We start from the raw sequence: 72,089 nt of genomic DNA on the forward strand, positions 1-72,089 counted from the left end.
TGTGCCTTGCGGTATCTGTTCCCGTCTGAACAGAGTCCTGTTTGTGTCCCAGCCTTGCTGTATTTGTTCCCGTTCCTCTGTTTCCAGTTGTCTGTGCCTTGCGGTATCTGTTCCCGTCTGAACAGAGTCCTGTTTGTGTCCCAGCCTTGCTGTATTTGTTCCCGTTCCTCTGTTCCCAGTTGTCTGTGCCTCGTTTCTACTTTAGCCTTTTCTCCCTTTTCCCTCTATGTCTGTTTTCTGCGCCTTTCTGCAGAGTCTGAACTTGCTCCTAAATTCTTTCTCGTCGTCTCTGTACCTCTGTTGTGAATTTAGTGTACGCTCGCTACTTCTTTGCAAGTACTTTGTGTGCTTCTGGTTCTGCCTTTCCTTCTCTGTCTGTTCTTTGTGAACAGAGTCCTATCTCCTTGCCTTGTCTCGTTTGCCGCTCTGCGGTTCCCGCTCTGCTCCTGCCTTGTTTGCCGCTCTGCGGTTCCCGCTCTGCTCCTGCCTTGTTTGCCGCTCTGCGGTTCCCGCTCTGCTCCTGCCTTGTTTGCCGCTCTGCGGTTCCCGCTCTGCTCCTGCCTTGTTTGCCGCTCTGCGGTTTCCGCTCTGCTCCTGCCTTGTTTACCGCTCTGCGGTTTCCTCTCTGCTCCTGCTTAGCTTGCCGCTCTTGCGGTTTCTGCTCTGCTCCTGCCTTGTTTGCCGCTCCTGCGGTTTCCGCTCTGCTCCTGCCTTGTTTGCCGCTCTGCGGTTTCCGCTCTGCTCCTGCCTTGTTTGCCGCTCTGCGGTTTCCGCTCTGCTCCTGCCTTGTTTACCGCTCTGCTCTTGCCTTGTTTACCGCTCTGCGGTTTCCGCTCTGCTCCTGCCTTGTTTACCGCTCTGCGGTTTCCGCTCTGCTCCTGCCTACTTAGCCGCTCTGCGATTTCCGCTCTGCTCCTGCCTTGTTTACCGCTCTGCGGTTTCCGCTCTGCTCCTGCCTTGTTTGCCGCTCTGCGGTTTCCACTCTGCTGCGGCCTTCTTAGCCGCTCTGCGGTTTCCGCTCTGCTCCTGCCTTGTTTACCGCTCTTGCGGTTTCCACTCTGCTCTTGCCTTGCTTGCCGCTCCTGCGGTTTCTGCTCTGCTTCTGCTCGCTGCTCCGGCAGCCCCGTCCGGCTCTGCATCTGCTCGCTGCTCCGGCAGTCCTGTCCTGCTCTGCTTGTGCTCGCTGCTCCGGCAGTCCCGTCCTGCTCTGCTCTTGCCCACCGCTTCGGGCGTTTCCTCTCTGCTGTGTTTGGCTACCGCATCTGCGGTTCTGTTTCTGTGTCCCAGTCTGTACTGGGCCTTGTCCTCTCTGAGCTCCAGCCCGTCCTTTCTGCCAGTACCTCCCTGCCTGCATACTCGCCTGTATCCACCCGCCTGCATACCTGCCGTGTTCGCTTATATCCACCAGTCTGAGCCAGCCTAACCTGCCTGTTCCAGTAATCCCTGTGTGGGTCAACCCCCGTGTCCGGAGTTTGACCTGGAGTAGCACCTGGTCCCTCTGCCCGGTTTCTCCCTGGTGCACTAGCGTCGTATGCCGTCGTGCCACCTTGGTCGGATCGGCCAGATACTTAGTCACCCCCCTCCAGGCACTCTCCGGTTCATGGTCCAGTGGAACCACTTCTCCCGCACACGCCAGTCAGTCCGGGCGTGTGCATAACAGCATGCTCAGGCCATGGTTCCCGTTGAGCCCCACGGCCTTCGCTCTCTGAGAAGTTTTCCAGCGAATACATGCATTAAAAATAAATAAATAATTTTTTTTTTTTCTCAGCTGAGTTCCAGGCGAATTACGCACCCGTCCAGATGGATCTATCTGCTCTCGTTCCTGCGGATCCGCCACGTTACTATGGGGATCCAAGACAAAGTCGTGCATTTGTGGAGCAATGCATGCTACACTTCAAGTTCTACCCTCTATGTTTTCCCACCGATCGGGTTAAGGTGGCATTCATTATGTCTTACCTGGCGGGTGATGCCTTGGAATGGATCAACCCCCTATATGAAACACAGGATCCGATCCTCCTGGACCTAATGGCCTTCCTGGTGGCCTTTCTAATGGTCTTCGATGATCCTAACCCGGAGGCTCCTGCTGAAGCTTCACCTCCCAATATCCCGGAGCAGCCCCGATGGGTAATGTGTGTGGGTAGCGCAATAGTCCTCCAGCCCAATGAGACTACTGCCCACCCAGAATCCTCACAGGGTGACTACGCTTTCCGGAATACTTCTCCCAACCGCAAGAGGCAGTCCAGACGAGCTAGACGTAGAGGCAAGCCGTCACGCCAGGGTCTGTCCTCCCTGAGACCTCCTGACCCCAACCTTGAAGTCCCTACTGAAGCTTCATCTCCCTGTATCCCGGAGAAGCCCCAACGGGTAATGTGCGTGGGTAGTGCTCCGGTTCTCCTGCCTGAAGAGACTTCTGCCCATCCAGACTCCACACAGGAGAACTTCCTGCACCCGGCATCAGATGCTTCACCCACTTTAACCGGTGTGTATGTCCAAGGATGCTCCAAAGCTGTGGTTACCTCTGAGTCTGTGCACCTCTACTACCTGGCGGAGGACCCCCTGTTGCCTCCTGAATCCTCCGGGATACCACTCGATGACAAATGGAGAGAGACTTCTCTACACTCGGTACTCGATACTTTGTCCGCTTCATCCTGTGAGCCTGACAATGGGTACCCCAAAGTGGTAGTTACCCCCGAGTCTCTACACCCCTCCGACCAGGCGGAGGACCTCCAGTTGTTTCCAGAACCCTACGGGGTGCTACCTGGTAGCGAAAGGACAGAGACTCTCCTATACTCTGTACCTGATACCTCGCTCGCTTCGTCCAGTGAGTCCAACCTAGTGTACTCCGAAGCAGAGGTTACTCCCGAGTCTCTACACCCCTCCGACCAGGCGGAGGACCTCCAGTTCTCTCCAGAACCCTTCGGGGTGCCACCTGGTGGTGAATGGACTGAGACTTTCCTATATTCGGTACCCGATACCTCGCCTGCTTCCTCCAGTGAGTCCGACCTAGTGTACTCTGAAGCAGATGTTTTCTCTGAGCCTCTGCACTCTTCTGACCCGGCGGAGGACCTCCAGTTGTTTCCGGAATTCTCCGGGGTACCACCAGATAACAAAGAGACAGTGACTTTTCCTCATTATGTACCTGATAACCCGTCTATTTCTTCCTGTGAGCTTGACAAGATGTACCTCGAAGCAGAGATTACCCCCAAGTCTCTGTCCCCCTCCAACCCGGTGAAGGACTTCCAGTTGTCTCCTGTACCCTCTGGGGTGCCACCTGAAAATATGTGGAGAGAGACTCCCTTGTGTGCTGTTCCTGGTACTCCACCCGTTTCGTCTGTTGCTAAGGATGGCTGGATAGGAGGTAGCATCCTAGCTAACCAGATGAGATCAATTTTTCCTGTGGACAGTGGAAGTGATCTCCTTGAAGTGAATGACTGGTCCTCGAATTCCCTGCAGAAGATTCTGGCAGGCCTGAAGAAGAGGGGGCGTAAGGGGGGGTACTGTAACATACCTGGCGGCGTCCTTGCATGGTGGTCCATCTCCCACTGTGCAAGAGCGCGCACTTGATCTCCAGTCCAGAATGTCTCTCTGGCTTCCCTCCTTGCTGTTTGTTTGTCTGTTTTGGCTGCATAGGGCGACGCCCGCTGAACTTCCTGTTTCTTGTACCTGCTGCGGACACGCCCCTGTTGCACCTTCAGCCTATTGCTGTCCATCTTTGGGTATTTATACCACCTTCTTCCTCAAGATGGCGCCTGAGCATTGTGTCCTGTCAGTTGGCTTTTTGTCTCTGACGTGCCAGGTCCTATCCTGTTTTCCTGCCTGTTCTCCAGTTCTGTGTCTGAACTGTGGTCTGTTCTTGTGAACACGCTTCTAGCCTGTTCTTTCGCCTTCTAGGGGCGGTATTCCTAGATCTGCCTGTCTGTGCCTTGCGGTATCTGTTCCCGTCTGAACAGAGTCCTGTTTGTGTCCCAGCCTTGCTGTATTTGTTCCCGTTCCTCTGTTTCCAGTTGTCTGTGCCTTGCGGTATCTGTTCCCGTCTGAACAGAGTCCTGTTTGTGTCCCAGCCTTGCTGTATTTGTTCCTGTTCCTCTGTTCCCAGTTGTCTGTGCCTCGTTTCTACTTTAGCCTTTTCTCCCTTTTCCCTCTATGTCTGTTTTCTGTGCCTTTCTGCAGAGTCTGAACTTGCTCCTAAATTCCTTCTCGTCGTCTCTGTACCTCTGTTGTGAATTTAGTGTATGCTCGCTACTTCTTTGCAAGTACTTTGTGTGCTTCTGGTTCTGCCTTTCCTTCTCTGTCTGTTCTTTGTGAACAGAGTCCTATCTCCTTGCCTTGTCTCGTTTGCCGCTCTGCGGTTCCCGCTCTGCTCCTGCCTTGTTTGGCGCTCTGCGGTTCCCGCTCTGCTCCTGCCTTGTTTGCCGCTCTGCGGTTCCCGCTCTGCTCCTGCCTTGTTTGCCGCTCTGCGGTTTCCGCTCTGCTCCTGCCTTGTTTACCGCTCTGCGGTTTCCTCTCTGCTCCTGCTTAGCTTGCGGTTTCTGCTCTGCTCTTGCCTTGCTTGCCGCTCCTGCGGTTTCCGCTCTGCTCCTGCCTTGTTTGCCGCTCTGCGGTTTCCGCTCTGCTCCTGCCTTGTTTACCGCTCTGCGGTTTCCGCTCTGCTCCTGCCTTGTTTACCGCTCTGCGGTTTCCGCTCTGCTCCTGCCTACTTAGCCGCTCTGCGGTTTCCGCTCTGCTCCTGCCTTGTTTACCGCTCTGCGGTTTCCGCTCTGCTCCTGCCTTGTTTGCCGCTCTGCGGTTTCCACTCTGCTGCGGCCTTCTTAGCCGCTCTGCGGTTTCCGCTCTGCTCCTGCCTTGTTTACCGCTCTTGCGGTTTCCACTCTGCTCTTGCCTTGCTTGCCGCTCCTGCGGTTTCTGCTCTGCTTCTGCTCGCTGCTCCGGCAGCCCCGTCCGGCTCTGCATCTGCTCGCTGCTCCGGCAGTCCTGTCCTGCTCTGCTTGTGCTCGCTGCTCCGGCAGTCCCGTCCTGCTCTGCTCTTGCCCACCGCTTCGGGCGTTTCCTCTCTGCTGTGTTTGGCTACCGCATCTGCGGTTCTGTTTCTGTGTCCCAGTCTGTACTGGGCCTTGTCCTCTCTGAGCTCCAGCCCGTCCTTTCTGCCAGTACCTCCCTGCCTGCATACTCGCCTGTATCCACCCGTCTGCATACCTGCCGTGTTCCCTTATATCCACCAGTCTGAGCCAGCCTAACCTGCCTGTTCCAGTAATCCCTGTGTGGGTCAACCCCCGTGTCCGGAGTTTGACCTGGAGTAGCACCTGGTCCCTCTGCCCGGTTTCTCCCTGGTGCACTGGCGTCGTATGCCGTCGTGCCACCTTGGTCGGATCGGCCAGATACTTAGTCACGCCCCTCCAGGCACTCTCCGGTTCATGGTCCAGTGGAACCACTTCTCCTGCACACGCCAGTCAGTCCGGGCGTGTGCATAACAGTAAATATTCCTCAAATGTAAGATGTACAATAACTGGTAAATGTCCAACTCAACTAAGTAGGAATGTCAGACATGTTCCTTTACTAGTTTATGTCTCACCTACAGAAGTAATAAATTACAGTACCTAAAGTCAATATAATCATAAACATATTTAGCTGTTTCTTCCAGTAACACGTTATCCATAGTGTTGAGCATTCCGATACTGAAATATCGGGTATCGACCGATATTCGCTGTATCGGAGTTCCGATACAGAGTTCCGATACTTTTACAATATCGAATACCGGAATCGGAAGTTCACACAATGCATGTGCTCTGCAGTGTCTCTGAAGAATGACAAGCTGGATGGCAGCGCTCAGCTGCGATCCAGCCTGTCATCAGAATGCCATTCCAGCGTGGGAGAATACTCCTGCTCAAGCGCTGACATTACATTATCTCCCTTACATTACAATTAAATGGAATAGCAATTAATAGTTTTTTAAGACGTTAATGCCACAGCCATGGTGGTTGTGGCATTACAGTGGTTGCCCAAATCGATGGGAACAGTGCTCCCAGTGAAACATGAAAAGCCGGCAATTCATCAGCGGCGTATACCGGTACCCGACAATTTAGAACAGATAGAATAGAGATTCACACATAGATTAGATAGATAGAAACATGTCAGTCACATATATAATAAGTACAGTGACAGTGTTGCTTACTGTACTTGTCATTTAGTGTAAAGGATTTATTTAAAAAAATAATAGTCTTTTCATGCACCGTCTCTTTAAAAAAGCCGGCCGGCAATTCAGCATCGGTACCGACAATTTAGAACAGAAAGATAGAGCATCACACATAGATTAGATAGATAGAAACATGTCAGTCACATATATAAGAAGTACAGTGACATTGTTGCTTACTGTACTTGTCATTTAGTGTTAAAATAAAGGATTTATTAAAAAATAAATTGGCGTGGGGTTCCCCGTAATTTTAGTCTCTAGCGGAGGTTAAGCAGATGGCTGGGGCAGATGTTTGAAGCCTGGGAAGGGGGTAATACCCACTGAGCTTCCCAGGCTACTAATATCAGCCCCCAGCTGAATACCTAGCCTTTACTAGCTATTAAAATGGGGACCCCCCCCAAAAAAAATGATGTGGGGTCCCCCCTATTTTAATAGCTAGCAAAGGCTAGGCAGACAGCTGGGGGCTGATATTAATAGCCCAGGAAGGGTGCCATGAATATTGGCCCCCTCCCAGGCTAGAAACACCAGCCGTCAGCCGCCCCAGAAATGGTGCATCCATAGGATGCGCCAATTCTGGCACTTAGCCTCGCTCTTCCTACTGCCCTGTAGCGGTGGCAGTGGGGTAATAGGGCTGGGGTTGATGTCAGCTTATAATGCCAGCTGACATCAAGCCCAGGTTAGTAATGGAGAGGCGTCTATAAGACACCCCCATTACTAACCCCATAGTCAAAGTTAAAAAAAAAACACAAACACCCAGAATAAAGTCCTTTAATTGAAATAAACACACAATTCTTTATTGTTCTAAATTAAACCATACTTACCGTCCTGCCCATTCCAGCTGAAGCCAACGATCTCCTGCAATAAAAGTAAAATAATAAAGCAACATCATCCTTACCTTTCCATGGTTCCCAGGACAGCTTCAGCTCTGTTACATTCACATGACAGGCTGGATTGCAGCAGAATGCTGCCATCCAGCCTGTCATCCCGCAGACACTGAGAAGCGCAGGCATGCTTGCCGCTGCTGAATTGCCGGCTTTTCATGTTTCACTGTGAGCACTGTTCCCATCGATTTGGGCAACCACCTCCCCCAATACATTCTACATTATTGTTAGTTGTTTTCCTTCATGTAGAATTAACCTACAAGGAAAGAAAGGGTTTATTTTCATTCCGATATTTGTGTCCCATTGAGTTGCATTGGTTTCCGGTATCGGAATCGGCGATATCCGATACTTTTTGAGTATCGGCCCGATCCAATCTGATCCGATATTTCCTGATATCGGAAGGTATCACTCAGCACTTATCCATTCTCGAATACTGATTCATGTAGATAAGTGAAATAAGTAAACAGGAGTTGTATACTGGGAATAGCCTGATGGTGTAATAAATCTACATATTTTTATTATTAGTATAATAACTTGTAGGGTGCAAAGAAGTACATGATGCTTTATATTATAATAATTATCAATTCTGATTTTAATATTCACAATAGACAAAACAACACAGAAAAATATAAGTATTTTCTTTAGAGTAAAAGAATGCAGTATTTCTTTGAAGCCGCATTGTATGTACAAGGCTTTAACATGATTGGTAATAATGATACCTATGTATGATTTATGGTCCACATTTTAGCAATAACGATGTGCACAGCAGTTAAAGAATTAATTTCCTAGCTTCCATAATCATTTTTCCATCCAGAAAAAGAACAGGAGTAGAACAGTCTGTACCAGTGGAGCATAAAAGAATAAAAGCTGTTTTCAATATAGCTAGTTGTTACTGTATTTGTATCAGGCATTGTTCCATCCAAGTCTTGGTTAACATGTACATCTGCTATAACTGTGCCTGTGTAGAAAAGCTATGTGCCCTGATGTAAAAGATATATCTAAATTTTACCTGAGATATTAATTTGTAGCATAATTACATCATTATAGCATTATCATAATATATTGTCAGGCTTCTATACAGTATGGCTGTTCTCTTAGCCTGGGATGGGAATCATGTGAGTCAAGAGCATGTCATAACTAGATATTACATGGCTGATATGAGTCACATATTTGTCTTCCATATCTGCAAATGTTTAATCATGGTGTAGGCTGATAATGTCTTTTGTTTATAAAGATAGATACTTGGTAATGTCATGCTTTATAGGGCATGATTATATTTCCTATTTTAAGCTTGCAGTAGATATTAGATAATTTATATAGTTGGAAATTATCTTTAGAGACAGCTTTGAAACATTTTTTTTGATAAAAGCCTTAATTGATTCCCATCACCTTGCTGCCTCTTCCTGTCTTATTGGATGTGAAAAAGTAACCTAGTGTAGCTTCCCAACAGATTCTGTTCCCAAGGTGTCCTCCCTAGTATTATTGGTGGTCCGAAGTGGCTCAGTTAACTCATAAGATAATATGATCAATAGCAACTGTAAGGAAGTGGAGGTGCTGCCCACACTCCCCTTGAAGATATGATGTTGGTATACAATGCATTGCACAGTTTTAAATGTGATTTTGTCTGTTTAGTAATTTGCATGCACGTTTGTTGGGTATAGATAGAGTTAATAGTTGGAACTAGCCCAGAATGGGAGGGGCTACGTAGGGATAAGGGAGACCTGGTAGGAAGTCACAGAGGGCCTAACATCCAGTAGTGAAAGTCTAATAACACAATAGATCATGCCCCCACAATAGCTTAGAGCATGGTTCTCAGTGTCAAACATTCAATAAGAGATAACCCTACTCTCTTTACTGATCTCACTGCAGAGTTGTATGTGATTAGAGAGTACCAATAGTAGAACAGAAATTACTCTATACTTTCAGCTTTTATCTCAAGGTAGTCAGTGTTGGGAGAGGGGCAGTACCTCAGAGCTGAAAGCATTGTGAGAAGAGAGCTGAAGCTGCAGAGGTGTTGGTAGTGAGACAAAGCTTAGTTCTGCTGTACCCCCACATTTACACGGACTCCTATGAGATGAAGGTTGAATGGTGTATGAAATCACACTCATCTCTGCTCTACCCACAGTACATTGTAATTACATACAGCTCTGTAGTGAGATCAGTGAGAACAGGGCTGTCTCTCATTAAATGTCCCACATAGGAGAAACCTGCTCTAATGTTTTGTGAGGGTGTGTTCTTTTTTCCCCCAGTATGTTGCTGCTGGATTATGATTGGTCAACTTCATTCTGGGGAAGAAGTACAGTACACCCTCTTCAGAGAACAATCTCTGGTAAGGGCCACTTAACATAAATTATAATCTAAAATTTACAAGCAAATATCTTTGCAATGGTGACAAGAAATTAAAACATGTAAACTATGCTTTATTTAGCTCTGCAGTCACAATTCCATGATGTGGCCATGTATTTCTAATTTTAGAACTGCATAGATTAGTAAATATATTGATATAGTAACTATTTTAAATCCTTATACAGAATACAAGTCTTCAACAATTTCCATTTTAAAAACATTTTTTGCCAGCAAATCCTACTTATGTACCAACTAGAGCTGAGCAAAATTATTTGAGGGCTATTGAATTCTCCTTGAGTTTTACATAAATTTGTATTCCCCAGAATTCGCTCCTTGCAAATTCAATAAAATGGCTACCAGACATTTTGCTGAACCGTAAAGGGCCCCCTCAGCCAACTGTCTGGTCCTTTTGCTTCTCCCCTTTTCCCCTAAGGCCTCTTCACTCTAGGCGAGGACTTCCGACATGACTAGGCCTCTGACATGTCTTCTCGCTCTGCTGTCGTGGTGCACATCATGATATCCCAAAATTATAATGCTCTTTTCTCAAGTGATAAGAAGGCACACTGTGACATTAGTAGTCTAGTCATGCCTGAAGTCCTAGCCTGGACTCAAGAAGCTGAAGAGAATTGACGCAATGGGGGACATTGGAAAATATAGATACGGAGGACTGCAGAGACAAAGAGGCAGGTAAGCAGCAGTTGGGAGTATGAGGTTTTTTTTTCTTTTTAAATAGTAGAAAGACCCCAGAGTATAATAAGGATACTAAAAAATACTATAATACTGCTGAAAATCAAATTATCCTGTAATGTTGTTGTGATTTACCAAATTTGAATCTCTGAAGATCCACTCATCTCACTCATAGTACCAGCTGTAGTTTAAACTTGTTTTTTTAACTAAGGTCTATCTTGAATTTTTTCATTACTTTTGTGTATACTTATAACTGTTGTAAGGTAGCGCTGTTCATCATGTTGAGGGGTACTCACTTCACGGGGTCAATTAAAGCACACAAGCAACGTTTTCCGGTAAACTAAAGTCCAGCAGTTTATTAAACATCATAAACTGCCTATAACATAGTCCATCTCAGTGGCTCGCAGGAATGTTACACATGTAATATCCTAGAGCCTTTTCAGTGGCAGTTATGCCCGCTTGGTTTCAGATACAGCCTTCAGCAAGGTAACAACATCAATGTCCATTTCAATCACCGATATTACCTTTGCCGGTTCTAGCGGCTTCCATCAGCTCTGTCCCGCCAAAGCTGTGGCTTAAGGCTCACCAGGTGTGGCCTCCAGGCCTCATGCCTTCCAGGGCTAATGGTGTCCCAGAAACAGGGATCAGGCCGCTTGCCTCCCACTGTTTCAAAACCACCAGGATATATATATACTCCACGCGCACAGGACCTGTGATGATGTCACAGTCATGTGATCAGTCACCTGTAGGGGAGGTACGTTGTCAGCCAGAACACACCCCTTCAGAGATTTTGGCAATGCAGAAAGCCGCTGCATTAAACTGTTTTATTTTCATTGTGGGTTCACCATTTTCTGCAAAACTGTGCAATATTAGAAATTTAGACAAAAATTAACTATATGAGGAAAAAAGAACTAAAAGCAAAGAACAAAAAATACATGAAATCTATGCAAATGATTTATAATTACAGTTACAGTTAAGTAAGCTATAAATCACAAAACCTGCTCTTGGTTGGTATATGAATCACAAATGCTGGACATGTTATCGGATCAAAGTACATGTACCAGAGTATCGAATAACCCTCTTTCTATGTACACACAGGAGACTCATAACATCATCAATGAGGGATTTGCCATGGGTGTGATATCTGAGAAACAGAGATATTATTTGACGGTCGAAAATGCCATTCTTCCTAAGATACACAGTATTCCAAAGGTACATAAAGGGATAAATACTCCCCCAATGAGACCCATTGTTTCGGGTATAAATTCTGTGACAGAGCACTTGGGGGAATGGCTCGACTCATTACTTCAGCCACTTGTGTGCCGTTTGCCTGGTTTCCTAAAGGATATTTGTGATGTACTGGAATAGTTGTCTCATTTGCCTTGGTGTTCCAGTTACTCGTGGTTAAGTTGCGACATTCTTTAGCTTTATAAAGCCATACCATATGAAGTCGCCTTGCAGGCTCTTAGATTTCATTTAGCAAAATTTAGCCCTTATGTGTTGGACCTTTGCACTTATATGGAATATGTCACATATTTCCTAATGAAACATAATTATTTTGTGTGTGATCATTCTTTTTTCCTTCAATGCAAAGGAGTGTCTATGGGGGCTAAGTACTCCCCATCTCTCGCCAACTTTGTCATGGCATATTGGGAGTACCACCATTTGTTTGCCTCTTGCAATGTCTTTGGGGAATCTGTGGTGTGGTATGGCAGATATATCGCTGACCTCCTCTTCGTTTGGGGGTCCGATCTATCTGCCATACCTGCCTTCATTGAATATATTAATGATAATAATTATAACTTGTCATTTACTTACACGTGCCATCCTAATCGCATTTCTTTTTTAGATCTAGATCTAGAGGGAAAGAACAAAATGATCTCTACTGCTACCCACCATAAACCAAGGGCAGGCAACACTGTGCTGCACGCCCAGCAGTGATTACCCTAAACACACTATCAGGGCAATACCGGTGGGTGAGTACACGAGAATTAAGAGAAATTGCAGTGACCCCAATAGATTAAAGCAGGAATTGGCACAGTGTACAACAAAATTAAAGAACAGAGGCTATCCCCCTTGAACTCTCAATAGGGCCCAATGCATTGTGCAAACCAAGAAGAGGGAGGATTTAATCAATTCATTTACCTCCAGAATCAATACGAAAATTAACAAGCTGGTTTTATCACTCCAGTATAGCCCTCAATTCCAGCAAATTAAAAAAAATTATTTTGAAATATCTGGCATGTTAAATGATGATCCTATTGCGTCTCAAATTATTAATCCAGGGTGCTTAGTGGTGGCCAAAAGAGGTGAATCTTTAGGCAATCACCTTTCTAAGGCACAGGGCAATAGTGTAAATCAACTAGCTACATGGCTAAATTGCGAAGGTTTTTTCAAATGTGGGTATATTCGTTGTGGCATGTGCAGGTATGCACATGTCACTAAAACCTTTTCCAGCACAGATGGTCAGCAAAACTTCAATATTAAAACTTACATCAACTGTAACAGTCAACACGTGGTGTACATCATTCAATGCATAATATGCAATAAATCATATGTAGGATGTACTACACATAAGTTGAAAAGCCGTATTGCTGAACACATTTCAGATATTAGTAATCTCTCTGCTACTAACCGTTCTTTCCCAGGCGTCAAGACTTTTCATCTATCAACAGAATCGCAGTGCCGCCTCTTTCCCGCCGTCAGTATAGATATGGTGTCTACAACTTTAAGGGGTGGTGATACGAGAAAGAAACTGTTGGACAAGGAGGCTTATTGGATGTATCGGCTAAACACCTGCCATCCAGCAGGGTTAAATCAATGCCAAGGACTCATGTTTCATTATTAATTTTTAACTTCAGCTGATAATCATGTCTTGAAATATCAATTTTTATATGCACTACGGCTATGCTATTGTTGTTTTGATTTTTCTTTAGGTGTTTTGTTTGTTGTCCTGTCGGGGTTAATTAAATGTCTGTATCATGTGATCCACTCATCTGTGTGCCATTGGGGGGTGTGGGTTTAAATATCCATGCATTTGTTTGTTGCACAGCTCTGATAAAGAATGCCATAACCGCTCGAAACGCGCATTGCTGTATCCATTATGGATTCTAATTATTTTTAAACTGCTTTGGAAATAAACTTTAAATTTTTTATGAAGCTGGATTTTTTTCTTCAGTCATTTTCTCTACTTGCCAAGTGGTCTCTTGGAATCCTTTCTTCAGGCGCCATTATCCGGGGTAAGCTTGTACTACCTCTTTTTCTTGCTGTAAGTAAACAGATGTCACAAGAATAGGCACACCCCATTATCAATTTATAATATGATATCTAGTCTAGAGATGTGAGAAAAACTCTTTTATTTTAGTTATTTTTGTTTCACTGTTTTTTATTATTTTTTTTCCAGTTATACAAAGCTGACAAACAAGGGGTACAAGCTAGTACATTATACCACAAGATGCTCATAGTATTTAATAAATGAGCAGCCTGAATCATTTTTGTGTACCCTAGTGGCAACCCTATATGTATCGTGCAGCCCTAGTGAAAACTCCACGCATATTGTGCACCCCTAAGGCTATGTTCACACGTTGTGTTTTCGCTGCATTTTTTTCTGCAGGCAAAACCTGCTCTCTTGGCAGTAAAGAAGCTGCTTACAAAAAGCAAGTTTTGCTGCGTATTTGCTGTGTTTTTTCAGGTACGTTTGTCTATTGTGCATGCTGATAAAGTTTAGTGCTCCCCCAAAAGACATGATGCAACTTCCTGTGACAAAGGTAGAAATAAATGAATCTTCCAACTTGGGAGGTTGTCCACCATTAGAAAATATTCTTGCTGTTATCAAAATGTAAAATAATTTAACTAACTAATGTACTATAATTCTAAATGCTGAACAGCTGGTCTTTTTGTTGCCTAGCAAGCTCCATTTATGTTTGTTTCTGACATAGGCTTTCATCTCCTTCCTGCTTCAGTAAAAGTATGAATAGGCCTGGCTGTCAGGTTCAGTTAATTAGATAAGTCAATGCACTTGTCCAGTCATGGCAGATACATAAACTATGGTGATGTTTATATACAATACTAGATGTATTATTCTTGCAATACATATCTGGATATGTTACTATAATGCTCTTATATATGTGGGTTGTCTATATAATTATTGCTTTTTCCTTTTGGGGTTTCAAAATCCCAACCACTGAAGGCTAATTAGTTAGCTTCCCATTATCTAATTTACAAGTGATAGACTAGAACTAAAAATGAATCATTACATTTGAAAGCACATAGGCTCACCTGCTGTGTTTTGAATGTGAAAAATTTATGTTCACTGTGGGATATGGCTGATTGAGGTGCACATCTTGAATATTACCTTACTGTTTCTGAGCAAAATCAAGTACTACTATACAAAGGACAAATAACATCACCAGACCATAGCGCCATATTTCCACCACATTGTGATCAAATAATACCATCCACATTATCATGAATTCTGCAGTTCAAGGTGCAAATAATACCACCAGACCATAACTACATATTACCTGAATATACAATGGCTTGCGAAAGTATTCACCCCCTTGGCAGTTTTTGTGTTTTGCTACCTCACAACCTGGAATTTCACTATTATTTTGAGGGATTGCATCCGTTCATGTAAAGAAAATGCCTACAACTGTGTGCATTTAGTTTTCTTTAAATTGTGAAGCAAACAACAAATAGGACAAAATAACTGAAAACTTAACTGTGCATAACTATTCACCCCCCTAAAGTCAGTACTTTATAGAGCCTCCTTTTGTGGCAATTACAGCTGCAAGTAGCTTTGGATAAGTCTCTATGAGCTTTCCACATCTTGACACTGGAATTTTTGCCCATTCATCAAGGCAAAACTGCTGCAACTCTTTAAGTTAGATGGTTTCCTCCCGTGAATTTTAGGGACTAGATGGTGGCCCGATTCTAACGCATCGGGTATTCTAGAATATGTATGCGGCCGACCGGGCGCAATCTGCAGAACGTTGTTTAAATTTGCCGCCAAAATCGCTGATTGGTCGCGGCCAGCAACCGCGACCAAGCAGCAAGACGGTATTTAAATTTGGCGCCAATAATGCTGATTGGTTGCGGCCGGCGACCGCGACCAATCAGCAGAGCGGTGTTTAAATTAGGCACCAATATCGCTGATTGGTCGCAGCTGGCGGTCGCGACCAACCAGCAGAGGGGTGTTTAAATTTGGTGCCAATAATGCTGATTGGTCGCGGCCGCCGGCCGCGACCAATTAGCAGAGAGGTGTTTAAATTTGGCGGCAATATCGCTGATTGGGCGTGGCCGGCGACTGCGACCAATCAGCAGAGCGGTGTTTAAATTTGGCGCCAATAATGCTGATTGGTCGTGGCCGGCGACCGCGACCAATCAGCAGAGCGTTGTTTAAATTTGGCGCCAATCTTGCTGATTGGTCGCGGCTGGCGGCCGTGACCAATCAGCAGAGCGTTGTTTAAATTTGGCACCAATCTCGCTGATTGGTCGCGGTCGGCTGGCAGCCACGACCAATCAGCAGAGCGTTGTTTAAATTTGGCGCCAATCTCGCTGATTCGCCGATTGGCCGTGGCCGGCCCGTGGCCACGACCAATCAGCAGAGCGTTGTTTAAATTTGGTGCCAAAATCGCTGATTGGTCACGGTCGGCTGGTGGCCGCGACCAATCAGCAGAGCGTTGTTTAAATTTGGCGCCAATCTCGCTGATTGGTCGCGGCTGGCGGCCGTGACCAATCAGCAGAGCGTTGTTTAAATTTGGCGCCAATCTTGCTGATTGGTCGCGGTCGGCTGGCAGCCGCAACCAATCAGCAGAGCGGTGTTTAAATTTGGTGCCAAAATCGGTGATTGGTTGCGGCCGGCGGCCTCGACCAATCAGCAGAACGTTGATTAAATTTGGCGCCAATCTCGCTGATTGGTCGCGGTCGGCAGGCGGCCGCGACCAATCAGCAGAGCGGTGTTTAAATTTGGCGCTAATCTCGCTGATTCGCCGATTGGCCGTGGCCGGCCCGTGGCCGCGACCAATCAGCAGAGCGTTGTTTAAATTTGGCGCCAATCTCACTGATTGGTCGCGGACGCCAGCCGCGACCAATCATCAGAGCGTTGTTTAAATTTGGCACCAAAATCGCTGATCGGTCGCGGCCAAGACCAATTAGCGAGTCGTATTAGTGAGGACCGGGCACTGCCTGTGTGGCTACTTCCGCTGCGAGAAGCCGGGAGATGAGCGGCTGCTCGCAGCAGGAGTATCCCGACTGGCAGCGCCGCTCCCCGGTCCTCCGTTCACACTTGCCGTCGGGAGATGAGCGCCTCGCGCCGCCTCATCTCCCGGCTGCATCGCCGCTGACCTCCGTCCGGCAGATGAGCCGCTAACGGCCGCCATCTTTTTCTCAAATCCCGCGTCGCTGATTGGCAGCGGCCGGACCAATCAGCGACGCGGGATTTCCTGGACAGACAGACAGAAAGACAGACAGACAGAAGGGATAAGACGATTATATATAGATGAGCGAACCCGAACTGTAAAGTTCGGGGTTTGTAATGGACACCTAGTGATCGGTACTAAACCCCGAACACAGACTTTTTACCAGACATCCGGTTCACTGTTCGGGTTCGAATGCCGAATAAAGTTCAGAGAAAGGCTTCCAGCGTAGTTAATCAACAAATTTTTAGGCTGTGGGCACTTTTGGAGCCAACAAAGCCATGCCAAGTATTGGCATGGCTGTGATTAGCTGACGCACCATGTGACCCGGCCTGTATAAATGATGGATCACGGGTGCTGTGCCATTTTGCTCTGTTTAGTGTATGTGTGACACCCCAGGGGTCTGGTTGCCACAGTGATAGAGATATTACGTCTGAGAGCAGGTGGGAGGTCCTTTGGTCAGGGATCCTGTGCATGCCACACCTCCTGCCCAGTCTTGGGAGGGGAAGAACTTCCCCTATATAAACCCGGGGCTGAAGCAGGGTTAGGAGTCCAGGAGAGTAGAGACAAGAGACAGTCATAGGAAGAAACAGCTGGAGCTCAGTGGGAGCAATACTACTACGAGTCAGGGGCTGGCAGCTGCAGAGCTCGCCCTGACTGAGAAGCTTTCTTACCGGACCCGGCGTCCGAGGCTGTGGGGACTAACTCTTACCCAGCAGCAGAAGCCGACCGGCAGGGGATTTCAGGTCCTCAGGCCCAGAAACCCGAAGGCACGGTCACACGTGTGGGACCAGCACCGCCATCGTGGAGCGGAAGCCAATAGAAGGCCCCGAGTCACCGGCCATACGGGTGAGCACCACACGGTACACTTAGGGACTTGGGCTACTTATATCCGCTTCTAGCAAGGTAGCCAGAAGAGTACAGTCAGTTTGGGAGGCCTACAACTCCGCCTGGCCAGGGGAGATCCCATCTGCTCAAGGACTGACCAGGCCCCGTTCGCTAGCAAGTACTCCGGGAGGGTCTATCGTTGTTACCAGTAAAGACCCTGAATTACACCGCACCGTCTCTGAGTGGTTCCTGCTACCCCCATCTTCCACGTCGGCTGCCCTGAGGCCATACCCCTCCCGTTGGGGGTTATACTATCACGCTGCACAATTCTACACCGGCCTCAGCGGTCTGCCCTGCAGCGGCAGCTCCATAGCTGCAAATCAACGGGTGGCGTAGTCGACACTCAAATAACATCTATCAAGACTGCCACACACTGAGTCTGACCCCCTGGGCACGGACCGGGTCCCCGCCACTCGGAGACTACAACCCTCATCTGATCCGGTTCCGGGTAAGCCCCCGTGCGCGAGACGCTGCGTGACACAGCAGGCCCAGGGGCGCGTCAACTTTGGCGTAGTCGGCAGGATTTCGTGCCCGCAACCACCGGGTACTGCGTGCCTGAAAAGCAAAGACTGTTCAAACTTACCAGTGGTGAGGTTTCCCGCCATCCGGCGCCATCTTCTGCCTTCTTCCCGCCATCCGCGAAGTTTTCCCGCCATCCCGCGCCATCTTCGGCCTTCTTCCCGCCATCCGTAGAGTTTTCCCGCCATTGGATGCCATCTTGAGGACGCCGCGCGGGAAGAAGAGGGGCGTGGACTTCGAAAGCGCGCGAGAACTGAAGCCCCGCCTCACGTCCGGACGTTGCGTAAAGTCCTGGAAGGAGCTCAGCAGACGCCGACGTCACCCGAGCGCGACGGAAGGTCCTCAACCCTGACGATCTACTGCGGAGCCGCGGCCTACGGAACAGGATCATCGCAAGGTAGGCCACGGTCCAGTAGGGGGGAGGAAGATGTCGGATACGGAGGAGAGCTTCACTGCCTCAACCCCCGCCAGCGCCACCGCTGCTGCAGTTATGCCCTTCACCATGCCCTATATCCCGGGAGCAGCTTGGCTACCCCAGTACTCAGGGGAGTCACATACCCTGCATGACTTTAGAGAAAAGCTGGATAGCCTCTTCCAGGTGTACCCCCTCACAGAAGAGCAAAAAGTGAGCATCCTGGTGGCCCAACTAACCGGGGCAGCTAAAAGGGAAGTAAAATCCTGGCCACCTGGGAGGAAGACTGTCGCAGGGATACTAACCCGGCTGAAGGATACCTTTGATACCCGCACCTCAGCCGAGATTAAGCTTAGATTCTACGGGTGCAAGCAGCGAGCGCATGAGAGTATAAGGGACTATGCACTAAACCTACAAGAGGCCCTGAGGGCCATTAAGCAGACCGACCCTGATGGAGTGGGAAACGAGGACAGGCTGTTGACTGAACAATTTATAGAGGGACTGTATTGTAATGCCCACCGAACCCAGTTGCGGGCGATGGCCTTACAGGATCCCCATCTGGGCTTTGCACAGTTCAAGGACAGAGCCATCCGGGTGCTCCGAGAACCGGCACCGGGTGGCGTTATGACCCACAGGCGCCCAGCTATTACTTACCACCAGGAGGCGGCGCCCTTGTCGGCAGGGCCTGTGGGAGCTGATGCGCAGGCTTTGGACAATGACCCGGCTCCAGACCTACACCATCAGGTCCAAGAGCTAGCTAAGAGCGTTGCTGCGCTAACCCGAACTGTGCAGTCTTTACAGGTTTCCACCCCAGGGAAGATCCAGCTGGCATCCGGACCGGAGGACATCCCGTGGCGTCGACCAAGGAGGACCCCACCGGCTAGAGGAAGACCCAGTGACCGATACAGCGAGGACGGACGACCCATCTGCCGCCGCTGCAATCAACCCGGACATATGGCAAGGTACTGTTCTTTAAACGGGCACAACCTGGGGTAGAGGGCCAACCCCCAGGAAAAAGATCACCAGGCCCATCGAACTGGCGCGACAGATATGTGGGAGGACGTCCAGTCTTGCCGGTGGTACTGGATGGCATTCCCATGAGTGCCCTACTGGACACCGGGTCGCAGGTCACCACCATCCCGTACGTGCTCTTTAAGCAGTACTGGAATGACTCGGATATTACCCGCTACCCTGACGATGACTTGAGTATCATCGCCAGCAATGGCCAGCCCGTGCCACAGATCGGATTTAAAGAGGTGACCATCAAAATCGGTAGAGTCGAACTGGCAGCACAGGGACTGATCATTGTAGATATTGACAAACATGAGAGTCACCCAAAAATAACTCTAGGAACTAATGTAATTGAAAATTGTCTTGCAGAGGTGATTTTCCTTTTACAGCAGGTTGCCAAGAACGCCAGCTCCGGCGAGCAGCGGGTGCTCCAGAAAGAGATCCGGGCACTGATGCGACGGCAACAGGTGGAACTCTCCGGCGGTGAGATTGGTAGCGTAAGAATGTGTGACCCTTTTCCTATTGCCATGCCCCCAAAAAGTGAAATGATGATTTGGTGCCGGGCAGCTATTGGTCTGAGAGGTAGGGATTACCAGGCAATGGTAGAACCAGTTTACTCAGACAGTAGGCCCACCATTTTGACAGCACGGGGGGTGGTTGATGTACGCCATGGGAGGGTGCCCGTTCGCATAATAAATATCGGGGAGAGGGAAGTGTACCTGCCCCGGTATGCCACGCTAGCCAAATTATATACCATTAACCAAAATTCTATACAATCTGTGGAACCCTTGCCTCCATCTCACCCGGAGGAAGGTAACGGCTCTAAGAAAAACATGGAGGACTGGTGTCAGCAACTACATCTGGGTACTGACTCCACTCCCTCACACCAGAAACAAGGAGTCTATCGGGTGGTTCAGGAGTACGAGAGAGTGTTCAGTAAACACCCGTTAGACTTCGGGCGAGTCAAGGGGGTAGAACACCACATCCCCACGGGAGACCATCCTCCTATAAAAGAGAGGTATCGACCCGTACCCCCTGCCCACTACCAACACGCCAAGGGGATGCTTAGAGACATGAAGGAGGCTGGGGTGATCAGGGATAGCTGTAGCCCCTGGGCAGCTCCACTAGTCTTAGTCAGAAAAAAAGACAACACCATGAGGATGTGTGTAGATTACCGGAAAATCAACCGTATCACACACAAGGATGCGTACCCCTTACCAAGGATAGAGGAGTCATTGGCTGCTTTAAGATCTGCTAACTTCTTCTCTACCTTGGATCTCACTAGCGGGTACTGGCAGGTTCCTGTAGCAGAGGCGGACCGGGAGAAGACCGCATTCACCACCCCGATGGGACTTAGCGAGTTCACCTGCATGCCGTTCGGACTCTGCAACGCACCAGGAACCTTCCAACGACTAATGGAGTGTTGTCTGGGCCACAGAAACTTCGAGACGGTCTTGTTGTACCTGGACGATGTCATCGTATATTCCAAGACGTATGAGGACCACCTGAAACACCTGGCGGAAGTGTTCGAAGCTCTGGCGAGTTACGGCCTAAAGGTGAAACCCTCCAAGTGTCACCTCCTGAAACCAAAGGTGCAGTACCTGGGACACGTGGTGAGCGCTGACAGAGTGGCTCCCGACCCTGATAAGATCACCGCAATTAAGGAATGGCCAAGCCCCTCCAGCGTAAAAGAAGTGCGGCAGTTCCTCGGGTTGGTAGGCTACTACCAAAGGTTTATTCCCGGTTTCACCAAAAAGGCAGCACCTATGCAGGACCTCCTGATAGGCCAGTCCCGGAAGGCCAAGAACCAGAAGCCGCCCTTCAAATGGGAGGAGTTGGAAGAAGAGTCCTTCCGCCAGCTGAAGATGGCCCTCACGGGGGACGAAATCCTGGCGTACCCGGATTATAGCCAGCCCTTTATCCTCTACACCGACGCCAGTAACATCGGGCTAGGAGCCGTACTGTCCCAGATCCAGCAGGGGAAGGAACGAGTAATCGCCTACGCCAGCCGAAAACTGCGACCCACCGAAAGGAACCCCGAGAATTACAGCTCATTTAAGCTAGAGTTCCTGGCCGTAGTATGGGCAGTCACCGAGCGCTTTAAGCATTACCTCGCTTCTTCCCGGTTCACCGTGTACACGGATAACAACCCGTTGACACACCTGGACACGGCAAGACTCGGTGCCCTGGAGCAGAGGTGGATGGCCCGTCTGTCCAACTACGAGTTCACAATCAAATACCGGGCCGGACGCTACAATACCAACGCGGATGCCCTGTCCAGGATGCCCAACCTGCCGGACGAAGGAGAAGATCCGGAGGGACTGGAAGAAGTTGAACTCCCTGCGTTCCACCGTCATGGGACTATCCAGTATTCCCACCAGGTAAGGAGTAAGCAGGCTGCTACGTTGAACCCCTTACCTCACTACAACTGGGCGGAAACGCAAGACAGCGACCCTGCCGTCCGACTGGTGAAGGAGATGCTGACTCGCCCGGAGGCTTGCCTTGAACCAGACGCTCCGGAGGAAGCCAAACAACTATGGGCAGAGAAGAGTCGACTGTTCCTTTACAAGGGGAAGTTGTGCCGCAGAATGGTTAACTCCCGGACGCATGAACTACTCTGGCAAGTAGTGGTGCCACGAAGAGACGCAGCCATGGTGATGGAGGCATACCACGACGGAGCTGGACACTTCGGGTGGAAGAAGCTGGAGTTCCTGCTGCGCGAGCGATTCCACTGGGTAGGCATGAGGGGAACCATTGAGAAGTGGTGCAGAGACTGTGGCCCGTGCAACCTGAGAAGGAAGGACCGTGCCAGCCAGAAGACTCCCCTGCAGTCCATCGTCACCCGGCAACCGTTGGAACTGGTAGCCTTGGATCATGTAAAACTGACCCCAAGCAGAAGTGGCTACGTCTACGCGTTAACCATCGTGGATCATTACTCCCGGTTCTTGGTTGTCGTCCCCGTCAAGGACTTAACGGCTCAAACAGCAGCTAGAGCCTTCCAGCAGCACTTTTGCCGTCCACACGGGTACCCGGACCAAGTGCTGACGGACCAGGGACCTGCCTTTGAAGCGGAGGTCTTCCAGGAATTCTGCAATCTGTATGGCTGCCGGAAGATAAGGACGACACCCTACCATCCGCAAACTAATGGACTTTGTGAGAAAATGAACCAGGTGGTAATGGATCTTTTAAAAACGTTGCCCCTGGAAGGTGAGAAGTTGCCCGATCTGGTGGACCTATACAACCACATCCCGGTAGGTTCCACCAACTGTACCCCGGCTTACCTAATGAGGGCAAGGCCTGGTAAGTTACCTGTTGACCTGGAAATGGGAGTCCTGACACCCGAGGACACTTCACCAGAAACAGACTGGGACACGGAGAGGCAGCAGCAGTACCGGAGAGTACAGGAGAGCGTGGAGCGAAGTCTCTGTCAGGCTAGGGAAAGACAAGAGAAAACTTACAACCAGTATGCTCCCGCTGTTCCCCTGGTACCCGGAGAGCAGGTCTTGAAGAGGAAGAGACGGCTCTACAAGTTGTACGACCAGTGGGAAAAGGACCCGTACACCGTACTGCCCTCAAGCCACGAGAACCCGAAGGTTTGTACCATCAGTAAAGACGGAGGGGAAACCACAGCTATTGTATCCCGGGACCACCTGAAGAAGTGTCCCGAACAACTGAGGAACCCTGAAGAGGAACAAGAAGACCATCGACCCGTAGAGGAAAGGGAAGATATGGTTAGTACTGTGCTCGGGGACTTCCCTCGGTCTTGGACTCAAGTCAATGGTGCAGTTGTGGTACCCGTACTCACCTTCCTCCAACCAGCATCCCAAGCACCTACGGAGCAACAGGTAGAGCTGGAAGAACAGCCGGTCCAGGAGGCAGAAGACCCCACACCCGCAGACCAGGAGGATCAACCCTCTGCTTGCAGTGAGCCTGCCATATCCCTAGTGAGCCAAAGAGCCGGTAGACAGCTGCCCAGTTTACCCTTGACAGCTCCTACACCCTGTAGTTCAGGGCTAGGCAGTCAGCTCCGTAGGTCCACTAGGGCCACTAGAGGCCAGTTACCCGCACGGTGGAGGATTTGAAGTGTATAAATTGTTTTATTTATGTTTACCTGTGTATTGTTGCTTGTGTATAATTTTGTGTTTCTAGTTATTTGTAGGAGTCCTTGGTGGATTTACCGGGAATCCTTGTACATAGTTGGAGCGTAACCCAGGACGGACTAAAGACTGTTAAGGACTCGGGGTAGGACAAACCCCTACCTGGTTACGTCTCCCTGTTTTGGTGAAATGGACACCTTGCTTTTCTTCAAAGACTGCACCCGGTTGCGGACACGCCGTAACCATCTTATGTGTTTTTCTTATTGTATTGTTATTGTTATACCTTGTTATGTTTTTCTAAAAATATGTTTTGTCCCGGAGTACTAAATTTCACTAGGGGGGAATGTGACACCCCAGGGGTCTGGTTGCCACAGTGATAGAGATATTACGTCTGAGAGCAGGTGGGAGGTCCTTTGGTCAGGGATCCTGTGCATGCCACACCTCCTGCCCAGTCTTGGGAGGGGAAGAACTTCCCCTATATAAACCCGGGGCTGAAGCAGGGTTAGGAGTCCAGGAGAGTAGAGACAAGAGACAGTCATAGGAAGAAACAGCTGGAGCTCAGTGGGAGCAATACTACTACGAGTCAGGGGCTGGCAGCTGCAGAGCTCGCCCTGACTGAGAAGCTTTCTTACCGGACCCGGCGTCCGAGGCTGTGGGGACTAACTCTTACCCAGCAGCAGAAGCCGACCGGCAGGGGATTTCAGGTCCTCAGGCCCAGAAACCCGAAGGCACAGTCACACGTGTGGGACCAGCACCGCCATCGTGGAGCGGAAGCCAATAGAAGGCCCGAGTCACCGGCCATACGGGTGAGCACCACACGGTACACTTAGGGACTTGGGCTACTTATATCCGCTTCTAGCAAGGTAGCCAGAAGAGTACAGTCAGTTTGGGAGGCCTACAACTCCGCCTGGCCAGGGGAGATCCCATCTGCTCAAGGACTGACCAGGCCCCGTTCGCTAGCAAGTACTCCGGGAGGGTCTATCGTTGTTACCAGTAAAGACCCTGAATTACACCGCACCGTCTCTGAGTGGTTCCTGCTACCCCCATCTTCCACGTCGGCTGCCCTGAGGCCATACCCCTCCCGTTGGGGGTTATACTATCACGCTGCACAATTCTACACCGGCCTCAGCGGTCTGCCCTGCAGCGGCAGCTCCATAGCTGCAAATCAACGGGTGGCGTAGTCGACACTCAAATAACATCTATCAAGACTGCCACACACTGAGTCTGACCCCCTGGGCACGGACCGGGTCCCCGCCACTCGGAGACTACAACCCTCATCTGATCCGGTTCCGGGTAAGCCCCCGTGCGCGAGACGCTGCGCGACACAGCAGGCCCAGGGGCGCGTCATATGCACAGAGCTGGACAGTATTAGGTTTTGTGTGTGCAGTTTTCCAAAAAGCTTCTCTGTATTTACTCTGCACCCGTGTCTGTGAGAGCTGTGTGCCTACAACCATTTTTTTCTACTCTGCACCCGTGTCTGTGGAAGTAGTGTGCGTAAAAACAAATTGCTCTACTCTGCACCCGTATCTGTGGAAGTAGTGTGCGTAAAAACAAATTGCTCTACTCTGCACCCGTATCTGTGGAAGTAGTGTGCGTAAAAACAAATTGCTCTACTCTGCACCCGTGTCTGTGGGAGAAATGTGTGTAAAAACAAATTGCTCTACTCTGCACCCGTGTCTGTGGAAGTAGTGTGCATAAAAACAAATTGTTCTACTTTGCACCTGTGTCTGTGGGAGTAGTGTGCATAAAAACAAATTGCTCTAATCTGCAAAAGTGTCTGTGGAAGTAGTGTGCCTAATAAATTTTTTCTACGTTGCACTTATGTCTGTGGAAGTAGTGTTCCCACATGTGAATTTACCTTAAACATTTAAAAAATAAAAAGTGTATAGCTACAATGATTTTTATACTCTGTCTTAAGAGAAATGTAATGTATTTAATCCAACCAACAACTTATTTTCAAAGTAAAAAAATATATATGGTTCAATACAAAGTTTAGCACTGAATGTAGATTTTAGTTTAGTTTTATCGCACTACAGTTACCAAGTCAAGTACTAACTGAATGTATCATTCTGTACAGTTGTAAACATATTAGTGTAAAATTATTCTTTAATTTTATTGATTAAAATTATTGTTTAAAAATTAAAATCAATTCGACATGTGCATGTAAATCAAACGAATTTAAAAAAAAAATGGATTAATATGTATTGTATTTCTATGACAGCAGACAAGAAAGTACAAGAAAGGAAATGTTTTGATGCTTGTAACGTCAGCCTGAGACATTCTTACTTATGAGACAACACAATACTGATCTGTTTCCACCAGAGTAGGGTTGCAATAGATCTACTATTGATTAGATTAATAATTACTAATCACCATTCCAAAAAGAAGTATTTGTTTTACAGTACATTGAAAGCAGAAACGTTTACATAGTGCCTGAAAGGCAATTTCTATTTCATCTATCTGACCTTTCACCTTCTGTGAATGTCATACAAAGGACAATACTGTATTGAATGCATGATCAGCGAAATGGAGGCCCATGTTTCTATCATGTGAAGCCAATAATGGGTATTTGGCTCACTACTAGTGTTGAGCATTCCGATACTGAAATATCGGGTATCGGCCGATATTCACTGTATCGGAATTCCGATACTTAATTCCGATACTTTTATAATATCGAATACCGGAATCGGAAGTTCCCATAATGCCTGCGCTCTGCAGTGTCTGTGAAGGATGACAAGCTGGGTGGCAGCGCTCAGCTGCGATCCAGCTTGTCATCAGAATGCCATCCCAGCGTGGGAGAATTCTCCTGATTGTTTAAAAGCCGGCGGGCGGTAAAAAGCCGCCGGCTTTTAAACAATCACGCAGCCCCATACTGCTTCCCCGCAGCCTCCCACCCCGATCCTCCGCTCCCCTCGCCACCTCCCATCCCGATCGTAAATTAGGACCGGGCGGGGAGCGCAGCACCAAGGAGCGAAGGACCCGGGCGGGGAAGCCGGCAGTGAAAAGACTTCACCGCCGGCTTTCCCGTTCTGTGCTGCGCTTTCCCGCCGGTTATTTCAAATGAACAGCTGAGGTATCAGGTGATGCCGATCAGCTGTTCATTTGAAGTAGCCGCGGTGCCCTCAGAGGGTTCATGTGAGTTCATGCTTGACTGCATGAACTCACATGAACTTTCCCACGGCCGCACAGGTCAGCCTCACCTCCCAGACCCGTCATGATTAGTGTGTGCGGGGTGTGTGTGTGTGTGTGTGTGCGGGGTGTGTGTGTGTGTGTGCGCGGGGTGTGTGTGTGCGCGGGGTGTGTGTGTGTGCGGGGTGTGTGTGTGTGCGGGGTGTGTGTGTGTGCGGGGTGTGTGTGTGCGGGGTGTGTGTGTGTGTGTGTGCGGGGTGTGTGTGTGTGCGGGGTGTGTGTGTGTGCGGGGTGTCTGTGCGATGTGTGCGGGTGTGTGCGGTGTGTGTGCGTGCAGGCAGACATAGGCCGATGTGACACTACTACTCCCATCGGCCTATGTCTGTCCCCCGTCCACTCCTGCCAGCAGGATCAGCTCGATGGGAGCAGTAGTTCCCATCAGCCTGATCCTGCTATTTAAATTGCCCTACTGTGTCCCCAATAAATGTTAAAAACATGTCATTGGTGGCCAGTGGTTACCTAAAAGAAATTAGTTCATACATTACCTGTCCCCGCCGATCGCCACCTGAAATAAAGTAAAAAATAAAAAACTACACCTATACTCACCAAGACACCTAATTCCCCGAAGCCATCGATCTCCTGTAATAAAATATAAAATAATAAACCACAACCTTATCCTTACCCCTCCGTAGTAGTCCACGAGTGTCCCACGAAGATCTCCAGTTCAGAGCAGCCACATAGAATGTGACCGCTCTGAACCGCTGCCGCCGCTAGAATGACGGGGCCGTAAGGGTTCACCGGAGTTCAGGCAGCGCTGCTCCGGTTAGCTCCTTTACGGCACTGCTGTATCGTGAGAAATTCCCACGGTACAGCACTGCCGTAAAGGAGGTCTCCGGAGCTGCGCTGCCTGAATGCACTCCGGTGACCTCAGTCAGTGGCTCCCGCTGCCGGGAGCGGACGTGTTCCCGGCAGCCTGAGCTTACAGCAGCCATGCACAGCTGTCACCATCTCCAGATGTGACAGCTGTGCATGGGAGATCAGCGCAGGAACGTGGACAGGTAACTATTTTTTTTTTAGTAAACTAAGAATTAAATAAAATGGTGTTTTATTTCAAATAAATTATTTTTTCTGGGTGTAGTGTGTTTTTTCTTTTTAACACTTTGTAGGTTAGTAATGGGGGTGTCATATAGACGGCCATCATTACTAACCTGGGCTTCATGGCAGCTGGCGCTGACATGAACCCCACCACTATTACCCCCTGCCACCGCACCAGGGCAGCGTGGAAGAGCGAGGCTAAGTGCCAGAATTGGCGCATCCTATGGATGCGCCATTTCTGGGGCGGCTGACGGCTGGTGTTTCTAGCCTGGGAGGGGGCCAATATTCATGGCACCCTTCCTGAGCTATTAATATCAGCCCCCAGCTGTCTGCCTAGCCTTTGCTAGCTATTAAAATAGAGGGGACCCCACGTCATTTTTTTTTGGGGGGTCCCCCATTTTAATAGCTAGTAAAGGCTAGGTATTCAGCTGGGGGCTGATATTAGTAGCCTGGGAAGCTCCGTGGGTTTTACCCCCTTCCCAGGCTTCAAACATCTGCCCCAGCCGTCTGCTTAACCTCCGCTAGAGACTAAAATTATGGGGGATCCCACGCCATTTTTTTTTTAAATAAATCCTTTATTTTAACACTAAATGACATTTGAGGACTTAATAAAGATGCAGTCCCTAAATTATTATTTATTTTTTAATAAATTTTTCCCAAAACTTTTGACGTGGGCTTCGCCATATTTTTGTATGCCAGCCAGGTACAGCATCCAGCTTCTATGAACGCGCCATTTTCCGGGGCGGCCGCGGACTGCAATTTTCAGCGGGGGGGGGGAGGGCAAAAAGCTTGGGCCTCCCTGCGCTGCAGATTCCATCCCCCAGCTGCCTAGTTGTACCTGGCTGGACACAAAAATAGGGAGAAGCTCCACGTTTTTTTTTTTTTAATTATTTCATGAAATTCATGGAATAATTAAGAAAAAAAGGGCTTCCCTATATTGTTGTGTCCGGCTAGGTACAAATAGGCAGCTGGTGGTTGGGGGCAGCCCGTTCCTGCCTGCTGTACCTGGCTGGACACAAATATAGTGTGAAGCCCCACGTCAATTTTTTTTTAATTATTTCAGGAAATTCATGAAATAATTAAAAAAAAATTATGTGGGGCTTCGCCCTATAATTGTGTCCAGCCAGGTACAGCAGGCAGGAACGGGCTGCCCCCAACCACCAGCTGCCTATTTGTACCTAGCCGGACACAACAATATAGGGAAGCCCTTTTTTTCTTAATTATTCCATGAATTTCATGAAATAATTAAAAAAAAAAATGTGTGGCGCTTCGCCCTATTTTTGTGTCCAGCCAGGTACAACTAGGCAGCTGGGGGCTGGAATCTGCAGCGCAGGGAGACCCAAGCTTTCTGGGTCCCACCCGCTGCAAATTGCAGTCCGCAGCCGCCCCGGAAAATGGCGCGTTCATAGAAGCGCCATCTTCTGGCGCTGTACCCAACTCATCCAGGGCCCTGGTGCGGTGGCTCACTGGGTAATAAAGGGGTTAAGGCCAGCTTGGCATTATCAGCTGGCCCTAAGCCCGAAATTCATGGGGTCACGCCAATATTAGACATGACCGCCATGAATTTCTAGTAAAGTATTTAAAAAAAACACAAACACCCAGAAAAAAGTCCTTTAATTGAAATAAAGACACAATTCTTTATTGTTCTAAATTAAACCATACTTACCGCCACACCCATTCCAGCTGAAGCCAACGATCTCCTGCAATAAAAGTAAAATAATAAAGCAACCTCATCCTTACCTTTCCATGGTTCCCAGGACAGCTTCAGCTCTGCTACATCGAGATGACAGGCTGGACCGCAGAAGAACGCTGCCATCCAGCCTGTCATCCCGCGGACACTGAGAAGCGCAGGCATGCTTGCGCTCCTCAGTGTCTTTCTGTGACGTCATCCAGATGAGCCGAGGTCATGTCCAATGAACTCAGCTCACCTCATGCACGTCACTGACAGCGTGGGAAAATTCTCCTGCACTCAGCGCTTCAGCGTGAGAATTCTCCCACGCTGTCAGTGACGTGCATGAGGTGCGCCGAGTTCATGGGACATGACCTCACCTCATGCACGTCACTGACAGCGTGGGAAAATTCTCACGCTGAAGCGCTGAGTGCAGGAGAATTCTCCCACGCTGTCAGTGACGTACATGAGGTGAGCCGAGTTCATTGTCGGCTCATCTGGATGCCGTCACAGCCAGACACTGAGGAGTGGAAGTATGCCTGCGCTTCTCAGTGTCTGCGGGATGACAGGCTGGATGGCAGCGTTCTGCTGCGGTCCAGCCTGTCATCTCGATGTAGCAGAGCTGGAGCCGTCGTGGGAGCCATGGAAAGGTAAGGATGAGGTTGCTTTATTATTTTTCTTTTATTGCAGGAGATCGTTGGCTTCAGCTGGAATGGGCGTGATGGTAAGTATGGTTTAATTTAGAACAATAAAGAATTGTGTGTTTATTTCAATTAAAGGACTTTTTTCTGGGTGTTTGTGTTTTTTTTAAATACTTTACTAGAAATTCATGGTGGTCATGTCTAATATTGGCGTGACCCCATGAATTTCGGGCTTAGGGCCAGCTGATAATGCCAAGCTGGCCTTAACCCCTTTATTACCCAGTGAGCCACCGCATCAGGGCCCTGGATGAGTTGGGTACAGCGCCAGAAGATGGCGCTTCTATGAACGCGCCATTTTCCGGGGCGGCTGCGGACTGCAATTTGCAGCGGGTGGGGCCCAGAAAGCTTGGGCCTCCCTGCGCTGCAGATTCCAGCCCCCAGCTGCCTAGTTGTACCTGGCTGGACACAAAAATAGGGCGAAGCTCCACGTTTTTTTTTTTTTAAATTCATGAAATTCATGGAATAATTCAGAAAAAAAGGGCTTCCCTATATTGTTGTGTCCGGCTAGGTACAAATAGGCTGCTGGTGGTTGGGGGCAGCCCGTTCCTGCCTGCTGTACCTGACTGGACACAAATATAGGGCGAAGCCCCACATCAATTTTTTTAAATTATTTCATGAATTTCCTGAAATGATTTAAAAAAAATTGACGTGGGGCTTCGCACTATATTTGTGTCCAGCCAGGTACAGCAGGCAGGAACGGGCTGCCCCCAACCACCAGCTGCCTATTTGTACCTGGTTGGACACAACAATATAGGGAAGCCCTTTTTTTCTTAATTATTTCATGAATTTCATGAAATAATTAAAAAAAAAAAATACGTGAAGCTTCTCCCTATTTTTGTGTCCAGCCAGGTACAACTAGGCAGCTGGGGGATGGAATCTGCAGCGCAGGGAGGCCCAAGCTTTCTGCCCCCCCCCCTCCCCCCGCTGAAAATTGCAGTGCGCAGCCACCCCGGAAAATGGCGCGTTCATAGAAGCTGGATGCTGTACCTGGCTGGCATACAAAAATATGGCGAAGCCCACGTCAAAAGTTTTGGGAAAAATTAATTAAAAAATAAATAATAATTTAGGGACTGCATCTTTATTAACTCCTCAAATGTCATTTAGTGTTAAAATAAAGGACTTATTTTAAAAAAAATTGACGTGGGGCTTCGCCCTATATTTGTGTCCAGCCAGGTACAGCAGGCAGGAACAGGCTGCCCCCAACCACCAGCTGCCTATTTGTACCTGGCCGGACACAACAATATAGGGAAGCCCTTTTTTTCTTAATTATTCCATGAATTTCATGAAATAATTTTAAAAAAAAATGCGTGGGGCTTCGCCCTATTTTTGTGCCCAGCCAGATACAACTAGGCAGCTGGGGGCTGGAATCCGCAGCGCAGGGAGACCCAAGCTTTCTGGGCCACCCCCGCTGCAAATTGCAGTCCGCAGCCGCCCCAGAAAATGGCGCGTTCATAGAAGCGCCATCTTCTGGCGCTGTACCCAACTCATCCAGGGCCCTGGTGCGGTGGCTCACTGGGTAATAAAGGGGTTAAGGCCAGCTTGGCATTATCAGCTGGCCCTAAGCCCAAAATTCATGGGGTCACGCCAATATTAGACATGACCACCATGAATTTCTAGTAAAGTATTTAAAAAAACACAACACCCAGAAAAAAGTCCTTTAATTGAAATAAACACACAATTCTTTATTGTTCTAAATTAAACCATACTTACCATCACGCCCATTCCAGCTGAAGCCAACGATCTCCTGCAATAAAAGTAAAATAATAAAGCAACCTCATCCTTACCTTTCCATGGTTCCCATGACAGCTTCAGCTCTGCTACATCGAGATGACAGGCTGGACCGCAGCAGAACGCTGCCATCCATCCTGTCATCCCGCAGACACTGAGAAGCGCAGGCATACTTCCACTCCTCAGTGTCTGGCTGTGACGGCATCCAGATGAGCCGAGGTCATGTCCAATGAACTCCGCTCACTTCATGTACGTCACTGACAGCGTGGGAAAATTCTCCTGCACTCAGCACTTCAGCGTGAGAATTTTCCCACGCTGTCAGTGACGTGCATGAGGTGAGCTGAGTTCATTGGACATGACCTCACCTCATGTATGTCACTGACAGCGTGGGAGAATTCTCACGCTGAAGCGCTGAGTGCAGGAGAATTTTCCCACGCTGTCAGTGACGTGCATGAGGTGAGCTGAGTTCATTGGACATGGACTCGGCTCATCTGGATGACGTCACAGAGAGACACTGAGGAGCGCAAGCATGCCTGCTCTTCTCAGTGTCTGCGGGATGACAGGCTGGATGGCGGCGTTCTGCTGCGGTCCAGCCTGTCATCTCGATGTAGCAGAGCTGGAGCTGTCCTGGGAACCATCGAAAGGTAAGGATGAGGTTGCTTTATTATTTTACTTTTATTGCAGGAGATCGTTGGCTTCAGCTGGAATGGGCGTGATGGTAAGTATGGTTTAATTTAGAACAATAAAGAATTGTGTCTTTATTTCAATTAAAGGACTTTATTCTGGGTGTTTGTGTTTTCTTTTAACTTTGACTATGGGGTTAGTAATGGGGGTGTCTTATAGACGCCTCTCCATTACTAACCTGGGCTTGATGTCAGCTGGCATTATAAGCTGACATCAACCCCAACCCTATTACCCCCTGCCACCGCACCAGGGCAGCGTGGAAGAGCGAGGCTAAGTGCCAGAATTGGCGCATCCTATGGATGCGCCATTTCTGGGGCGGCTGACGGCTGGTGTTTCTAGCCTGGGAGGGGGCCAATATTCATGGCACCCTTCCTGGGCTATTAATATCAGCCCCCAGCTGTCTGCCTAGCCTGTGCTAGCTATTAAATTAGGGGGGACCCCACGTCATTTTTTTGGGGGGGTCCCCCATTTTAATAGCTAGTAAAGGCTAGGTATTCAGCTGGGGGCTGATATTAGTAGCCTGGGAAGCTCCGTGGGTATTACCCCCTTCCCAGGCTTCAAACATTTGCCCCAGCTGTCTGCTTAACCTCCGCTAGAGCCTAAAATTAAGGGGAACCCCACGCCAATTTTTTTTTAAATAAATCCTTTATTTTAACACTAAATGACAAGTACAGTAATCAACACTGTCACTGTACTTCATATATATGTGACTGACATGTTTCTATCTATCTAATCTATGTGTGATTCTCTATTCCTTCTATTCTAAATTGTCGGGTACAGATGCTGAATTGCCGGCCGGCTTTCTTAAAGAGACGGTGCATGAAAACACTATTATTTTTTTAAATAAATCCTTTACACTAAATGACAAGTTCTGTAAGCAACACTGTCACTGTACTTCTTATATATGTGACTGACATGTTTCTATCTATCTAATCTATGTGTGAAGCTCTATTCTGTCTGTTATAAATTGTCGGGTACAGATGCTGAATTGCCGGCCGGCTTTTTTAAAGAGACGGTGCACGAAAACACTAATATTTTTTTTAATAAATCCTTTACACTAAATGACAAGTACAGTAAGCAACACTGTCACTGTACTTCATATATATGTGACTGACATGTTTCTATCTATCTAATCTATGTGTGAAGCTCTATTCTTTCTGTTGTAAATTGTCGGGTACCGGTGAATGCCGCTGATGAATTGCCGGCTTTTCATGTCATTCTACATTATTGTTAGTTGTTTTCCTTCATGTAGAATTAACCTACAAGGAAAGAAAGGGTTTATTTTCATTCCGATATTTGTGTCCCATTGACTTGCATTGGTTTCCGGTATCGGAATCGGCGATATCCGATACTTTTTGGGTATCGGCCCGATCCAATCCGATACGATATTTCCTGATATCGGAAGGTATCGCTCAACACTACTCACTACATATCCTCAGGATAGAGCTTCATCATCATTTATTTTTAGCTCAACCTGGTGTTTCAGATGTACTGTTCGTGGAAGTCTGGCAGCTGTTAATAGAGATTCCATGGAGAGGCTTCCATGGACAGGCTAAGCACAAGCCACTCTGTTTACCAAAACCCAGGGGATCCCCTGATTTTAACCTTTTAACCTCTGTACAAGGATCTGGACTTACACAAGGACCCCTTTGCTGGGGTGGAGCAAGCTGGCGGCAAGAAAGATCATTATGCAAGGTCAATAATGAGGTCACATCAAGGACAAAATCAGAACATAACCGGGTGATCAAAATACAAGCTGAGGTCAGAAAATGGAATAAATCAGGAGACACAACAGATGCAAGGACCAGTGCTATAGACTAGGTAAACAGACTTATTGACTGGCAGTGGAAGTTGGAGTCACAGGGGTTTAAATAGCAGCCTACCCCACTCAGAACTCTCAGAAAGGAGAGTTGAAACTCAAACAACAAATAACTCCATAGCTTCCTGATCTAGCGGCACCAAAAGTCCCAGGAATGAAACAGGACAAAAGCAGTCACATGTCACCCTCAGCAAAGGTGCAGCATCACCAAGCGGTTGAAGCAGAAACAGAGGGGACAGGTACTGGCACAGATGTTATACCTGTCTAAATTTGATCTATACAGTATGTTTCATCTCTATTCTTATTAAACCTCACTACCTAATTACATTTAACAATTTATGCCACCCACTTCAGGGACAAACAGTCTGTGAGGGGAAAGAGATGGGGCAGAAAATAATTAATAACAAATACCCATTGTTACAATGTAAAACACAGGGCAGTATAATTAACACGCAAAATAAGCAAGTTGAAATATATAACAGAACTTAACACAATATATGTTTACAAATATAAGAAGTCTGGTAAGTAAGATAGGGGAAATAATGAATTTAGGTGATTAAAACAGACTGCACAATGGTTTTGCTAGTACACTTAAGGGAATAAATGCAGATAGTGAAGGGCAGTTAGTAGAGATTTCATGTAAAAACGAATAACCAACATCGAAAATTATATTTCAAATGCAGTGAACAAGAAAAGCTTAGATAAAAAATGAAGCATGATGTAATCAATTTTGATTTCAGGTTCCCATCAGCTCTTACAGTGCTTCCACAGTCAACTTAGTCCATTCCTGTCTGTTTAATCCAAGTAGCTTCTTGGCCTTGACCCTTTATCCCTATATAGGTCAATGGATTTCGTTTTAGGGACTTCAAGGTTGTGTCTGCAGAACAATCACTGACAGGTTCAGCTAGCTGAAAAGGGTAAACAGAGCCTGGGTCAGAACCTAAGAATAACTAAATAAGGGCAACATTGAAGTTATTCCAGTAGTTTATTCAAACATCAGACAGATCACAGTTCAAAGAATATAATTCTGTAAAGTGAACCAGAAGTATCAAAGACACAATGACTGGCACACAAATACCTCCAGACACAATGTTTGGCTGTTGCACCAGTTCTCCCTTTTTGACTTGCTTGAGCTCTCTGATTGGCCACTTAGATGAACAATTACTTTGATGGGAAACGGCATTGTTAATGGTTGGTTAGACAGGCACTGTACACATGCATCACCCAGCATCTGTACTAGCATGGCCGAGAAGCAGAAGTGGCATATAGTGGAGAACATTGTGGGAGCATGACAAGGTAAATAACTAAAAACAATTTTCTTATGCTTAGGACTTAAAACTATGCATTCTAAAATAAGGGCACCGAAGAAAAATAGAAACTGTTTCAAGGTATTGCAAATAGTTCTACCATCTAGTTTATTCCTATGAGGAGAGTGTAAAATCTAAACTCATGTGGCTTATCATAAATGTAAAAACAAAAAAAGAAACAAAAGCAAATGAAAAGTCTTTTAAAAACTATGACACTGAAAGTGCAGAATTTGATTTTATGAGCAGTAAGGTAACCAATAAAAGTTGAAATGCAAGTTAGACAAAGTAGAAGAAGAAGGTAATTTGGATATTGGTTTAGAAAAATCATTAACTGGATTCACACAAGGTTAAAAAGTAGCCAAACATGGATCATATTCAGACTAGACTAATGCTATAAGTATAGTACTACAGGAGTCTGTACTGGGACCATCACTACTTAACCTGTATATAAGTGATGCAGAAGCTGAGCTTCATACTACGTTCTCTGAATTCACCAGTGACATGGAAATCTGTGTTGTGGATTAAGGTCCTATTCCTTCAGTGTAACTTGAACAAATGCAACATGCTCCCACAGAATTTGGTAATATCTAAAAAATTGTATATATTTATGACATGGTTATGTATTTTTTTTTTAAACACAGTTCTCTCATTACTATTCTTATTGCAATGTAGGATGTTAATTCAAGTAAACTATCCAACTGGATGATTTTTTTCCATTTTATGGCATATTGGGTATCATTAAACGAGTTTATTCTTTCTGTGGATTAAATTTGGTATGTAGATATAAAAGGATTGAACTTGATGGACGTATGTGTTCATTCAACCCAACAACTACATGATTTAGTAGATAATAGGTTTGGGTTTATGTTTATTACTGATATATCACTATTAAACAGCGCTTGTATTTTTTTTTTAACTATGTGATTGGCGCTGAAGTGGCTTTTCAAGTTCAGTAAGGTTTTGGGACTTGAGACCTTCATTGATTACTAAAAGTACTTGTCTGATGTGTGCTGCTCAGTATGCACTGTTGTGTGTGTGTGCTCCTAGCAGAAGCTCAGCACTCCTGCCTCCTGAGCAGTGCATATACATACACACTGTATAATTATATACATTTACACATATTATATATAAATGCACACTGTATAATTATTAAAATAGTATTCATTGCTGCATATACTACAGTGATCACACTCAGACATGTGACCGCTGCAGTAAAGCACTGGCTGCATTGGACATATCATGTTAATGCTGCAGCTGTAGTGGGCTGCCGCAGATACATGTCGAGACAACATATAAGATATGGTGAATATCATTCAGTTTCTTTTATTTTATACCATTGACAGCCAGTTGCAAAAAAAAAAACATCTAGGGGCTGAAACATTGTTTTAATGCATTTGCACTTGTTGAATCTGTTTGCAAAAAACATTATTTCTGTGGCTAATATGAATCCTAGCCCTGGAAGTGCATTCATTTGTAGAATGAGGATGCCCTTTTCCCCTCAAAGGCATCTCCTGCCACATCTGGCAGAGAATGAATAGAAATATGGATGGTCATGTGTGCATATCTCAGATCACTTCTATGGAAGTCCCAGAAACAGCCAGTCATCCTTTCACACCTTACTCCCATGGAATTGAATGAGGAACGCTGTGCACATGCATGAAAACCTCTTGATAGGTGGCATGAAATAGATAGGAACCCTGTTTGTCTCAGATGGGAATACCCCCTTAATTACCTTTTTAAATGCAGTTCCCTGGTGTGTACTATGGGAATTTTCCTTTTTATTCCTTCACATTTACTGCCTCTTTTTTTCTATTGTTTTATTCTTTCAATCCCATTGTCTCTTTTCTTATCTTTCTATGCCTTCTTTATCAGGAACCCTATTTTCTTTCCTCATTTTGTACATTCTCAGTTTGCACACATTCTTAGATATACTGCTTTCTTTAGAAGGTCTCATAGGTCAGAACCCACTATTGGATTCCTCCCCGACACATCATGGGTGGTCCGCTACTTCATTTTATTTTTTCAGCATTTACTATATAACTATTTATGGTCATTCTTTCTACCAGGTTTGAATTCTGCTTGGTTTGACTTTCCAGAATAATTACTGTGACACCCCAGGGGTCTGGTTGTCACAGTGATAGAGATATTACGTCTGAGAGCAGGTGGGAGGTCCTTTGGTCAGGGATCCTGTGCATGCCACACCTCCTGCCCAGCCTTGGGAGGGGAAGAACTTCCCCTGTATAAACCCGGGGCTGAGGCAGAGTGAGTGAGTCCAGGAAGAGTAGAGACAAGAGCAGCATAGGAAGCAGCAGAGTCACAAGGAGTCAGGGGCTGGCAGCTAAAGAGCTCGCCCTGACTAAGAAGATTCTTTACCGGACCTGGAGTCCGAGGCTGTGGGGACTAACTTCTACCCAGCAGCAGAATCCGTCAGGCAGGGGATTTCAGGTCCCCTGGCCCAGAAGCCCGAAGGCCCGGTCACACGCGTGGGACCAGCACCGCCATCGTGGAGCGGAAGCCATTAGAAGGCCCCGAGTCACCGGCCATACGGGTGAGCACCACACGGTACACTCAGGGACGTGGGCTACTTACATCAGCTTCTAGCAAGGTAGCCAGAAGAGTACAGTCAGCTTGGGAGGCCTACAACTACGCCTGGCCAGGGGAGATCCCATCTGCTCAAGGACTGACCAGGCCCCGTTCGCTAGCAAGTACTCCGGGAGGGTCTATCGTTGTTACCAGTAAAGACCCTGAACGCTACCATACCGTCTCTGAGTGGTTCCTGCTACCCCCATCATCCACGTCGGCTGCCCTGAGGCCATACCCCTCCCGTTGGGGGTTATACTATCACGCTGCACCATCCTTCCACCGGCCTCAGCGGTCAGCCCTGCAGCAGCAGCCCCCTGGCTGCATTCAACGGGTGGCGTAGTCATCAACCATTTTCTACCGCTAACAGACTGCCGTCCAGTTTGACTCCCTGGGCACGGACCGGGTCACCGCCACGAGACTACAACCCTAAACAGATCCGGCTCCGGGTAAGCTCCCGCGTGCGCAACGCAGCGCGACACAGGCCCAGGGGCGCGTCAACTTTGGCGTAGTCGGCAGGATCACGTGCCCGCAACCACCGGGTACTGCGTGCCTGAAAAGCAAAGACTGTTCAAACTTACCAGTGGTGAAGATTCCCGCCATCGGTGAAGATTCCCGCCATCCGGCGCCATCTTCAGCCTTCTTCCCGCCATCGGTGAAGTTTCCCGCCATCCGGCGCCATCTTCAGCCTTCTTCCCGCCATCCGTGGAGTTTTCCCGCCATTGGACGCCATCTTGAGGACGCCGCGCGGGAAGAAGAGGGGCGTGGACTCCGAAAGCGCGCGAGAACTGAAGCCCCGCCTCACGTCCGGACGTTGCGTAAGGTCCTGGAAGGAGCCCAGCAGACGCCGACGTCACAGGAGCGCGACGGAAGGTCCTCAACCCTGACGATCCACTGCGGAGCCGCGGCCTACGGAAGAGGATCATCGCAAGGTAGGCCACGGTCCACTAGGGGGGAGGAAGATGTCGGATACGGAGGAGAGCTTCACTACCTCGACCCCCGCCAGCGCCACCGCTGCTGCAGTTATGCCCTTCACCATGCCATATATCCCGGGAGCAGCTTGGCTACCCCAGTACTCAGGGGAGTCACATACCCTGCATGACTTTAGAGAAAAGCTGGATAGCCTCTTCCAGGTGTACCCCCTCACAGAAGAGCAAAAAGTGAGCATCCTGGTGGCCCAACTAATCGGGGCAGCCAAAAGAGAAGTAAAATCTTGGCCACCTGGGAGGAGGACTGTCGCAGAGATACTAACCCGGCTGAGGGACACCTTCGATACCCGCACCTCAGCCGAGATCAAGCTTAGATTCTACGGGTGCAAGCAGCGAGCGCATGAGAGTATAAGGGACTATGCATTAAACCTACAAGAGGCCCTGAGGGCCATAAAGCAGACCGACCCTGATGGGGTGGGAAACGAGGACAGGCTGTTGACTGAACAATTTATAGAGGGTTTATATTGCAATGCCCACCGAACCCAGTTGCGGGCAATGGCCTTACAGGATCCCCATCTGGACTTTGCACAGTTCAAGGATAGAGCTATCCGGGTGCTCCGAGAACCAGCACCGGGTGGCGTTGTGACCCACAGGCGCCCAGCTATTACTTACCACCAGGAGGCGGCGCCCTTGTCGGCAGGGCCTGTGGGAGCTGATGCGCAGGCTTTGGACAATGACCCGGCTCCAGACCTACACCATCAGGTCCAAGAGCTAGTTAAGAGCGTTGCTGCGCTAACCCGAACTGTGCAGTCTTTACAGGTTTCCACTCCAGGGAAGATCCAGCTGGCATCCGGACCGGAGGACATCCCGTGGCGTCGACCAAGGAGGACCCCACCGGCCAGAGGAAGACCCAGTGACCGATACAGCGAGGACGGACGACCCATCTGCCGCCGCTGCAATCAACCCGGACATATGGAAAGGTACTGTTCTTTAAACGGGCACAACCTGGGGTAGAGGGCCAACCCCCAGGAAAAAGATCACCAGGCCCATCGAACTGGCGCGACAGATATGTGGGAGGACGTCCAGTCTTGCCTGTGGTACTGGATGGCATTCCCATGAGTGCCCTACTGGACACCGGGTCACAGGTCACCACCATCCCGTACGTGCTCTTCAAGCAGTACTGGAATGACTCGGATATTACCCGCTACCCTGACGACGACTTGAGTATCATCGCCAGCAATGGTCAGCCCGTGCCACAGATCGGATTTAAAGAGGTGACCATCAAAATTGGTAGAGTCGAACTGGCCGCACAGGGACTGATCATTGTAGATATTGACAAACATGAGAGTCACCCAAAAATAACTCTAGGAACTAATGTAATTGAAAATTGTCTTGCAGAGGTGATTTTCCTTTTACAGCAGGTTGCCAAGAATGCCAGCTCCGGCGAGCAGCGGGTGCTCCAGAAAGAGATCCGGGCACTGATGCAACGGCAACAAGTGGAACTCTCCGGCGGTGAGATTGGTAGCGTAAGAATGTGTGACCCTTTTCCTATTGCCATGCCCCCAAAAAGTGAAATGATGATTTGGTGCCGGGCAGCTATTGGTCTGAGAGGTAGAGATTACCAGGCAATGGTAGAACCAGTTTACTCAGACAGTAGGCCCACCATTTTGACAGCACGGGGGGTGGTCAATGTACGCCATGGGAGGGTGCCCGTTCGCATAATAAATATCGGGGAGAGGGAAGTGTACCTGCCCCGGTATGCCACGCTAGCCAAATTATATACCACTAATCAAAATTCTATACAATCTGTGGAACCCTTGCCTCCATCTCACCCGGAGGAAGGTAACGGCTCTAAGAAAGACATGGAGGACTGGTGTCAGCAACTACATCTGGGTACTGACTCCACTCCCTCACACCAGAAACAAGGAGTCTATCGGGTGGTTCAAGAGTATGAGAGAGTGTTTAGTAAACACCCGTTAGACTTCGGGCGAGTCAAGGGGGTAGAACACCGCATCCCCACGGGAGATCATCCTCCCATAAAAGAGAGGTATCGACCCGTACCCCCTGCACATTACCAACACGCCAAGGGGATGCTTAGAGACATGAAGGAGGCTGGGGTAATCCGGGATAGCTGTAGCCCCTGGGCAGCCCCACTAGTTTTAGTCAAAAAGAAAGACAACACCATGAGGATGTGTGTAGATTACCGGAAAATCAACCGTATCACACACAAGGATGCGTACCCCTTACCAAGGATAGAGGAGTCATTGGCTGCTTTAAGATCTGCTAACTTCTTCTCTACCTTGGATCTCACTAGCGGGTACTGGCAGGTTCCTGTAGCAGAGGCAGACCGGGAGAAGACTGCATTCACCACCCCGATGGGACTTAGTGAGTTCACCTGCATGCCGTTCGGACTCTGCAACGCCCCAGGAACCTTCCAACGATTAATGGAGTGCTGTCTGGGCCACAGAAACTTCGAGACGGTCCTGTTGTACCTGGACGATGTCATCGTATACTCCAAAACTTACGAGGACCACCTGAAACACCTGGCGGAGGTGTTCGAAGCTCTGGCGAGTTATGGCCTAAAGGTGAAACCCTCCAAGTGTCACCTCCTGAAACCAAAGGTGCAATACCTGGGACACGTGGTGAGCGCTGACGGAGTGGCTCCCGACCCCGATAAGATCACCGCAATTAAGGGATGGCCAAGCCCCTCCAGCGTAAAAGAAGTGCGGCAGTTCCTAGGGTTGGTAGGCTACTACCGAAGGTTTATTCCCGGTTTCACCAAAAAGGCAGCGCCTATGCAGGACCTCCTGATAGGCCAGTCCCGGAAGGCCAAGAACCAGAAGCCGCCCTTCAAATGGGAAGAGCTAGAAGAAGAGTCCTTCCGCCAGCTGAAGATGGCCCTCACGGGGGATGAAATCTTGGCGTACCCAGACTATAGCCAGCCCTTCATCCTCTACACCGACGCCAGTAACATCGGGCTAGGAGCCGTACTATCCCAGATTCAGCAGGGGAGAGAACGAGTGATCTCCTATGCCAGCCGAAAACTGCGACCCACCGAAAGGAACCCCGAGAATTACAGCTCATTTAAGCTAGAGTTCCTGGCCGTGGTATGGGCAGTCACCGAGCGCTTTAGGCATTACCTCGCTTCTTCCCGGTTCACCGTATACACGGATAACAACCCGTTGATACACCTGGACACGGCAAGACTCGGTGCCCTGGAGCAGAGGTGGATGGCCCGTCTGTCCAACTACGAGTTTACAATTAAATACCGGGCAGGGCGCTCCAATACCAACGCGGACGCCCTGTCCAGGATGCCCAACCTGCCGGACGGAGGAGAAGATCCGGAGGGACTGGAAGAAGTTGAACTCCCTGCGTTCCACCGTCATGGGACTATCCAGTATTCCCACCGGGTAAGGAGTAAGCAGGCTGCTACGTTGAACCCCTTACCTCACTACAACTGGGCGGAAACGCAAGACAGCGACCCTGCCGTCCGACTGGTAAAGGAGATGCTGACTCGCCCGGAGGCTAGCCTGGAATCAGACGCTCCAGAGGAAGCCAAACAACTATGGGCAGAGAAGAGTCGACTGTTCCTTTACAAGGGGAAGTTGTGCCGCAGAATGGTTAACTCCAGGACGCATGAACTACTCTGGCAAGTAGTGGTGCCACGAAGAGACGCAGCCATGGTGATGGAGGCATACCACGACGGAGCTGGACACTTCGGGTGGAAAAAGCTGGAGTTCCTGCTGCGCGAGCGGTTCCACTGGGTAGGCATGAGGGGAACCATCGAGAAGTGGTGCAGAGACTGTGGCCCGTGCAATCTGAGAAGGAAGGACCGGGCCAGCCAGAAGACTCCCCTGCAGTCCATCGTCACCCGGCAACCGTTGGAACTGGTGGCCTTGGATCATGTAAAACTGACCCCCAGCAGAAGTGGCTACGTCTACGCGTTAACCATCGTGGATCATTACTCCCGGTTTCTGGTTGTCGTCCCCGTCAAGGACTTAACGGCTCGAACAGCAGCTAGAGCCTTCCAGCAGCACTTTTGCCGCCCACACGGGTACCCGGACCAAGTGCTGACGGACCAGGGACCTGCCTTTGAAGCGGAGGTCTTCCAGGAATTCTGTAATCTGTATGGCTGCCGGAAGATAAGGACGACACCCTACCATCCGCAAACTAATGGACTTTGTGAAAAAATGAACCAGGTGGTAATGGATCTTCTAAAAACGTTGCCCCTGGAAGAACGCAGTCTGTGGCCTGAGAAGTTGCCCGATCTGGTGGACCTATACAACCACATCCCGGTAGGTTCCACCAACTGTACCCCGGCTTACCTAATGAGGGCAAGACCTGGTAAGTTACCTGTTGACCTGGAAATGGGAGTCCTGACGCCCGAGGACACTTCACCAGAAACAGACTGGGACACAGAGAGGCAGCAGCAGTACCGGAAAGTACAGGAGAGCGTGGAGCGAAGTCTTTGTCAGGCTAGGGAAAGACAAGAGAAGACTTACAACCAGTATGCTCCCGCTGTTCCCCTGGTACCCGGAGAGCAGGTCTTGAAGAGGAAGAGACGGCTCCACAAGTTGGACGACCAGTGGGAGAAGGACCCGTACACCGTACTGCCCTCAAGCCACGAGAACCCGAAGGTCTGTACCATCAGTAAAGACGGAGGGGAAACCACAGCCATTGTATCCCGGGACCACCTGAAGAAGTGCCCCGAACAACTGAGGAACCCTGAGGAGGAACAGGAAGACCATCGACCCGTGGAAGAAAGGGAAGATATGGTTAGTACCGTGCTCGGGGACTTCCCTCGGTCTTGGACTCAAGTCAATGGTGCAGTTGTGGTACCCGTACTCACCTTCCTCCAACCATCATCCCAAGAACCTACGGAGCAACGGGTAGAGCTGGAAGAGCAGCCGGTCCAGGAGGCAGAAGACTCCACCCAAGCGGAACAGGAGAATCCACCCTCTGCTTATAGTGAGCCTGCCGTACCCCTAGTGAGACAAAGAGCCGGTAGACAGCTGCCCAGTTTACCCTTGACAGCTCCTACACCCTGTAGTTCAGGGCCAGACAGTCAGCTCCGTAGGTCCACTAGGGTCACTAGAGGCCAGTTACCCGCACGTTGGAGGATCTAAATGTTTAAGTTGTTTTACAATGTTTACCTGTTTATTGTTGCTTGTGTGTAATTTTGTGTTTCTAGTTGTTTTTAGGAGTCTTCGGTGGATTTACCGGGAATCCTTTGTATATAGTTGGAGCGTAACCCAGGATGGACTAGAGACTGTTAAGGACTCGGGGTAGGACAGACCCCTACCTGGTTACGTCTCCCTGTGTTGGTGAAATGGACACCTTTGCTTTTCTTCAAAGACTGCACCCGGTTGCGGACATCCGTGACCATCTTATTGTGTTTCCTTATTGTGTTTTATTGTTCTTTGATATACCTTGTTATATTTTTCTAAAAAAATGTTTAGTCCCGGAGTACTAAATTTCACTAGGGGGGAGTGTGACACCCCAGGGGTCTGGTTGTCACAGTGATAGAGATATTACGTCTGAGAGCAGGTGGGAGGTCCTTTGGTCAGGGATCCTGTGCATGCCACACCTCCTGCCCAGCCTTGGGAGGGGAAGAACTTCCCCTGTATAAACCCGGGGCTGAGGCAGAGTGAGTGAGTCCAGGAAGAGTAGAGACAAGAGCAGCATAGGAAGCAGCAGAGTCACAAGGAGTCAGGGGCTGGCAGCTAAAGAGCTCGCCCTGACTAAGAAGATTCTTTACCGGACCTGGAGTCCGAGGCTGTGGGGACTAACTTCTACCCAGCAGCAGAATCCGTCAGGCAGGGGATTTCAGGTCCCCTGGCCCAGAAGCCCGAAGGCCCGGTCACACGCGTGGGACCAGCACCGCCATCGTGGAGCGGAAGCCATTAGAAGGCCCCGAGTCACCGGCCATACGGGTGAGCACCACACGGTACACTCAGGGACGTGGGCTACTTACATCAGCTTCTAGCAAGGTAGCCAGAAGAGTACAGTCAGCTTGGGAGGCCTACAACTACGCCTGGCCAGGGGAGATCCCATCTGCTCAAGGACTGACCAGGCCCCGTTCGCTAGCAAGTACTCCGGGAGGGTCTATCGTTGTTACCAGTAAAGACCCTGAACGCTACCATACCGTCTCTGAGTGGTTCCTGCTACCCCCATCATCCACGTCGGCTGCCCTGAGGCCATACCCCTCCCGTTGGGGGTTATACTATCACGCTGCACCATCCTTCCACCGGCCTCAGCGGTCAGCCCTGCAGCAGCAGCCCCCTGGCTGCATTCAACGGGTGGCGTAGTCATCAACCATTTTCTACCGCTAACAGACTGCCGTCCAGTTTGACTCCCTGGGCACGGACCGGGTCACCGCCACGAGACTACAACCCTAAACAGATCCGGCTCCGGGTAAGCTCCCGCGTGCGCAACGCAGCGCGACACAGGCCCAGGGGCGCGTCATTACATTGGCAGCTATTTTGTTATCCAATAAAAATGATTGCACTACCTTGTAAGGAAAGAGTGGGATGGACATGACAGCAATAAACTGTTACACAACTTACCAGAATAACATAAAACACTAAACTAGTAATGTAAATATATAATAGAGAAAATGAACTCTAAGATGTTATTTGCAAATTTTCATAAAGCTAATTTTATATTCCATGATGCTAAAATATTCATACACGGTCAGTTCTGTTTTGTCCACTTTTGGGAGCTAAAAAAGAGCTAAGCCCTCGGGGAACCCGTGCTGATGAACTACAGTATATACTTATAGTATACACTTACTTATATAGGTTCTTGGGTTACTGTAGCAGCAATGATAATTTCTCCAGCTGCTATGAGAACACCTGAGACAGAATGATACTGGGCAAAGTTGATATTTTTCCAACTACTCATTCATTAGGATACAGAAGATAGTTTACATACCAATGTAATCACATTTATAAAGTAAATTTTATAAGCAAAGGTTAGCAATCAGTCATTTTTAGAATTGCTTACATTTATTAAAGACAAAGGTGTGATGTCATTCCATTGGCATTCAGACATACTGTGGATCAGATTAATTTCTTTAGTAATGCATATTAACAAGAAGAATCCTTAACAAGCAATACAATGTAAAATCTTTATAATAAAGGAAGGGTATGAAAGGAATTCTTCATTTTTAGACAGTCCAACTCTAAAATGCTAAGCAAAAAGTTCCAAGTCCTTTAATAAGACCTTTAATATAAGCTGCAGCTGTATGTAAAGTAACCTTAGACCAAATGCCAAAGAAGAAATAGTTTTTGAAAAGTTTACTTCTGTTACAGTCAAACCTTCCTTGTGTTCCAATTGAGAAATGGAACTGGAAGATGTGACTAATATGAATCCAGTTCTTCCACCTCTACACTTGAAGTCTGATTGGTGCCAAGTACATTTCACTACCTTATAACTTGTGTTTGCATTAAGAGTTGAAGAATACTTTAGAAATATTGTTCCTCTACTTTATCCCAGTTGAAAACCGAGCATAAAAAGCTTTGTATAGGCTGCAGTGTGAACAAAATTCTAGATGATATTTAATGGTTTCAGCCCCCGATATGCTAAACGCTATGTATACAGCAGATGTCTAGAGTTTTACTACATGCCTTCAGGGCTGTAAGAGTAGTCCATCATCTTTACTCAGTTCTTTATTTTTTTTTCAAATCCTATTTAGAAGGAGTGAAGAGAAGTTGTTAGTGAGTAACAATAGGCAATGGAAAAGGGAAGGCTGAAAATCATCAGTTTTCACAAGGAATAGGGTTGTGAATGAACTTGCCAAGATAGTCCTGTCCCGAGACATGAATGTACAGTACCTTTGTCTCCAATTTATGAAACAAACAAGTATGATGCAAGACTTTGCCTGTAACAAGCAACTATTTTCTCCTAAGTATTTGCATTAGAAGCCTATAATCACTAAACAAAGTCTCCATTATTTCTATAGCTATGATGGGTTGACAATTGACATACAGTTCTGCTCATCGTTATTGGCACTCGTGAAGTTTAAGTACATAATATGGAATATCTCTGGAAAAAAATGAATCAAGTGAAACAGTTTTTTGTATAGAGCCCTCATGTTAAATGCAAAAGAGCAAATGACAAACAATAATTTAAAACAAAAAACAATGGGAGGGAAAAATAGAAAAACCTAAAGCTTACTGTGACACTGGTATTGGCACCCTTTACATTAATTTAGTATGGAAATACATTTTGACTCGCCGGTGGTAAATCACAAAAGAGATTCACCTGTGATTCATTGTCGGTGCCCATGTGACATGAATTAGCCAATAAATGATGACTGCAGTGTTTTAAAAAGCCACATGGTAGGCCCTGTTCCTTTGTCACAATTGTGAAGACAAATGAGCTGTCTGAGGACATCAGAACTGCTATTATTAGCAAAGACAAGACTTCCAAAGGGTATAAAGCCATCTCCAAAGTCCTTGGTATTACAGTATCAATAATGTTCAATGTTATTAAGAAGTTTGCCAAGCATGGAACCATCAAGAACCTCCCTGGATGTGGGGGAAAAAGGAAAATTGACAAGAGTTGTCTTCGAAGGTTGCTGCAAATGGTGGAAAAAACACCACGTCAAACATCCAAAGGCCTGGAAGCCAACCCGGAACAGTCTGGGGTCATGGTTTCAAAAAGTACCATATGCTGCACATTAAACCTAGCAGAGCTTTATGGGCAAAGGCCAAGGAAGAAACCATTGCTGAAGAAAAGACATAAAAAGGAACGACTGATCTTTGCCAAAGAGTACCTTGACAAACCACAATCCTTATGGGAAAATGTTCTGTGAACAGATGAAACAAAAATAGAGTTTTTTTTTTTTGGTAATGCAAAGCAACAGTTTGTTTACAGATGGTGCAATGAAGCTTATAAGGAAAAGAACACTTTACTAACATTTAAGCATGGTGGAGGATTTATAATGCTGTGGGGTTGCTTTGCTGTTTCTGGTACTGGAGGCCTTGGCGAAATGTCCATCCGGCGACACCGCGTTGGATGTTGTGGGGCCTATTACGTGGTATTTACTTCGGTCTATTTATTTATTTATTTTGGTATATTATTTATTTAGTTTAGCACCTCTATTAACATATACACTGAGATTCATTTATTTGTATTTTCTAGTTGCTGCTACACTTATTTATTGCACCTATGCACTTTCACTTATAGTCAGGAGTTGCCTTCTATTGTTTTCTATGTTATGCCCCACATATTGCTATTCTGGGTATATTATGTGTAGTGTCGGAGTCTCTGCCTACTGCCCGACAGACGCCGATCTACTCACCACAGCGACTCCGGTCCGGCGTTCCCTGCTCCTCTTCGCAGCGTTTGACCGGGGTGTGCGCACTGCACGTAGATCCCCGGCCTCTGTTCTTAAGGCATGCGCGCGCTCCTTTCCACTTAAAGGGGACACGCGCGCCATCCTAAAAGTCTCCAGCCAATGACTCGATGGCTGCCCCTACTTTAGGCACCTCCTCCATAATGGAGGTGCCTGTGCAAAGTTGTTTGTGTGTTAACACTCTCTCCAGCCCTCAGGTTCCCATGCCGGCCAGCCTGTCTATCAGCCGTGCCCGCCTGCCTGTCTTTCAGCCTTGCCCGCCTGCCAGTCTATCTGCCATGCCCGCCTGCCGGTCTACCCGCATCATCTGCCTGTCTGCCAGTCGTGTTCATCAGCTGTGCCTAACGGCTTCGGCCATCAGTCCCGTGGGAGTCGCCTGCTCTCACACGAGGTCGGTCCCAGAGTGGCACCTGGTTCACCTTCCTGGTCCCTCCTTGGTTCAGAGTCGACTAAGCCGCCGTGTGGCCAGGGTCGGTCCGGGTAGGCACTTAGTTACGTCCCTCTGGTCCCTCCTTGTATCACAGCACAGTGGTTCCACCCCCCGGATCCGTAACATTATGTATCCTTGAGTTCTCTCCTTGTATTTTATCTTTTTTGTTTTAATTATGTAAACTAATAAAAACTATTAAAACATTTTAGATTCTCTAATGACTTATATGGTTATTTATTATTTACTTGAGTAAGTTTTAAAACTTGGTTTGAGTCAAAGATCATGGGTCCTCCAGCAAGACAATGACCCAAAGCACATACCAAAAGTACACAGGAGTGGTTGAAAAAGAAAAAATGCACTGTTTTAAAATGGCCAGCAATGAGTCCTGACCTCAATCCCATTGAAAATCTTTGGGGTGAGCTGAAATCTGCCATTGGGAAAAATAACCCTGCAAACATTCAAAAGCTTGAACAAACTGCAAAGGAAGAGTAAGAAGAAAATTCCAGCTGAGAAGTGCAAGAAGCTTATAGATGGCTACAAGAAACGTTTGGAGGCTGTCAGAAATGCCAAAGGGTGTGCAACCAAGTATTAATTAGGGGTGCCTTTATTGCTGCACATTCTGTTTATTCTGTTTTTTTCTTTGAAATTGCAACATGGAGCTTGAAAAACAATGTTTTATTGTTGTATTACTTTGGACCACTAAATAAAAAATCCTGAGGATATAACTTTGGTACATTTCCATTTATTTCTGGAGATATTGTACAGTCTATGAAAAAAATGGTGAGCAGCACTGTAGTTCATAGAAATGTTCAGTAGTTACAAACATTTGTAAAAAGACTAATATGTAATTACCATGTAAATTGGTATCAAATCATGGCCATTACTGTTCTAGGCAATGCACTTTTAGGCTCATTGGCATAAACATTTGAACCTGGTCTTTGCTGTGTTTGCACAATTCTTTGGGGGCGAGGCACACATATCGGCACACGCCATTATACACAACGCCTATTTCATTAGCAGATGTAAGCTTCTTAATGAATCAACCCCCTTTGGCTCCATAAAAGCAAGTATGCTTGAACTTGTATTTCTTATGACCAACAAAGCCATGTATTCTGTTTAGTTACACATCCCGACAAATTACCTGACATATTATGTAATTTATTTTATAATATTTATTTTATAATATTTCACAAATTATAATAACCAGCAAAGATGTGCAAATCAGTAAATAGACTGTTAGATGTTTGCAGAGCACATGCATACAGATTTTGATGTGACTTTTGTAAGACAAATATATCTACAATGGGTGGAAAGTTTTGTATGAAAATTGTGTTGATGTCTTGACTTGAGGCTTATTATGTTAAAGTTTTGCATGAAAGCTGCACAATAGTTAAATTAAAACTTTTTTAACGGCATTTCTATCTCAATTGCTGGGATCATCCCATCTTTTAGGTTGCTCTTTAATCATTAAAGATGGTGACAGTTACTTTACACTTGCATAGAGAAGAGTGTGCAAAAATGTATATATCTTGCTATAACAAAGCAAAGATTTGTATTTTGACAAAAGAATACAATAAAGCTAACTACTTCTGGATCCACCTCAGACAATAAACATCCATGCAGTCTGTGTTCTAAACTGCAGTGACATTATAAAACAGGAGTGAGTAGTCAGCTGTCAGAAACAGCTAATCAACTTTGCTTAACAGATTGCCATATACACAGCGCTGAACAATCACTGTGTATACAGTTATAGGAAGTGCTAATGGTGATTCCTCCTCTGGACCCAGCAGTCATGTGATTACTGGGTGTAGGGAGGGAGCAAGAGCTGTTAGGTACTATGAGATCCAGTCAGCTCTGCTATGCAGCGAGCAGGATAAATTTCCCCTGTAACTGAGTCTAATATACTAGCCCCAGTTACAGGGGAAATAAGGTTAAAAAAAGATTTTAAATGATAAAATTCCCGCCAAAGGCCTTTTATAAACTTATGGATTGCACAATATGTGAAATATATGAAAAATATATAACTAAATCTGTAAATAAAAAGCAGAAAATAAGTAAACAAATTAAAAAAGATGCTGCTGCCACTCCAAATTGCTGTTACTGACCTCTCCTTCGTCGTAAAAAAAAACATGTTTGATATATAAAATGAATGGTTATGCAAAGGGAAACAAATTTTTAAATGTATTATAGTGGTCATTTGTCATTATAAAATTAAAGTAAAAAAAATGTGAAAAAAAGACATTTTCATTATATTCCACCGATATCGCCTGATAAAAAAAATAAAAGTGTATGAAAATAATATAAAAATTACACCCCACATAGCATTAAAAAAGATGCAAAAATTACTTTTCTATTCAAATGAGAAAAAAAAAATGACAGCTCTTTAAACAGTATGCATGAAAAAAAAACGTGACTGGTCGAGAACAGGTGAAAATGGCCTGGTCTTGAACTGATTAAAGGAATGTTCTGATATTTGCATTTTCCACTCTGGTTCATAGTGAAAGGTCACAAGCAGGAGGAGGTCAGTATGACTCCTATTTATCCTAATAAAACGTATCATTTGCCTACTGCAGCCAATCATTGGCAAAAACCACGACAAATGTAAATGGCGCATAATTGTGGGGGACACATGCAGCAGTACAGAGGAATGGTAGGTGATTGGCAGTTATATTTTTGTATTTTTGAACATCTTGGGCATTTGTTATAGAAAATGTACAGTCAACCAATTTAATTCTGCTTACTCCAAATCTAGCAGCCTTCTAAATTCTTCATGGCTACCAAGTATTTAAAGGGAAACTTTTAGTAGGATCAACTCTCCTAATCTGTCTACATGGGCATGTAGATCATAGGAAACTGAATAAATTGATACTTTAATATCTGCAATCCGATGTCTTATTCCAGAGAAATCCTCGTTTCTCTGAACACAAATCTCCTTGAGAATCTGACTTCAGAGCTTATTTTAAATAACAGGGTGCATCACCAGTGTGCTTTGCAATGGCTGACAGTCTGCTCTCCATATCTCACTACAGAGCTGTGCCTTATTATAAACAACGCAATACAGCAGAGTTGACTAATTACAAACACATTTGCAGCCGCAGTTGTCTTCTTATAGTGCTGTCAGCTCAGAGCTGTGTGTGATTATAACAAACTAGCTATTGAACCCGTTCTACGCCCGGGTGGTGAGCATTTTTATTGATACATTAATTTTATTAATGGCGCCGGAGTCAGAACATGTGCATACCGCGCTATCCTGTGCCATTTTTTTAAAGACATTGTCTGCGATTTCGCATATACAGTGTCTTCAATAAAATGGCATCCTAGTGAGCTGCCTCCGGAGCCTCACTGCGCTGGCGCCACCTATCCCGGCTTTGGACAGAAGGGAGCATCCAGCATATAAAAGATGTACTGAGAATACAGGGGGTTGTACTCAATTACGCTGAGCGCTGTAGATATAACGTACTGAGAATACAGGGGGGTGTACTCACTTATGCTGAGCACTGTAAGTATATAGTACTGAAAATACAGGGGGGTGTACTCACTTGCGCTGAGCACTGTAGATATAACGTACTGAGAATACAGAGGGGTGTACTCACTTACGCTGAGTGCTGTATGTATAATGTACTGAGAATACAAGGGGTGTACTCACTTACGCTGAGTGCGTTGTGTATAACGTACTGAGAATACAGGGGTGTGTACTCACTTACGCTGAGCGCTGTATGTTGTAAGATGACTCACTCGGTCGCTTTCAGAAGTAGACTAAGGAACCAGGTTTCTCTGCAGGCTTTATCATACGGCATAAAGCCCTGCAGCTCCTGCAAAACAAACACGATCTTACTGGAAAAACAACAAAACAAAAGATAAATGATAGCACAGTCCATAGGAGTGTGGGGTTCGCCCACACAGGTTGTAGCACAGCCTTCAGCTCCTTCCTGAGCTATCACTGTTCAGTCTGGAGATCTTCCCTCTCCAAACACAACAGAAAAAAAAATAGTGACTGAGCATTTAAGCTTGCTCAGCCATACCCTGAGGGGAGGTAGGGTAAATGACTTCCCAGCCTCTTTGCCATTCACATAAAACCACACCCTTTATGTGAGTTAACCCCCAACACATAATTTGTTGGAGGAAAGTTTGTAGGTTTCAGTTCACACAGGCTAGCAGGTGGAGTGACACATACCTCCCCTCGTATATAACAACAGTGACTCTGTCACAATGTATAACATACTGAGAATACAGGGAAGTGTACTCATGCTGAGCACTGTAGGTATAACGTACTGAGAATACAGGAGGGTGTATTCTCGCTGAGCGCTGTATGTATAATGTACTGAGAATACAGGGGGGTGTACTCACGCTGAGCACTGTATGTATAACATACTGAGAATACAGGGGAGTGTACTCATTTATGCTGAGTGCTGTATATATAACATACTGAGAATACAGGGGGGTGTACTTACTTACGCTGAGCTCTGTGTATATAACGTACTGAGAATACAGGGGGGTGTACTCACTTACACTGAGCGCTGCATATATAACGTACTGAGAATACAGGGAGGTGTACTCACTTATGCTGAGTGCTGTATATATAACATACTGAGAATACAGGGGGGTGTACTCACTTACGCTGAATGCTGTATGTATAACGTACTGAGAATACAGGGGAGTGTACTCACTTATGCTGAGTGCTGTATATTTAACATACTGAGAATACAGGGGGGGTGTACTCACTTACGCTGAGCGCTGTATGTATAACGTACTGAGAATACAGGGGGTGTACTCACTTATGCTAAACGCTGTATGTATAACGTACTGAGAATACAGGGGTGTACTCACTTACGCTGAGCGCTGTATATATAACGTACTGAGAATACAGGGGTGTACTCACTTACGCTGACTGTTGTATATATAATGTACTGATAATACGGGTGTGTATTCACTTACGAATTTGTCTCTTTCTTTCTCTTTCTCTTGTCTTGGACATATTGTCGTTATGGCACCACACTGAGCATCCTCAGTCTATAGAGGCTTCGGATAAAAGGACACATCCCTGGTTATATTATAGATACAGTACAGCAAAGTTTAACCTTATTGTCACGGTTCCAACTATCTGTGTATCTGGATGTAGTGAGTTACTGTTCAGCTGTCCTATCTAGAACAAGGGTATGCTGAGCTGTCAGTATAGTGATGGACAGCTCAGCTGTCCAGTCAGAGGCTGGGGTGTGCTGAGCTGTCAGTGTGTTGAGTGACAGTTCCACCATTCAATCAGGGCTGGAGTGTGCCGGGGCTTCCTCCATGTGTCTCCTATTCGGAGTAATTACCAGACTGCTGTATGTATAATGTACTGATAATAAAGGGGGGTGTACTCACTTATGCCGACTCCTGTATATATAATGTACTGATAATACAGGGGGGGTGTACTCACTTATACTGACTGCTGTATATAGAATGTACTGAAAAGGCTGCATACCCACTATGCATTTTTCAAGCGTTTTTGCCATGGAATTTCCTCAGCGAAAACACTTAAAAAACACTTGGTAATACGTGCCCCATGGTCCCCAATGATAATCCGCATGTGCTGTGCACATGCTGTGGAAATTTCCGCTGCAGATTATCATTGCGGAAAAATCCACAGCATGTCCACTATTTTTGCGGACACGCAGCGTAATTGCTGCCATTAACTTGCATTGAATCGCTTAATATCCGCATGACTACATGTGCACATGCGGATATTAAGCGATTCAATGTGCGGATGGTACCCGGGTCTGGAGAAGAGGAGACTCTGATCCAGACCTGGGTACCATAGTACCTGTTAAAAAAAAGAATTTAAAATAAAAAATATACATTATACTTACCTTCTGATGGTCCCCGGTCTCCTGTACGGTGCGTCCTGGCTCCCCGACGGTTCGCGATGGCGTAAAAGATCCTTCCATGACGTCATTTTGGTCATGTGACAGGTCACGCGACCGCTGACGTCAGTGGTCGCGTGACCTGTCAAATGACTAAATGACGTTATGGAAGGTCCTTTTACACCACCGCGAGCCGTACAAAAGACTGCACGCACTGGAGAGAAGACCGTGGGCCATCAGAAGGTGAGTATAATGTTTTTTTTTTATTATTTTTTACCATTTTTATTCTTTTTTTAACTATTAACTTGGTCACACTATATAAATCCATGCCGGCTGCATGAATTTATATAGTGTGACCAAGTTGTCAAGCACTTTCCAAGTGATGCTAAAATCGCTTGGAAAGTGCTTGATAACCCGCATGCAGAAATGCATGCAAAAACACTTGACAAACACTTCTACCTGGCAGAAAAAACGCATGTAAAATCCGCATGCGTTTTTCCTGCCAGGGAGATGCAGAAAAAATAGGCAGCATTTCTGCATCGTGGGCACTTAGCCTAATACAGGGGGGTGTACTCACTTATGCTGACTTCTGTACATAAAATGTACTGAAAATACGGGGGGGGTGTACTCACTAATAGAGATGAGCGTTGTTCTACTCGAACTGTTCGCCAATCTCAAATTCGAGCTGTTTTGGGCGGTGTTCGAGCCGTTCGGCGAACACGAACAATTTGAGAAAAATTCGGCTGTTCGAGGTTATGTTCGATAACTGTTCGTGCACCAAAATCATAACTGGATTTTTTCTCAGTAATGATGAAAATTAATGTTAATACGCAGTTTGAGTGTACAGCGGGGTGGGGGGAGGGGCAGGGGATGGATCTCTGCAGGAACAATGAAGATCTCCATTTTTTTTTCTCTTTCCCGCATTTGCAGTGGGGAGGTGCAATCTGTCAGCCTATCAGCAGCGCACACACGGAGCGAAGTGCTTTTTTTCACACAAGCAAGGGCATGTGTCATTGGCAGTGTATGTCACATGTCCTTGCCCTATAAGACCAAGCCATTTTCCCCGTCGCCACCATTTTCTCACTGCTGCAGCTGCGTGTTAGACGGCACAGCTGTTGCTGTGTGCGCTATACCTTGTTAATTTCAAGCCAATTTTCGCACAAATCTACAGATAGCTTGGAAGTAGGGAATAGTTGTGATTGCAGTCCTTTTAAGGACTAGGTTACAGCATTTCCTACGACTTTTATCAGGCAGGTCTGTGCTCTTAAATAGATAGATTGTGGGAGTAAAGACTAATTGTAATTGGAGTCCTTTTCAGGACTAGGTTACATCAGTTCCTATCAGTTTTTGCCAGGCAGGTCTGTGCCAGTGCTGTGCAAGTTTTTTTCACAGCATTTGGCTGAATCTAGCAAAGCTAATCCTTTTTGGCCTATTGCAGAGTGTGTTAGTCAGTGGAGTAGCCTATCTGTGTTGCAAGATATACCACCTGTGTATAGAATACCAATTTTTTTACTGCACCTAGTGAAGTAAAATCTTTTGGGCATAGCATCATTCTATTAGTCCATCTATACTGACCTCCATCAGGTTGCAAATTGAATATAATTTTTTTCTGCATCTAGCTCTGAAAAAATATTGGGCTTCTAGCTGTGTGTGGGACTTGTTGTACTAGTCCATCTATACTGACCTCCATCAGGTTGCAAACTGCATATATTTTTTTCTTCATCTACCTCTGAAAAAATATTGGGCTTCTAGCTGTGTGTGGGACTTGTTCTATTAATCCATCTATACAGACCTCCATCAGGTTGCAAACTGAATATATTTTTTTCTGCATCTACCTCTGAAAAAATATTTGGCCTTCTAGCTGTGTGTGGGACTTGTTCTATTAGTCCATCTATACTGACCTCCATAAGGTTGCAAACTGAATATAATTTTTTTCTGCATCTACCTCTGAAAAAATATTTGGCCTTCTAGCTGTGTGTGGGACTTGTTCTATTAGTCCATCTATACTGACCTCCATAAGGTTGCAAACTGAATATAATTTTTTTCTGCATCTACCTCTGAAAAAATATTTGGCCTTCTAGCTGTGTGTGGGACTTGTTCTATTAGTCCATCTATACTGACCTCCATAAGGTTGCAAACTGAATATAATTTTTTTCTGCATCTAGCTCTGAAAAAATATTGGGCTTCTAGCTGTGTGTGGGACTTGTTGTACTAGTCCATCTATACTGACCTCCATCAGGTTGCAAACTGCATATATTTTTTTCTTCATCTACCTCTGAAAAAATATTGGGCTTCTAGCTGTGTGTGGGACTTGTTCTATTAATCCATCTATACAGACCTCCATCAGGTTGCAAACTGAATATATTTTTTTCTGCATCTACCTCTGAAAAAATATTGGGCTTCTAGCTGTGTGTGGGACTTGTTCTATTAATCCATCTATACAGACCTCCATCAGGTTGCAAATTGAATATATTTTTTTCTGGATCTACCTCTGAAAAAATATTGGGCTTCTAGCTGTGTGTGGGACTTGTTCTATTAATCCATCTATACAGACCTCCATCAGGTTGCAAACTGAATATATTTTTTTCTGCATCTACCTCTGAAAAAATATTGGGCTTCTAGCTGTGTGTGGGACTTGTTGTATTAGTCCATCTATACTGACCTCCATAAGGTTGCAAACTGAATATAATTTTTTTCTGCATCTACCTCTGACAAAATATTTGGCCTTCTAGCTGTGTGTGGGACTTGTTCTATTAGTCCATCTATACTGACCTCCATAAGGTTGCAAACTGAATATAATTTTTTTCTGCATCTATCTCTGAAAAAATATTTGGCCTTCTAGCTGTGTGTGGGACTTGTTCTATTAGTCCATCTATACTGACCTCCATAAGGTTGCAAACTGAATATAATTTTTTTCTGCATCTACCTCTGAAAAAATATTGGGCTTCTTGCTGTGTGTGGGACTTGTTCTATTAGTCCATCTATACTGACCTCCATAAGGTTGCAAACTGAATATAATTTTTTTCTGCATCTACCTCTGAAAAAATATTTGGCCTTCTAGCTGTGTGTGGGACTTGTTCTATTAGTCCATCTATACTGACCTCCATAAGGTTGCAAACTGAATATAATTTTTTTCTGCATCTACCTCAGAAAAAATATTTGGCCTTCTAGCTGTGTGTGGGACTTGTTCTATTAGTCCATCTATACAGACCTCCATCAGGTTGCAAATTGAATATAATTTTTTTCTGCATCTAACCCAGCCAATAGTTTTGGCCTAATACCACAGTTTGGCCACTCAGCTCTGCTCGGTTCCCATCCATTGTTTTTTTGTGCAAACAACTCCAGAGTTGTGAATTAGTTAACCACCAAAATGAGTGGAAAAAGGCCTGCTGCTGGTGGAAAGGGGAATAGGCGTGTTGGGAAGGGGAAAAAAGGTTGTGTCCGTGGGGTAGGTGTTAAAGCAACAGTAACATCTGCAGAAGAAAGACCATCTTCCAGCCAAACTAAAATGTCTACTTCTTTTAGCGGACAATGTGATAAGATCCCTTTCTTACGGCCACGCCAATCGCTACAAATTCCAGATGAGGCACAAAAACAGCAGGTGCTTCAACGGATATCAAGTGCTCCTTTAAGTGGGCTCTCCTCCACATCAGCTTCAACATCACAAATACTCCAGTCCTCAAAGGTGTCACCCCAATCGCACTTGCTTCCTCACAGCTCCCAAATCTCCAGCTGCCCGTCTGAGTATGAGGTAGAACAGATGGTTGAGTCTGCAGAGCTGTTTACTCATACTATAGCCTGGGAATCAGAGGTCGACTCCAGCGCTTCTGTGAATCCAGACGAGGAAATGATCTGCACTGATGCCCAGAATCTTTATGAGTCGGATCCAGGACCAGACGCAGAAGGTTCTGACCATAATGTAGACCCTCATTCCCAAACTGTAACTCCTGTTGGTGGAGACAATGAGGAAGACAATGATAAGACTCAAATACCTGATTGGAGCGACAACTTTAGTTTTTTGTCAGGGCAGGAACAGGTTGGCTCTGAGGACGACGGGTGTGATAACGCACAGGGTGATGATGATGAGGTTGGAGATCCCACTTACTGTCAACCCACAGTCAGCCAAGAGATGGGGTCAGCAGAGGAGGTGGAGGAAGATGCTAGTGACGACGAGGTCAGGTTGCGCCTTCCTGGACAGAGACGTAGTACTGGAAGCACGTCAACAACTGCATCCTCAAACACAACTCTGCCTCTCACCACAAGTCGTGGTGGCTCTTCAGGTCGCATGGGTGCTAAGCCTTGCATAGCCTGGGCATTTTTTCAGATCGATAAAGATGACCCAACTCGTGTTATCTGTAGCATTTGTCAGCAAAAGCTAAGTAGAGGCCAAAAAATACATAGTTTGAGTACTTCATGCATGAACCGGCACATGGACATGAAGCATAAGTTGCAGTGGGAAGCTCAGTGTGCTACAATGCGGCCTAGCCGGCCGGGCCAACCACCGTCTGCCATATCTTGTGCATCCGCGGCCTCTTCATCCTCTGTGACTGGGGGGACAGCAGTCACACCTGTTTTGGGGCGCAGACCTGCCAACTCTTTACCCGCAACAGCCAGCGTGATTGGCAGGTCATCATTTTCTTTGGAGGTGGTAACACCAGCTGGTGTTGAGCGCTGTCCGACATCGATAGCACCACCTTTGGATCAAGGCAACCTAACATGTCCGCCTGCATCTTCCTCACAGACCGGCAGTTTGCCGGGGACACCCTTATCAACCCCGTCTAAGCACAATAGCCAGCCCTCGGTCCCTCAGATGTGGACAAGTAAAAGACCATTTCCTCCTAGCCATGAGAAAGCTAAGAGGTTGAATTTCACCATCTGCAAGCTCTTGGCTACAGAAATGCTGCCTTTCCTCCTGGTGGACACAGAGGATTTTCGAGACCTTATGTCCGTCGCAGTGCCCCAGTACCAGATGCCCAGTCGGCACTACTTCTCAAAGAAATGTGTGCCTGCGCTCCACCAGCATGTCGCACACAACATCAACGCTTCTTTGAGAAACTCTGTGTGTGACAGGGTGCATTTCACCACAGACACTTGGACGAGTAGGCATGGACAGGGGCGTTACATGTCGCTGACTGGGCACTGGGTAACTATGGTGACAGCAGGACAAGGGGCTGCTGTCCAAGTCTTGCCGTCCCCGCGAGTTGTGCGTCAATCCTCTTTATGTCAAAGTTCCTCCACTGCTTCTGCCTCCTCAACCTCCTCTCGGTCTTCCACCTGCACCCAAAGCCTGTCTGGTCATGCCACAAGCTTTCTAACTGCGCAGAAGGGATCCTGCACACCTCCTTACTATGCTGGCAGTAGGGCTCAACGTCATCAGGCGGTTTTTACATTGAAATGTCTGGGAAATGTGAGTCACACAGCTGAGGAGTTGTGGTCAGCTCTGGAGAACCAATTTCATGAATGGTTGTCTCCACTGGACCTGAAACCAGGGAAGGCCGTGTGCGACAATGCTGCAAACCTGGGTGCGGCCCTTCGCCGGGGCAATGTCACACACGTGCCTTGTATGGCTCACGTGTTGAACCTGGTTGTCCAGCAATTTTTAGCCCACTATCCCAGACTAGATGGCCTTCTGCAGAGGGCACGGTCGCTGTGTGCTCACTTCCGCCGTTCGCATCCCGCAGCTCAGCGACTTACATCTCTACAGAAGTCGTTGGGCCTGCCACTTCACCGGCTAAAATGCGATGTGCCTGCCCGGTGTAATTCAACTCTGCACATGTTGCAGCGACTGTGGCAGCACCGACAAGCCCTGGTGCAATACGTTCTGACGTATAGCCTGGGCCAACGAGATTCAGAGGTGGGGCAAATCACGCTGGAGGAGTGGTCTCAGATCAGGGACCTATGCACCCTTCTGCACAGTTTTGAAATGGCGACGAAGATGTTTAGTGCTGACGATGCCATTATCAGCATAACTATTCCGGTGATTTACATGCTGGAGCACATGTTAAACAGAATTCGGAGTCAGGTGTTGGCACAAGAGGAGGTGGAGGAAGTAGAGGAGGAGGAGTTGTATGCGGAAGGGCTAACATCTGCAAGGTCCAGACGGTCGGCAGCACCAAGGCGGCAGGCATGTGAGGGTGGGGGAGATAGTTTTACCAGGGCGCATGGTAGCAGCCAAACTAGTGAGGAAGGTGCAGGAGCCCAGGAAGAAGTGGAGGACGAACTGATCGAAGACTCATCAGATGAGGGAGAATTTGATCACATTTCTGTTGTGCGAGGTTGGGGGGAGAGGACAGAGGAAGGAAGCATGATTGTTACCTCGCCACCAACACAACAGGGACTTGGTGCTCCTGGATGCGCAACACACATGAGTGCCTTCTTGCTGCACTACCTGCAACATGACCCTCGAATTGTGAGAATTAGAAATAATCCTGACTACTGGGTTGCCACACTGTTAGATCCCCGGTACAAAAGTAAATTTGCAGAAATCATTCCTACCATAGAAAGGGATGCACGCATGCAGGAGTATCAGCAGAGACTGTTGCAGAATCTTACATGTGCTTTTCCACAAAATACCAGTGGTGCACGTAGTGAATCTCACAGTTCCAACTTGCCAACCATGGGACCGTCAAGTGTTCAGCACTCAAACCGTAACAGAACCACAGTATCTGCTGGTAACATCAATTTTGCGGAATCATTTCACCACTTTTTTAGCCCATCCTTTGCAAGGCCACAGGAGACAAGACACATAGTCAACGCCTAGAGACGATGGTACAGGAGTATCTCCAAGTAAACATTGAAGCCACGACTGTGTCACTGGACCCTTGCTCTTTTTGGGCTTCCAATCTGGATAAATGGCCGGAGCTAGCCACTTACGCCTTGGAGATCTTGTCATGCCCCGCAGCCAGCGTTCTGTCTGTGTCACGGGTGTGTTGCCACGAAGATCATCACGAGTACACAGCCTGACTTCTCGCAGCTGACTTGTTGGTGCTTTGTGTTTTCTCGGCAGTGTAGGAGTTAATTCTCTCTCTCTCTGGGCTAGCTGAGGTCCAGCCTCGCCCAGCTGCAATCAATGCTTCTTTAGTGAGACTCCTTTATATTCCTGCAGGTCTGTTTGGGAGGTGTCGGTGAAAGCTTTTCATTCAGACTTACAGAGCGGATCGTGGTGTTTGGAGTTGCTGAGATAAGTGTATTTGGAAGTGTTTTTTCCCTTTCCTCGCTTTATCATTTATCTCCTTTCCCGTTGGTGTTCCCTCTGTTGTAGTTGTGTAGAAGTTGTATGCAAGGTGGTTTTGGTTTTTCCCTTGTACTGTCTCGTTCGTCTAAATACTGTGTGTGGGCATATTATTTCTGGTTCCCAATTGTTGTGATCGGGGTCCTTCTCAGGACTAGATTACTTAGGTGCAGGGATCCTCAGGAGGTAGGGGTTACGCTGGCGGCCTGGACCTCTGTACCTTTAACAGTACCTCCAGGGTGAGGGATTAGTCAGGGCCCCAGCTTAGGGTCAGCTTAGGTCCCCTACCTCCAGTATTCTGTGACAGTGTGACATTTTCACCGACCAACTTAGTTTTTCTCCAGCTACCATGGATCCAGTAGCCGGTCTAGCTCGGCAGTTGCAGAGTTTGTCCATGGGGCTGGCGGACGTTAGGTCCAAGGTTTTGCATCCTCTGGAGCAAGCCGGACCAGAACCTAAAGTAGCTCTCCCTGACAGGTTCACTGGGGGGCGGGACAAGTTTTTTGTTTTCCGGGAGGCATGCAAATTGTACTTTCGGCTGCGGCCTCGGTCATCGGGCAGTGAAGAACAAAGGGTGGGAATTGTCATCTCGCTCCTACAAGGGGACCCACAATCTTGGGCGTTCTCTCTTCCCCCAAGCTCCCCGGTTCTCCAGTCAGTGGATAGGTTTTTCGCTGCTCTGGGACTCGTATATGATGACCCAGATCGGATCTCCCTTGCTGAGTCTAAGTTACGTAGGATTCAGCAGGGAGATCGTCCGGCGGAGGAATTCTGTTCGGAGTTCCGTAGGTGGGCCACGGACACCCAGTGGAATGACCCGGCTCTTAGGAGCCAGTTTTGTCATGGTTTATCCGACAAATTACAGGATGTGTTGGCACAGTATGACTCTCCCGCGTCACTGGAAGCCGCTATGGCCCTTGCTATTCGCGTTGACAGACGGCTTCGGGAGAGGTGCGGGATAACTCTACCCCCTGTAATGTCTCCACCTCCTACAAGGTCCCCTCATATGGTGGTTCCCCTGGTCAGTCCGGAGGAGCCTATGCAATTAGGAGGGACATCATTTCGGGGAAGGGGACCGGTGGTGCGCCATAAGACAGGAAGGTGTTTCCTCTGCGGGAAAAAGGGACATTTTATTGGGGGGTGTCCATCCCGTCCCTTGCAGAGTAAGGAGTCGTCGAAAAAACTGTTGATCCCAGGTTGTGTGGTGGACGGCAATCTGGGAGTAGGTATTTCGTCCCTAGGTTCGTCTCAGTTTCTCGTACCGGCGGAGGTGGTGGTGGGTACGAGAACTGAGAGGATATCTGTTCTTCTGGATAGTGGGGCCGGGGCTAATCTGGTTGATGCTCGGTTTGCCCGGGTTCAAGGTATGCGATTGAGTGAGTTGGCTAAACCCATCCCCATATTCTCGATCGATGCCAGGCCTCTCGGTCAGGGAAGTTTTTTGCAAGCTGTGCATGGCGTAAAACTTCAAGTGGGGGCAATACATAAAGAACTGTTGTCTTGCTACGTGTTGGAGGGTCTTCCCACTCCTATAGTGTTGGGCCTTCCTTGGTTAGCTAAGCATAACCCGGTTATTAATTGGCAAACCAGAGAGATAAGCCAATGGAGTAAATTCTGTAATAAAAACTGCATGAACACGGTCATCGGTGCGGTTACTCCTTGGGTCTTACCTCCATTTCTGGCGGACTTTGAGGATGTATTCTCGGAGAATGGGTGTCAGGAACTACCTCCTCATCGCGAGTATGACTGTTCTGTAAAACTGCTCCCTGAGGCCAAGTTACCTAAAGCTAGGTTGTATAACCTTTCTGGTCCTGAGAGGCAGGCCATGAAGGATTATATTTCTGAAAGTCTGGCTAAGGGGCATATTAGACCTTCATCTTCACCGGTGGCCGCGGGGTTCTTCTTTGTTAAGAAGAAAGATGGAGGCCTACGCCCTTGCCTGGATTTCCGTGAACTTAATCGGATTACGGTCCGAGATCCGTATCCGCTCCCACTTATTCCCGATCTCTTTAATCAGATCGTGGGCGCCAAATGGTTCTCTAAGTTGGATCTCAGGGGGGCGTACAATCTGATTAGGATGAAGGAGGGGGATGAGTGGAAGACGGCTTTTAACACTCCGGAGGGGCATTATGAGAACCTTGTCATGCCATTCGGTCTGACTAATGCCCCGGCGGTGTTTCAACACTTTGTTAATGATATTTTTCGCCACCTGGTGGGACAGTTTGTTGTCATATATCTGGATGATATCTTAATTTACTCGCCGGATCTGGTGTCTCATCAGGAGCACGTTAGACAGGTGTTACAGATCTTGCGGGATAATAAACTGTATGCCAAATGGGAAAAGTGTGTGTTCGCCGTACAGGAACTCCAGTTTTTAGGCTTCCTGGTTTCAGCGTCCGGTTTTCGTATGGACCCTGGGAAAGTGCGGGCAGTTCTTGAGTGGGATCGGCCGGAGAATCTTAAGGCACTACAACGTTTCCTGGGGTTTGCTAACTATTACCGGAAGTTCATTCGTAATTTCTCGTCCATGGTTAAGCCTCTCACAGACATGACTAAAAAGGGGACGGATTTTTCTAGGTGGTCTGACAAGGCTTGTCAAGCATTCTCCTCCTTGAAAAAATGTTTTGCCTCGGCACCTATACTCATTCAACCTGATGCGTCTCAGCCATTCTTTGTAGAGGTAGACGCTTCTGAGGTAGGGGTGGGAGCAGTATTGTCACAGGGTTCGTCCCCTGGTAAGTGGCATCCGTGCGCCTTTTTCTCTAAAAAATTGTCGTCTGCTGAGAGGAATTATGATGTCGGCAATAGGGAACTCTTGGCCATTAAGTTAGCTTTTGAGGAGTGGCGCCATTTTTTGGAGGGGGCAGTTCATCCGGTCACCGTCATCACCGATCACAAGAACCTGCTATATCTGGAGTCCGCTAAACGTCTGAATCCCAGACAAGCTAGGTGGTCATTGTTTTTTACCAGGTTTAATTTCGTCGTTACATATCGTCCTGGGTCTAAAAATGTAAAGGCGGATGCCTTATCTCGTAGTTTCCCTGGGGCCGGGAATACGGACGACCCGATTCCTATTCTTCAGGAGGGGGTGGTGGTTTCGGCAGTATGCTCTGAGCTGGAGGAGGAGATATTGGAGGCTCAGGGGGACGCCCCTGTTGGACCTCCGGGGAGACTGTTCGTTCCAGATCAGTTGCGACAAAAGGTGATCGAGGCACACCATAACTCAGTTTTTGCAGGACACCCGGGGAGTAAAGCAACTGTGGATCTCCTCTCGCGTCGGTTTTGGTGGCCTAACTTACATAAAGAGGTGGTAACTTTTGTCGCGTCCTGTGGGGTTTGTGCGCGCTCTAAGACCTCACATACCCGTCCGTCTGGGGCCCTTTTACCTTTGAAGATCCCGGAGCGTCCTTGGACTCATCTGTCTATGGACTTTATTACGGACCTCCCTCCGTCTTCGGGTAAAACGGTCATACTCGTTGTAGTGGACAGGTTCAGCAAGATGGCACATTTTATCGCTCTTCCGGCTCTCCCTAATGCTAAAACTCTTGCGCAGGTGTTCATTGGGGAGATTGTGAGGCTTCACGGGGTACCCTCCGAGGTGGTGTCTGATCGGGGGTCTCAGTTTGTGTCCAAGTTCTGGAGGGCGTTTTGTGCACGGCGGGGGATGCATTTGTCATTCTCGTCGGCTTTTCATCCTCAGACCAATGGTCAGACGGAACGTATGAACCAGAGCTTGGAGACATATCTTCAGTGTTTTGTGTCAGAGAACCAGGAGGACTGGGCTTCTTTCCTACCTCTGGCAGAGTTTGCTCTCAATAATAGGCGGAGCGAGTCCACTGGTAAGTCCCCGTTTTTTGGGGCATATGGTTTTCACCCCCAGTTTTGTACTTTCACTAGGGGGGGCTCTTCGGGGGTTCCGGAGGAGGAACGATTTTCCTCATCTCTCGCTTCAGTATGGAGAGGGGTGCTGAAGAATCTGAATACTATGGGGAACCGATACAAACGTATGGCTGATAGGAGGAGAGTGTCTGGTCCGGACCTAAGTGTGAACGATCAGGTATGGTTGTCTACCAGGAATATTAAACTTAAGGTTCCCTCCTGGAAATTGGGTCCCAGGTTCATCGGGCCGTACAGAATCAGTTCTGTTATTAATCCGGTGGCATTCCGTCTTGACCTCCCCCCTACGTTTAAAATTCACAACGTGTTTCACAGATCATTGCTTAAGAGGTATGTGGCGCCGGTGGTACCGTCACCTTTACCTCCCCCTCCTGTGGTTGTCAATGGTAACTTGGAGTTCCAGGTATCGAGGGTCATTGATTCACGCTTTAATCGCCGGTCCCTTCAGTACTTGGTTCATTGGAAGGGGTATGGTCCTGAGGAGAGGATGTGGGTTCCTGCGTCGGATATTAACGCAGACCGATTAGTTCGGGCCTTCCACACGACTCACCCGGATAAACCTGGCCCTGAGGGTCCGGAGGCCCCTCGTAGAAGGGGGGGTACTGTCACGGGTGTGTTGCCACGAAGATCGTCACGAGTACACAGCCTGACTTCTCGCAGCTGACTTGTTGGTGCTTTGTGTTTTCTCGGCAGTGTAGGAGTTAATTCTCTCTCTCTCTGGGCTAGCTGAGGTCCAGCCTCGCCCAGCTGCAATCAATGCTTCTTTAGTGAGACTCCTTTATATTCCTGCAGGTCTGTTTGGGAGGTGTCGGTGAAAGCTTTTCATTCAGACTTACAGAGCGGATCGTGGTGTTTGGAGTTGCTGAGATAAGTGTATTTGGAAGTGTTTTTTCCCTTTCCTCGCTTTATCATTTATCTCCTTTCCCGTTGGTGTTCCCTCTGTTGTAGTTGTGTAGAAGTTGTATGCAAGGTGGTTTTGGTTTTTCCCTTGTACTGTCTCGTTCGTCTAAATACTGTGTGTGGGCATATTATTTCTGGTTCCCAATTGTTGTGATCGGGGTCCTTCTCAGGACTAGATTACTTAGGTGCAGGGATCCTCAGGAGGTAGGGGTTACGCTGGCGGCCTGGACCTCTGTACCTTTAACAGTACCTCCAGGGTGAGGGATTAGTCAGGGCCCCAGCTTAGGGTCAGCTTAGGTCCCCTACCTCCAGTATTCTGTGACAGTGTGACAGTCTGAACGTGTGTTCAGCGCTGCTTGTGGTGTGCTGACAGATAAGCGCACGCGGCTCTCCACTGATAATGTAGACAGACTCACGTTCATAAAGATGAACAAATCATGGATCCGAAACGACTTTTCTACCCCTGTGTCATCCTGGGGAGAGTAAAAGCTTGATGATTGGTTAAAATCACCCTACCAACCGTTTTAAGCTTTCAAATTACTAATCATGTTTATCTGTATCTTAGCTGGAAAATAATTTGGGCTTTGTAGCAGTGTGCAGCACTGATTCTATTAGGCCATCTATACTAAAGCTTCACCAGATTTAAAATTAATAATAATTTTTAGCTGCATCTAGCCCGGAAAATAATTTTGGGGCTCCGAGATGCGCAAGACACATAAGTGCCTTCTTGCTGCACTACCTGCAGCATGACCCTCATATTGTCAGAATTCGAAGTAATCATGACTACTGGGTTGCCACACTCTTAGATCCCCCAAACTTTTCGATCAACCTTTTCATTTTAATAAAGACCAAAAAAATGGTCATTTTTGAAATTATAAGCATTAGCAGGTTGTTAGAAACTGAAATCAAACAGTTTTCAACTCAAAACTTTATTCTAGGTGATGTTACATTTTCACATAGGACCCCTTGTTCGAAAGGAGCTTCTGAACTCTCGTCCATTGAATTTGTCAGGTTTTGGATGGTTTCTGCTTCAATTGTTTTGCATGAGGACAGAATACCCTCCCAGAGCTGTTGCTTAGATGTGAACTGCCTCCCGCCATCATAGACACTCCTTTTAATGATGCTCCAAAGGTTCTGAATGGGGTAGAGGTCAGGGGAGCATGGGGGTCACACCATAAGTTTGTCCCCTTTTATGCCCATATCAGCCAGAGATGCAGATGTTTTATGTGCAGCATGAGATGGTGCATTATCATGCAGAAAAATGATCTTGCTGTGAAATACACGGTTCTTCTTCTTGAACCATGGCAGGAAGTGCTGTTTGAGAAAATCCACATACATTATGGAGTTCATCTTTAACGCCTTCAGGGATCCTAAAGGGGCCGACAATCTCTCTCCCCATGATTCCAGCCCAAAACATTACTCCACCTCCTCCTTGTTGGCGCTGTAGCCGTGTTTGCGTGGGGTGTCCATCAACCAGCCATCCTCCACTCCATCCATCTGGACTATCGAGCGCTGCACGGCACTCATCCGTGAACAAAACAGTTTTGAAATCAGTCTTCATGTAATGTTTGGCCCACTGGAGCCGTTTCTGCTTGTGTGAAGTGGATAGAGGAGGTCGACAGGATGGCGTATGCACAGCTGCAAACCTCTGAAGGACCCTGCATCTTGTTGTTCGGGGGACGTTGGAGGCACAAGCAGCTTCAAAAACTTGTCTGCTGCTATGACAAGGCTTTTTGCCGCTGCTCTTTCAACCTGACGTAATTGCCTGTAGGAAAGAGTCCTCAATTTGCCCTTATCAGCACGCACACGTGTGTACTGTGAATCAGCTACATACTTCTTGATTGCCAAGACACTTCATCCTGATCATCGCACAATGTTGATTGTAGTCATGCCTTGACCTAAACACTCCACAATTTGTTGCTTCTCAGCAGCCGACACATCCTTTTTCTTTCCCATTTTGGCAGAAAATGTAGGCTGCTTAATAATGTGAGAGAGCCTTCTTAAGTAGTCTTGCCTTTCATTGGACACACCTGCCAAACTAATTAGCACAGGTGTCTGCAATTGCTTACAGTGATATAAAGAGCCCTGACACACATCACCATCAATGAGTTTAGCTGACAAACAAACAAATTCTTCCCTTATCACTCCTAAACACTTTTTGCATAATAATTTGGAACGCAGTGTACATGTGCTTTTCCACAAAACACCAGTGGTTCACGTAGTGAATCTTACAGTTCTAACTTGCCAACCGTGGTCTGTATGGAGTTGTTCAATAAAGGGCCCAAAATTAAGATAACATAGATGGGAGAGGTCTCTATGAATAGGAATTCCTAAGTATTTGATACCCTGTGAGGGCCAGGCAAAGGGAAAGTTGGACTGGATGGAATCCTATATGGATTTGGGGAGGGAGACATCGAGGGCCTCAGACTTCGCTGCATTGATTTTAAAATTTGACCATGTAACAAAGTGATCTATTTCAGCCATAACAGCATGGATGGATATATGTGATTGAGTGATATATACTAGGACATCATCAGCAAATAGAGAGCACTTGTACTCGGTGCCTCCCACCTCAATCCACCTAATATTGGGGTTATGGCGAATTGATGAGAGCAGGTGCTCCGTCACTAGGATGTATAAGAGAGGGGACAGAGGACATCCCTGCCTTGTCCCATTGGTGATTGTGAAAGGTGATGAAAATGTTCTGATGCACCCTCTGGGCCTTGGGACACCCGGAGCCGGACCCTTTTTGGTGGATGCTGGTGGTTGTAGTCTTCGTGGCGGCGACCCGGTTCCGTGGCTCAGGGTGGTCAAACCAGTGGCGGAACTATTTATGTGGTTTTGATGTTTAAATGTCCGACTACGCCACCCGTGGATTGCGGTCAGAGTGAACCGCCGCTGCAGGGCAGACCGCTGAGGCTGGTGTTGTGGGTGCAGCAGAGCGTAGCATAACTCCCCACGGGAGGAGTATAGCCTCAGGGCAGTGTATGCGGAGGATGGGGGTGATGGTGCAGGGCAGCAGCAGTAACGACACGGAGTCAGTGATGCAGTCCAGGGCCTTTACTCACAGTTCTTATTATCCAGACCACGTCTGCAGGTAATGGCTGCCCACGTCGTACTGTGCTCACCAGGTGAGGGGCTCAGACAACTCCCAGATAACTTTGGAGCGCTTCACAGGACCCCCTTTGTGTGTCCTTTGTCTGGCCTTTCTTACCAACACTTCTGTCCGGCTGCCTCGGGCCTCCTCTTGGTAAACTTGGCGCCAGTTTCCCTGACCCTATGTGGTGCCTTCCTAGCGGGTGTAGCGAGGGGCTGCGCCACATAAAATGTCAGAGCCTCCGGTTTCTAGCTGAGGGTCGTTTCCTGCCTCCACTAGTTCAGGGACCGGTCTCCCCCTTTGGCCTGACCCCTCCACGCAGGTGGATTCGGGCGTGCGGTGGCGACTCGCCCGTCCGCACCCCTGGGATCCCTTCATTCCTCGTTCCTGGAGCCTTCTCCGCTCCTCTTCCTTCCTTCTCCCTCTTGCAGGCCTGGGCCTCTGTTACTAGGCCCGCCTCCGGAGCAGAGCTCATGCAGAGCCCCTGCTCCCTGCCACTTCTGCTCAGACTTCTCTGCACTGAACTAAGATGGTGCCCACCTTTTATACTCCCTTCTCAATGCACCCAGGAACTGCTTCCTCCCTGCTCCTGCACTACAGGGTTCCCCTTCCTCAGTGTTCCCTCCCCCCACTCCAGCCAGGGACAGGGACTGTCGTGCCCATCTCAGGGGCATATTGGTCGCCCTGCCCCACGGCAATGTGGTGTAATGCATGCAGGTGTCGGGTCCTGATCCACACTCCATCCTTACCTGAGAGTGAGATATCACACCTCTGGGTGAGGTGCAATACGTCTGTAGCAACCGAGCCCTCAGGGTGCTACAGTTCCATTTATCTTCAGCCTAGGTGACGTATTGTGATACAGGGCCGTGATTTTGGCTATAAAAGGGTCCCCTAGACCCCTACCCCAAGCTTATTAAGAGAATCATATATGGCGTGCCAGGAGACTCTATGGAATGCTTTCTCAGCATCCAACGAGAGTATCTACTTACAAATTTTTAACTGCATCTAGCCCAGGAAATACTTTGTGCCTAGTAGCAGTGTCTGCTAGTCAGCGGATTATCCCGGCTGTTAAGCAAGCTACACCACCTGTAGTTTGGACACTTAATTTTTTCAAAGGAAATGCTTCGGGACCACGGGATACTCAGTGAAGAGCATCAGGAGGCACCCCAAGGCATAGGGGCTGGGACTGGCAGTAGGATGCCTTGCGGTGGACAGCCGAGCTCGATCCTTATAAAAGCTTTTTAACTGCAGCAGCTTTAGTGGACGCTACTGGAGCTGGAATTACGCGGCTGCTGGCATGAGACTTGCCCTCCAATAGATCCTTGTAAATGGATTTAAAGTGTATTGATTCAAATTAGAGAGACAATTTAAATTAAAAAACTTAGAGCTGCCTCCACCACAGTGGGGCTCGCTCGACCCACCAGCGGACAGGCACCAGTATTGGGAGAGGGGGGCTGGCCGTCAGGGTTCACCGTGGCTCTGGCACAAACCCGGCGACACGGAGGTGGCACGGGCAGGAGCGGACTGAACGTGTCGGCTTCTCACTTTTTGGATTTTAGAAGGGCATGACATGCCTAAGTCTGTGTCTCCCCCTCCTTTTACTCCTCCACCTCTTTTCTTTTCTCATGACTATATGTACTTGTCACTTTTCCATGTGTTAGTTGTGTCTTCTGAGCAGTTTGTCAGCTTTTGGACACCTTTGAAGGTGTTTTCTATGTGTTTCTATGTGTTTTTGTTTGCCTGCCATTGGTTTTAACGGTGTTCGAAGGTGTTCGACGAACAGTTCAACGAACAGTTCGGCGAACACACGGGTGTTCGACGAACCGAACCGAACTCGAACACTACGGGGGTGGCTCAACACTACTCACTAATGAATTTGTCTCTTTCTTTCTCTCCTTCTTGTCCTAGACATATTGTCATTATGGCACCACACTGAGCATGCTCAGTCTATAGAGGCTTCGGATAAAAGGACACATCCCTGGTTATATTATAGATACAGTACAGAAAAGTTTAACCTTATTGTCACGATTCCGACTATCTGTGTATCTGGATGTAGTGAGTTACAATTCAGCTGTCCTATCGAGAACAAAGGTATGCTGAGCTGTCAGTATAGTGATGGACAGCTCAGCTGTCCAATCAGAGGCTGGGGTGTGCTGAGCTGTCAGTGTGTTGAGTGACAGTTCCACCATTCAATCAGGGCTGGAGTGTGCCGGGGCTTCCTCCATGTGCCTCCTATTCGGAGTAATTA

Source organism: Phyllobates terribilis, unplaced genomic scaffold (genome assembly GCF_046119375.1).
Source record: "Phyllobates terribilis strain yellow unplaced genomic scaffold, ASM4611937v1 Scaffold_2__4_contigs__length_985480577, whole genome shotgun sequence".
NCBI classification, from domain to species: Eukaryota; Metazoa; Chordata; class Amphibia; order Anura; family Dendrobatidae; genus Phyllobates; species Phyllobates terribilis.